The following is a 72,089-nucleotide window of genomic DNA, read 5'->3' as shown; positions in this document are numbered from 1 at the left end:
TGACGACCTCATGAGTACGAGTCACCCTGGGCACAGTGCTACCAAAGGTATCCTCCAGATCAATGTCTGTAGGCTCCTCGGTCTCGTCTGAGACGACAATAGGCTCCTCTTCGGTGCCGCCAGAGTGTCGCTGTCTCTTTAACGGACGTTCCTTTCGAGAGCCAGCAGAAGAAGATTGTTGCATAAGCATACGAACAGACTTTCTGCGTAGTCCTCGAGCAGCCTCTCGTCTGGTCGGCAAAAGCATGACATTCAGCATTCGCATCATAATCATGAGTAAGGGTAATGGTAAACGACTAAAATTTAAGGGCTTACCATTGTCCCTCCAGCGCGAGTCAATACTGGTGGGGAGTGGCCCATGGCATATTGCCACACAAGTTGCTCCAAACCCATCATGGCCGCCGCTATCTCCCTAGCATACTCCGGGGTCATCTGCGCAATAAAAGGAATAATTAGAATGGGCGGCAACAATAGTACATTCACAAATGAAAGCATGCCATACCTGAGCAAGGAACTCCGGAGGCTCGACTATAGGACGTGGCACCTCCACCAGGCCAAGGACTCTCTGAGTAGTCACCACGTCCACCGTCCAGGAGAGCGCAGGCAACCTAACCCCGCTCTGACCCGCGCCATCACCACGGCCTCCACCACTTCTTCCTCCATCTCCTTTTCTTCCCCCCTCTACCCCTCCTACAACCTCTACCACCTCGCATCTGCCGTTGCGTCTCCCAGGCAGCATGAATCCTAAAGCCCTGCATCAGGTATTGAGCCTGGTACTCCGCATACTCAGCACTAGCTTGGAACAACGACTCTAGTTGAGGGTCCAGCTGCGTGAACCGCTCAACCTCCTCTAGTGTATACTCACTCGTCGTCAGCACAAGAGAAGCGAGCAGTCCAGGGACTAAGAAAGTGTCCAGCCTTAGCGACTGACGTGATACCCGGTCGCCCAGGTACCACTGCCAGCCGTAAAGGGACTCTGAAAGCTCCCTCCCTCTCGTTACCTCCCGGCTGCGGGCCACGTATGGAACCTCAAAGCGATCCCAGATATGCCTCGTCCAGGTACAGCTGGTAGGCATTCAAGTCACCTTTCCCTTTCTTCACCCCACGATATTCCTTCAACCAACGAAGGGCTCGAGGAAGTATCATGTCATTGGAGCACAATGTCATGGGAGGGTACATGTCTAGTACCTCGTGCATCCAAAGCTACAAATCAAAGCATTAAGAGTTAGCACAAGGCATACAAAGGATGATGAAAGGCTAACTAAAAAGAAAAGTAAAATTTCAAGATATACCTCCCAGACTCGCCAATAGCCGCCGAGGGTCTTCCCCGCTCGTCAGGAAAGAGACCCCATGAAGGCATAGCACGCCCCCAAAGCCATGCCCCCCCAGTCAAAATGAGCAATCTCCCCAATATTCCTCAGGGCCGGCAGGAACGACAAGTATACTCAGTTGCGTCTGTTGGAAAATAGAGACGCACCGAGCACGTACAACAGGAAGCACCTCGCCATCTGCTCCTCTTGAACCCTACCCACCGGAGGCTCCGTCCAAAAGTCTAAAAGTTGGGCGTATGGTGCGTCTCCCTTCTCTGCCCTCAGCTTGTACCCCAGGAGACGCCTAAGAAGCTCGGGGTCTCACCCCGTCGCAGCGTCGTAAGGGATAAGATCACCTCCGACCCTCAGACCAGTGATCGCCGCAAAGTCCAATGGCGTCATTGTCATCTCACCAAAAGAGAAGTGGAACGAGTTTGTCGTGTCCCACCACCTCTCGGCAAGTGCCCTCATTACCTGGCGATCATTACTCGCCCTCGTCAGCACACTGACAAACTCCCCGAAGCCTGCCTCCCTCACCATCTCCCTCGAAGCCTTCGGGAGTCTCTCCTAAAATTGGGGCACATCACCGGCACCGCCGTAGCACAAGATCCTTATCTCCTGTTACAACAAAAGGAATGATGCAGTAAATGGGTGTGATATTCGAAAGCATGAAATTGAAAAGCATAGTACATTGTATTGAGATATGAATGTCAAAGCATACCTCGTCTCGGCGCAAGGACGAGTGCTGCTACGAGTCCCTCAGGACTAAAGCCTCATCGTAAGCAGTCCTCTCTGGCCTGTAGGCGTCAAGGAGCGAAGGCACCACCATGTGCCGAAGTGGCACGTAAGACTCCTCGGTAAAAGGGCGGTCCCGCCCAAGGACTGCGGTCGCCTCATCCACCAGTTCCTCCGTGGAACCAAAAACTTCTCCTCCTCAACTTGTGGCCCATCGGCCGGCCCAATCTCAAGCAACCCGTAATTCCCTCTCGCGGGACTCGAGCAAAGCCTCAGCCAACCCAGGAACTCCTCGCAATGTCTCCACCAAGTCTGCAAGGGACGCTGTCTCCAAAAAGTCCCCTACACCTATGGGCCGCAACGACCCCACGCCCGCTACGCTACCTACAAATATAGCTGGTGCCTCCCGTTCCCCGGTTGGCTCCTGATCGACAACGGGGGCCTTCCCCAAGTCTGCCCGAGGCTTACTCACAGGAGAGGCCTCTGCCTCCTCCTCCGCTCTATCCAAACCGCCACCTTCGGCCTCCGTGGCCGTCTCTTCCGAAACACCAATAGCCCCCGATTGGCCTGTGGCCGTGCCCTCGTCCCTTGGCTCCATTGCACTCGAGCTCTCTGTAGGGAGGTATTCCCGAGTAGGTACATTTAGTTACCGAACACGTGATGTTTAGGAACACGTGGTAAATACGACTAGATTTACCGCCGGGCAGTTCGGTAACAGTGATATGAGAAGTCATGGCTATAAATAGACTGTTCGGCAGTTAGAGACATTCTGATTACATAGGACCACGTTACATGTGAAGAAGTTGGTCCAAGCAGACTGTTCGGTTATGATACAGCCGAACGGATGTTGTAAAGAACCTAGCACATGATACAAGTGATCACGGGTTGAAAGCAATGCAATCGATATCCGAATAAATGGTACGTAGGACCATAGTTTGAATATAGATAGGACAGTCATCATGCTAAACAAGTGTTCGGCAATATGGACCAGTTACATGTGAAGTAACTGGTCCAAGCCGTCTGTTCGGCCATGAGACGACCGAACAAAGATGGAGCTCCAATCGGGAGTAGGAGCAGAGGGAATGCTCTGGAAGATTCCAGAATATTCATGTTCCGTAAAGGAATGAGATCCCAAGAATATAGGATCTGAGGAAGATACCCAACAAGTATGGGATGATCGGACCATAATGGAAAAGAATCCCAAAAAGACTCTTTTCCATAAACTGATAAAGGAAACGAGACTCCTTGATATCCTGGGTTTCCTATATGAGTTAGGAACCCTATGGCAACACGGATGCTTGGCCAGCAAGCATACGCAAATCTATAAATATGAGGTAAACCTAGAGGTAAAAGGTACGCAATACTTTGCATTCATGCTTTCCTACTGATAATTAGGGTTTAATTGCTAGTACGTGATACTAACAAAGGCATCGGAGGGCCTTTGCCACGAGAGGCAAAGGTGCACTCACCCCCTGTCTATTTTGCAGATTAGGGTTCAGACGTCGAGCTAGGGTTCCGGTGAAGAGGTACGAATAAGCCGTTGCAATCCAGTTGATCCGAGGCATCAATTGTTTTCATCCCCCTACAATTGGCGTCGTCTGTGGGAAACGAAAGAATTCCCTTTTGAAATACGACCATGGTGGAAGTAACTCCAGCAACACCGCATGAACCAAAAGATGTATTAGATGGAGGAAGGGACAAATCACCACCTGGGGCTCCGAGAAAGCCCCAGGGTGGGCACAGGAGGGACACGAGTAAGGACCGCCCCCTTACCGTGCATCATGACTCCAAAAATAGAGGAGATGGAGAGACGGCTTCGAGATCCACGAGAAGGAGTAAATCCCATCAAAGGGATGAATCGATCGCGCACTCCAGGAGTGTGCACCATAGCGACGACGTTCTTGATAGGAAGAGGCAAGAAGTCGAGGAGTATGCTCGTCTGATTAAAAAACGAGAGCATGAGATCAGAGAATTGGAAAGAATTAGGGAGCATCCGGAGGATTCTGGACTGTCTCGAAGAAATTCTAGAGGCAGTAGGTATGCTGTGGTACAATACAGAAAAGCTCCTTCACGAAGAAGAAGGAGCAGAAGCAGGAGCAGAAGTCCTGTTATAGGGCATTATGAGGCTTCTCCACGAAAAAAGGGAAGAAAAAGTAGAAGCCAAACACCAGAGAGAAGGACTTCTTCACGAAAAAGGAGGAGCAGAGACCGAAGTTCTACCCCCGAGGAAGAGGATACGAGAAAGCATCATCGAGACAGGTACGAGAGGCCTGATGCTGATTGGGTCAAGGCTTCGGCCCACAAGTCAAAGGAGCAAGAGGATGGGACAGTGACTGCACTAGAAGCAGCACGCAAGGCCCTGAGTAATATTGCAGCCTCCCCCTTTACAAAGAGGCTACAAGAAGCAAGGTTGCCGAGCAGAGTGAAGCACGGTGCATTCGTACTTTACGAGACAAATACGGATCCCGTAGCTCACATACAACATTATCAACAGGCCATGTTTATGCATGAGGGGGATGATTCCATCTTGTGCAAGATGTTTCCCTCCAGTCTTGGCAAGGTAGCATTATCCTGGTTTCATAAATTGGCCCCACGATCCATACGAGGATGGAGGCAGCTAGCAGAGGAATTTACTGCTCGGTTCTTAACAAGCAGAAAGGCCCCAAAGACTTTTGAGAGTCTTTCCACCATGAAGCAGGAGGAGAACGAGCAAATTAGAGATTATGCAAAGAAGTACTGGGAAACTTTCAACGAGATTGAAAGTTGCAGTGAGGAGTACGCAATTGCTACGTTCAAAACTGGTTTGCCTGTTCGGGGAGAGCTGCGCCGTTCATCGAATAAACATCCAGTAGCCACCTTGGCTAAATTGATGGAACGGATAGAGCAACACGCCAGAATGGAGGATGATATACTCCGTGAGGATGGCAGGGCGGTTGCCGAACAGCCGAAGGCACCTGCCAAAAAAGTGGATAAGCCAGAACCCAAGTCTTACAAAGACAGAAGGGAGTACGGGCAGGCTGAGAAAGAGCCATACAAGGACAAGCAAGCTCCTGACCCCAAGTCCTTCTTTTCTATCACTACGGTTTGGAAGGAGCCAATATACAGGATTCTTTATCGAATAAAGAATCAGCCATATTTTAAATGGCCCCCAAGTCTAGGCGGAGACAAAGATGCAAAACGTGCTACGAATCAGCACTGCAGTTATCACAAAGATTGGGGCCATATGACCGAGGATTGTGAGGTATACAAGAGGCACCTTGATGATTTGGTCTCTCGGGGCTATCTCAAGGAGTTTATCCAGGAGGACCCTAAAAAGAAAGGGAAGGCTATGGAGCTGGGTTACGAGCAACACCCTAAAGGCGTGATCCATATGATACATGGGTTGGCTGCACCTTATACGAGGAGTGAGGTGAGGCTGTTGCAAAGACAGGTCAAACACGATCAGCACGTGATGCGATTGGGAAACAAGAGAGGGAGAGAGACTGATGTATGCAAAGAGAGCATGGCATTCAGTGATGATGATTTGGGGGAGGTCCAAGTACCCCACAATGATGCATTGGTCGTAACCCTACGAGTTGGGGAATACGACATCGAAAGAATTCTAGTGGACTCGGGCAGTTGTACAGAGGTATTGTACTATGATGCATTCAAAAAGATGGGGCTGGCCCAATCAGACTTAGAACAGTCCACAACGCCTCTTATTGGGTTCGGTGCAGGAGCAGTCTGGCCCCTTGGAAAGGTGACGTTACCTGTTCGGGCCGGATTAGTAGTGTTGAGAACGGACTTTTTGGTGGTCGATGTCCCATCTTCCTACAACGCGATTATAGGGAGGACGTGGTTGCACAAAATGAGAGCAGTCTCCTCGACTTATCACCAGATGGTAAAATTCCCAGGTTCAAATGGGATTGAAATCCTTAAAGGAAACCAGAAGGTGGCACAACAATGCTTGATTTCCATCATTAAAACAGCCCCGAAGGTCCACCATGTTCACACATTAGAAGTACCAGACCAACCAACCATCGAGGATGTTGGAAGAAGCCCGGCTGAAAAAGTGGTTGAGGGCCTGGAGAAAATTCAGATCAACGAGATTGATCCTGAAAGATATTTCTTGATTGGGGAATCATTACCAGCAAATGAAAAGGCTGAGTCGATAAGATTTCTGAAAGAATATATTGATGTTTTTGCATGGGTACCTGAGGAAATGCCTGGGGTGGACGCAGATGTGATCTGTCACCATTTAAACATTGATCCTCTGCATAAGCCGATCATTCAGAAGAAATGAAGGGCAGCTGTACAGCATGTAGATGCTGTGATCGAAGAGGTCGATCGTTTATTGGAGGCCAAGGCAATACGTGAAGTCTATTACCCAGAGTGGTTATCCAACACTGTTGTGGTAAAGAAGAAGAATGGGAAGTGGCGTGTCTGTGTGGACTTCACAGACCTGAACAAAGCATGTCCTAAGGACAGTTTTCCTTTGCCTAAGATTGACCAATTGGTTGATGCAACCTCTGGTTACGAGCGAATGAGTTTTCTCGATGCATATCGAGGATATCATCAAATTGCTATGTTTGAACCAGATCAAGAGAAGACTTCGTTCATCACACCACGAGGGTTATACTGTTACAGTGTTATGCCCTTTGGACTGAGGAATGCTGGGGCTACATACCAAAGACTCGCAACCATTATGTTCAAAAAGCTCATCGGGAAGACTTTGGAAGTTTACATAGATGATATGGTGGTAAAGAATCGAGAAAAGGGAGGGCATATTTCTGATCTGAAGGAAGTGTTTGAAATCTTGAGGAAGTATAAATTAAAACTCAACGCCTCGAAGTGTGCGTTTGGAGTTGGCTCAGGAAAATTCCTGGGCCATTTGGTAACTTTGAGAGGGATAGAGGCAATTCCCGATCAGATTGATGCCTTACAAAGACTACAGAGTCCCAAAACTACCAAGGAAGTCTAGAGGCTGAATGGGATGGCAGCAGCACTTAACATATTCATCAGCAGGTCAAGCGACAAATGCAGACCTTTTTTTCAGTTATTGAAAAAAAGGGAGGGATTTGAATGGGGAGCAGAATGTGAACAAGCTTTCCAGGACCTGAAGAAGTACCTGGCCGAGCCCCCACTGTTGTCAACTCCACAGCCTGGTGAGTTTTTAATTCTGTACTTAGCTGTTTCCGAGCATGCAGTAAGTGCAGTCTTGTTGAGGGACTTGGGGATCGAACAAATCCCCATCTATTATGTTAGCAAGACATTGTTGGATGCAGAGACGAGATATCTGCCTTTAGAAAAACTTGTCCTGGCACTTAGGACAGCAACCAGGAAATTGCCACACTACTTCCAAAGCCATAAGGTTGTGGTTTATACTGAGTATCCATTAAAATCACTGCTTCGAAAGGCAGATTTCTCGGGACGGATCTCGACATGGTCCGTAGAGTTAAGTCAATATGATCTCGAGTATCAGCCACGCACAGCAATTAAAGGCCAAGTGTTGGCTGATTTTGTGGCAGAGTTTTCCCCCACTGTTGCTCCCTTACCTCCTACGAGAAAGGAACAGGCAGCTAAAACATCATCCTTGAAGGATCAACCCGTAGCCGAACAGGATCCCAAAGAATGGAAGTTATTCGTTGATGGATCAACATGTAATACTGGTTCCGGAATTGGAGTTGTCCTCTTTCCTCCTCAAGGAGTTCTGATTGAACTCTCTGTTCGGCTTGGATTCAGTGCATCGAATAATGTGGCTGAATATGAAGCACTCTTGGCTGGGTTAAGAAGTGCGAAGACCCTTAAAGCAGAACGGGTCAGGGTGTATTGTGATTCCCAGCTTGTTGTGAATCAACTGTCCGGCGAGTACGAGACTCGGAATGAAAAGATGGTAGCCTACGTGCAGGCAGCAAAAGACTTGCTTGATACCTTCGAGAGGGTATATATTGAGCAAATAAGTTCTGGACAGAATGCTCATGCAGATTCTTTAGCTTGGTTGGCTGCAGCAGTACCAACAGAGTTCAAAAGAAGGGTGGCAGTAGAATACCTAAATGAGCCTAGCATTGGGAAGAGTGTAGATTTGGTCTTGGACGTGAACCAAGGACCAAGTTGGATGGATCCAATAATGGAGTTCTTACGAGATGAGATACTCCCTTCTGATAAAAAGGAGGCCCACAAGATAAGAGTCAAATCTGCTAGGTTTTGGCTCTCCCCAGAGGGTAAGTTGTATAGGAAATCCTTTACAGGTCCCTATTTGCTATGCGTACATCCTGAGATGGTACAGAAGTTCCTTCATGAGATCCACGAGGGAACATGTGGGAGCCATGCTGGAGGGAGATCCATTGCCCACCGAGTAATTACTCAAGGCTACTGGTGGCCACACATGCAAGAAGATGCAAAGGTTTATGTAAAGATTTGTGAGAAGTGCCAAAAATTCTCACCAATGATTCGAACGCCTGCCGAGGATCTGGTACCTTTGACGAGTCCCTGGCCTTTTGCCCAATGGGGAATGGATATCGTGGGCCCATTGCATAAAGCAACTGGGAATCGAAAATTCCTGCTTGTAGCAACTGATTATTTTACAAAGTGGATTGAGGCAGAACCACTGGCCAAAATCACTGAGCCTATGATAGAAAGGTTCGTGTGGAAAAGCATCATCACTCGCTTTGGGGTCCCTTATTCATTGATTACAGACAATGGATCCCAATTCCAGAAGAAATTCAAGGCTTTTTGTGCCCAATATGGAATAAGAAATTATTATTCCACCCCAGCCTACCCTCAGAGTAATGGGCAAGCAGAGGCGTCTAATAAAACTATCCTTGATGGAATCAAGAAAAGACTTGACAAAGCTAAGGGAAAATGGCCAGACGAGTTGTCTTTGGTCCTGTGGGCTCATCGAACAACGCCTAGGAGGTCTACGGGAGAGACCCCCTATTCATTGGCCTATGGAACATAGGCTGTCATACCTCTGGAAGTAGGCCTGCCGACCAACAGGACGGTATTGGTTGAAAGTGGAGGCAATGACAGGGCTCTTGAAATCGAGCTTGACCTCGCCGAGGAGAGGAGAGAAAAAGCCTTGGTTCATCTTGCTTCTTACCAAGAACAGCTGATGAAAAGCTACAATAAGCATGTTCATCCTCGAGAATTTGGTGTTGGGGACCTCGTGCTACGAAAAGTGCTCGGCAACACCAAGGTGGCCAACGAAGGCAAGCTGGGGGCCAACTGGGAGGGCCCATATTGAGTAACTGAGATTGTAGGCATAGGAGCCTATCGATTGGCAGATTTGGATGGTGATCCAATCCCAAGGCCTTGGAATGTTCATAATCTACGAAAGTTCTTTGTTTAGAAGTGTTAAAATCTGTCTTAGATTTGCATTACGTGATTGTGTGGGAATTACGAATATAATTCCCTTGTTCTAGTTTTGACTATTTTAGTTGCAAGGGGTACGAATAATACCCTCTTGAGTTTTGCAGATTATGAATACAATCGCTTCTTAGTATAACTGTTGTGGTATTTGTTTTTAATACGAACTGCGAGTTTAGTTTCCCTCATTCGTATTGGGGAGCAGGGTATACAGTTATACAGTTCAGTACGTGAAACTGAAGCACAAGTATGAAACACTTGTAAACTTGTACGATTTTACAAGTATGAAACACTTGTAAGATTTTCAAACCTTTAAGTACGTGAAACTTAAAACACTTGTGTGATGTTCTAGGTACGTGATACTTAGGCGTCTTTGTGTAAGTACGTGACACTTAACGAATACATGTACGAAACACTTGTATAGAATTTCAAGTATGTGAAACTTGGGTACACATTTGACCACAAGTATGAAACACATGTAAACTTGTAAGATTTTCAAATATTTAAGTACGTGAAACTTAAACACAAACACTTGTATGAACTAAAAAACAGTACGAGATACTGGGAAACAAATGTTTTTAAAGTACGTGAAACTTACACTTCAGAACAGGAAAACAAGTGTAAGTACGAAATACTTATGCAAACGAATGATGGTTAACAGTACGAAATACTTAATTGCATCTGAACAGATGCAGCAAACAGGGAAGCCGAGCAAAACATTAAGGTTATGCCACGAAGGGCCGAATACCTGTATTATCTAGAGCATTACCAAAAAAACGTACTGGTACCACGCAGGGTTTAAAAGCTACGGTCACGCAGGACCAGCTCAACTGTTTTAAAGAAAAGTCTTTTTTCACACCTTACCAAAGGTTTAGTCCAGGTTTTGGACATCTGAGTTTGCCCTGACAGGTTCTTCAGTCGTGACATCTCCTACAGTCACATTCTCCTCCAAGTTGATAGGTTCAGGATTTGAATCTCGAACAGGAGACTGGACAATCTGAGATCCAGAGGGAATATCTTCTTCTATTCCAGTAAAGTCTTCAATTTGTTGTTCAACATCTTCTTCCAGAGGAACTTCTTGCTCTTGGGACGCTGCAGCACGGCTGCTCGGTAGTTCATTGTCAATCCAGAGAGGAGAGTCCTCAGAAACGCCAACTTTCGTTAAACAAGTTTCCCAGTAAGCAATCCAAATCTGATCTTGGATAGCAGGAATCTGTTCAACATAGTTAGCAGTTGTGGTGTCGAATCCCTTCTGGTACCCTTCTTCATATGCAGCTTTCTTGGCATTGTCAATTTCTGATAGAGCCTGGTTGAGACTCTCTTCGGCAACCTCAAGTTTTTCTTTGGTTTGGTTGAAATCAGACTTGGCTTTGTCTCTTTCTCTTTCCAACCTGGCGATTGTTCTGAGCATTCGGGTGTTGTCATTCATCAGCCTGACTCTTTCAGCATCAGCTTCTTGGTATTTCTTACCCAGAGTAACCATCTTTTGAATAAACTGACAAAAGATTTAAATAGTCAGAAACAGTTGTAGCAATACAAGTACAATAGCAAATACACGTATCGACCTTACAAAGGAAAAACCAAGTACCAAATACCTTGATGCCGCTGACAAGTCCAGTAGAAACGAGCCGATCAGGTACAGATGCATTTTCTTTTTGCATATCTACTGGGAGCAGCAATCCTTGAGCTAGGGCAAGTGCGGTTTCAGATGAACCAGCACTATCCCCGACGTGAACGGGACGGTCCCCCCTAGTGAAAGGAGGAGTCCACGTCTGAGGAAGGACTTGAGTGGTTGGTGAGATGGGATGATGGGTTTCGGTATCTGCTTGAGAAGCAGTACCATCTTGATCATCTATCCTTGGGCGTTTGTCTCTATGAAGGTCAGCAGCCTCTGTGGTGGTGTCCACTTCTCGAGGAGAAGATGATGACCGTGCGGATCCCCCCCTATTACGACGAGATCGTGGGGGAGGGGCTCCAGTTGAGGCCACCCGCCCAGTCCCACGTCCCCGAGAAGAGACGGTGACGAGGGAGCTGAGATTTATGGGCTGGCGTGTCATAGTGCTCGAGATAGGAGGAGATAGAGAATAACCTGAGGATGAGGATTGGCTGGTTACACAGATGGGAGCTGGCTGTTCGGGTAATGGTAGAGAGGAGGCCTGACTCCGTGAGGATCTTCGAACTCTTATTCGTGGTAACAGAATTCCTTCGGAAATTGGGACTTCACCCGGTTGGCCGGCTACTGTCACTCCAATGTTAGCTCTGGTACTCCTAAGCTGGGAAGCAGTGGAGGTGGAAGCGGTACTGGTGCTGGGGTGAGCGAGCCTTCTGTCTATAACCCCTCTATATGAAGGGTCGTATCCCAGAAGAACTTCTGCGTTGCGACCCCGACCAGCTGTGGAAGTGCCAGGTTCGCCTGTATATTTTAGAACTTTGTTGATGTCCTCTGTTCGGATGTTGCTCGGAACGCGTCTGGGACGATAGTTAGCGTTTTCAGCTGTCAGATCACAATTGTAACAGCAAGATTAGACACATGTAAAGGCTATGAGAAAGCGGTAAACGAAAATATTACAAACTTATTGAAAGAGAAGTATTACGTGGGTATCCCCATATGTGGGGGCAGTGGAGTCCCACCACTTGACCATCCTCTCCTAATGGCTCGAAAGCTCCAGTAACGTATAAGAAGTCACTCTCATGATCCCGAGCAGAATCCGGCAGGTTGAGCACGAGACGCTTTTCTGCCCTTCTTACTTTGAAATAAAAGGTGTTATATTCAGGGTTTAGTACAATACTGTACCACCACTGAATGTCCCAGATCCCTAGCTGGGTCCCTAGAATTCTATTTAAAGCAATTACTCCATTTATCAGCCTAAAAACATTTGTTGATACTTGCATAGGAGTAAAGCGGTACCAATTTAGGATCTGACGTAGGAGTGGATGTAGGGGAAAACGGACTCCTCCTTCGACAATTGCTACGATAGGGATACACATTCTGTCCCATGAGCCACTATCCCTATCTGCTCCTAGAGGGGCAAGTTCGAGACCTACGTTATCAGGAACATTGTAATCCGTCCTAAACGTCGCCATTGCGGCGGGAGTATCACAGAATTTCCTAAACTTACTGGGTCTAGGAGGGGTGTCATGTTCATCCGCCATGGATATACTCGAAGAAAACGTAAATGAAAGAATGGGCGTGATTGAAACCCTAGAAATGACCACAATCTGAGAATGAAATCTCAGATGAAAACCTAAGCAGAAGAAATGGAGTTCGAACGAGAGTCTTACAACGATACCGTGATGATTTCTTGGAGTGCAATCGAATTTGTAGATGGCGGCGATGGCGGAAAGCTTAGGACGGAAAGTTCGAATGTTTTGGATAAACAACCAAAAAGAGCCCTTCTAGCGGTTTAAAGGTGAGAGACGGAGACGAAACGTCTCCTCTCACACCGTTACAGGAAAAAGTAACGGAAAGAAGAAACCATTCTGACGCCGTTTCATAGAACGTCAGTTCGAATTTAATGCGTGGCATATGAAACATGCCACGTGGAGTCATTACCTCGAGATGGTATAATGACAGAGGCGCCAAAAGGCATCAATGAGATATTGAAATTATTACTGCACGGGATCAAAGGAGTTTGGTCTGGATAGAATTCTGTTTCTAAGCATCATATATTGCCCCCGAACTGTGGTAAATACATGAAGCTGGGGAGCAATTGTAGGGAGGTATTCCCGAGTAGGTACATTTAGTTACCGAACACGTGATGTTTAGGAACACGTGGTAAATACGACTAGATTTACCGCCGGGCAGTTCGGTAACAGTGATATGAGAAGTCATGGCTATAAATAGACTGTTCGGCAGTTAGAGACATTCTGATTACATAGGACCACGTTACATGTGAAGAAGTTGGTCCAAGCAGACTGTTCGGTTATGATACAGCCGAACGGATGTTGTAAAGAACCTAGCACATGATACAAGTGATCACGGGTTGAAAGCAATGCAATCGATATCCGAATAAATGGTACGTAGGACCATAGTTTGAATATAGATAGGACAGTCATCATGCTAAACAAGTGTTCGGCAATATGGACCAGTTACATGTGAAGTAACTGGTCCAAGCCGTCTGTTCGGCCATGAGATGGCCGAACAAAGATGGAGCTCCAATCGGGAGTAGGAGCAGAGGGAATGCTCTGGAAGATTCCAGAATATTCATGTTCCGTAAAGGAATGAGATCCCAAGAATATAGGATCTGAGGAAGATACCCAACAAGTATGGGATGATCGGACCATAATGGAAAAGAATCCCAAAAAGACTCTTTTCCATAAACTGATAAAGGAAACGAGACTCCTTGATATCCTGGGTTTCCTATATGAGTTAGGAACCCTATGGCAACACGGATGCTTGGCCAGCAAGCATACGCAAATCTATAAATATGAGGTAAACCTAGAGGTAAAAGGTACGCAATACTTTGCATTCATGCTTTCCTACTGATAATTAGGGTTTAATTGCTAGTACGTGATACTAACAAAGGCATCGGAGGGCCTTTGCCACGAGAGGCAAAGGTGCACTCACCCCCTGTCTATTTTGCAGATTAGGGTTCAGACGTCGAGCTAGGGTTCCGGTGAAGAGGTACGAATAAGCCGTTGCAATCCAGTTGATCCGAGGCATCAATTGTTTTCATCCCCCTACACTCTCCGTACCTTGGCCATAATCGGCCAGCACCATGCCATCGTTGCTGCCGGCACCGTGGCAGCCGAGGCCATGGTTTCCTCGGCCATGGCTGCCGAAACTGATTCCCTCAGGGTCTCTGGAATATCCCCAATCGCCGTGTCACTCTCCGGAGGGATCGGAGGAGATGTAATCTCGACCCTTAGTGGTTGATCACCACCGGGTAGCTCACCGCTATCCATGACTATTGCGAGAGAGAGAGAGAGAGAGAGAGAGAGAGAGAACCGAGAGAGAGGGAGAGTGATCGAGAGAGAGAACCGAGAGAGAGGGAGACAGAGAGACATTGTGAGGGAGAGAGAGAGTAGAGAGACGAGAGAGGGCGCGAGAGAGAATTTTGAACGATGTGAGGCGTATCGTATAGGCCTCACTCGTATATACCTCCCCGAACCGATTCATCTGGAATTAAATCTGGACCAGGTTCACAACCTCTAGCGCTGCACGACATTTCAACTAAAACGTGTGGCATAATGCTTTGTTTCAATGTGCCGTGCGTACCTCCGTAAGCTACGCACGGTATTATGGTCTATTTTGACAGTTCGAATTTTGGACGGGTTCTTGGCATTTGGGGATATAATTGTTTGGATTTGTTGGAGTTTGTTCAAAAGTAGAAAGCAGATAGACGTAAGAAAAAAAAAGGGACTTTCATTTCTAAACCGGGGTAACCCCCGGAATTTTCATTACATTCAAAAAAAAAAAGAAACAACAAAAACAAAACAAAAACAACAACAAAAAGAAAAATCCTACTGCCCCTTTTTTTTTTCTTCTTCTTCAGTCGCTCCCCTCATCGGACGCGTCATTCGCTCCATCCAAATGGTTGTCAGAACCGTTCGGATTCCCCTCCGAGTCCTCCGCAGTCTCCTCCGACTCGTGCCCCGGTGCGAACTCAAGATCATTCTTGTCATCAAGTTGGTCGAAAGCAAAGTCATGCAAATTCAACACCGCACGACGAAGGGTATGGATTGTGGAAATGAGCCTCGCGACTTGCATAGTGAGTTGTTCAATCTCTTTGCGGTATGAGGCCACTTCGGCCTACAAAGCAGTAACACGAGCCACGAGGCTGAAATCTGCCATTTGTTTGGAGTCGGAAGTTGAATGCGAAGCGTTCTTCAAAAGAAAGAAAGAGATGGAGAGACTCGAGAGATTTCGGTGGTGATGCATGGAATGAGGCATCACCACCCTTATAAAGACGTTGAGACCATCGAAAGAGCACACTTGTATTAATGGGCACCCTTAAACCAGCCGACTGTTCTCGAAAATCGAAGAGTTACATGGGAAGTCAAAACGTCGCGCGTCGCAATGCTCAACCGCACGGCATTCTGACATTACATGATTAATTCCTTTTCTCGGAAATTGTTCAACCCAACCACCAACATCCCCTTGGGACTTGAATATCCCAGCCGTTTTACAAAAAAATCTATTAGAATGTCGTGCTTTGATTAAAGGGTTCTTTAATTTTTGTCCTCCGGGACTTGTAGAATTTTCCCTCCCCCAAGGGATCGTCATATTCGTTTTTTAGGACTCGTCATAATAACCCTAGGATTTTACCAAAATTTTTCGCCTCCTGAGGGCTTGTCTCTAATTTTTCGCCTCCCGAGGGCTCGTCTCAAAATTTTGCCTTTCGAGGGCTCGTCTCAAATTTTCGCCTCCTGAGAGCTCGACTCAAAAAAAAAAAAAATTTCCCCACCAGAGGGCTCGTCTCAAATTTTCGCCTCCCGATGGCTCGTCTCAAATTTTCACCTCTCGATGGCTCGTTTCAAAATTTCGCCTTTCAAGGGCTCGTCTCGAATTTTAGTCCCCTGAGGGTTCGTCACGTTTGTCTCACGGATTTTATGACACTAGACACAACAGGCACTCAATCTTCTCAAATCGGTTGCATGATTTTACAAATCGTCCTCTGGGACTCATTTTGTTTGCACTGTCCCGATTGAACTATGTTGGTCTGATCCCTGCGTACAGGGTACGTAGGCAGCTCTTTGAGCGCAACCACCATCATTGTTTGCTTGCATTTCGGTTTTTCATGTGTTTTTATCTCCATTCAAAGACCTTGGAGCAACGGATTGGGATGCCTATTCTTTAAGCGTCACTCGCACCAACTAATGGTGTCCGAGTTACGTTAAAGGAGGACTACTGTAGACACCCCAATCCGGACCTCAAAGGGGCTTTGGATGTCCCGATGATGTAATAAATGAAACAATACCTTTGAGAGCTTGGATAAAGGACTCTTTTAGCCCAAACTCCAAAGCCTAAGCCAAAAGCCCGAAAGCCCTGGACTGGACCTAGAATACCGCGCGAAACACTTCTACACCGCACGGCATAATAGAATTCATTATGCCGCACAAGGTCATGAGGTTAACCGGCAGGGCATTTCAGGTAAAGTTTCGGCTGGCTCAGAAAGCTGTCGGCCACACTCAGCTACAAAGTGGCTCAGCTGAAAAGACACTTCTGGCCCGCCCAGAAAATACCTCCACCATTTGAATTCAAAATCCTTGGCTCTTGCCTATAAATACACCCCTCCACTTAAGGGAAAGGGACCTTGAACCCTCTCTCTCTGATCATGCTTTCACACCCACTCCTCACTTCCAAGTCTTGAGAAAGTCTGCTTTAAAAATATTCTCTGGGCTTCTTCTTTCCAAAAGTCCTCCATTTTTCTCCTCACCATTAAAGTGAGTCATTTTACTCACTTTAAGGTCCCAACTACCCAATAGCCTCATCTACCACACACATCCACACCTCTCTTTTCTCAACCAACTGTACAAACATCCATCCACCGTCATCCGTCCTCATCCAAGCTCAAGATCAAAGGTAAAAACCAAGTTTCCTTGGGTTAGGCTCAGTCTTGACCTTGATGGAACTTTTCTGTAGTTAAGCTCACCTCCTTTTGGCAAAATATTGGTTTAAAAGCTATTTTCAAAAACAAAAACAGTCATTGTGTTGAGTACACCATACCGTGCGGCATTTTGATGTGTCGCACGATGTAGTGTATCCAAACACATGGTCTTTCATTAATCTTTGTTTATTTGATCAGACTACTTGGATCGTAGCCATTCTTCATCAGCCCTGTTTGTGTTGTTGAGATGTTGTTATTAGTATATTCAAAACAGGATCATATCTACAAGTCATGTCTTATTTCTTAAACAAAGCTATTCTGCTTATCTCAAATGGTTAAACATCTTAAAAGCTTATTTTCTACACGTAGTTTAAGGAAAAATGGTACTGTTTTGAAACTGGTTAGTGGCTGGATGTTCTCTGATGTCTCTAAAGGAGTCACGCACGGGATATCTAGAACACCGAGCGCTGCTTTGAGTATTGATAACAGTATGACAACAGAATAGGTAAACCGCACGGCATATCACAAGACCGTGCACGATTTTGTTATAAGCTGTGTGATAATGGTTCTGATCTGGACAGTTTGCTGTTTAGTTACCTTCATTTCATGATATCATACTCTTATCACCTTGTACAGATGGCACCACATGCACACCAACGTGATATATTTCTCATGTCGCTTCCCCGCTTATTTGTTTATCAAAGAGTTCCATTTTTCAAAAGATGTATGAAATTTTTCCCCTTTGAAAATGTCTAGTAGAGACTGGTTTTACCGGGCGAATGAGGTGCTTTTTCAACAAAACCTTCTTCATTCGTAACATGGCTCCCGAACTCAAAGTCTCAACGTTTTTCGCTAGACCAAAAGTCTTTTCAAACGAATTCTCGATTTCTCGGATCATCCATCTCAAAAATTCGGGTGGCGACTCTTGGGCGTGCGCCGGTCGGTGAGCCCACACTCTCTCTTTTTGTCATTTGTTAAATCTAATGTACTCTATCTTAGGGAGCTTGGGGAAGGGGTGGGTGCTTTCGAAAATCAAACCCTGCCTATGTTTATGGGAATATAAGAGATGCACAAACTGCACTTCATTCCACTTGTATATGCATATGTTATTTAAAAAGTGTGAGTTTGACGTTAGAAACAAAAGCCTTATATAGAGATTTGTTGTGCCTTATTGCAAGAGACAAACTCTTGGATGTATCTCATTTTTACAGAAGAGACATATATTCAAATGGCGACTCTTGAAATTATAATTAAATGGTTCTCCCTCTATCCCCATTTAACAGTATGTCATTCTATTCTAATCAGATAAAGAACTCGTTGTACTTTTAAATTGGTAACAAATTTAGAACTGAGGGATTAACACTTTAAAAAGAGTTTTAAAACTTATAATATTCCAACATATTATGCCTAGAATTTATTTCCAATCAATTACTCCTATATGGTGGATGGGAATAAATTCTATTTACCATCGATGTAATTCCTTATTTTTCTACCATTGTCCATTTTGGATCTCACCAAACTCTATTTTTGTAATTTGAACTGTTCATATTTTAAAACTCGTAGTTTAATATTGTCATGCAAAAAATAACTTTATTGGAAGTCAATAGATATATCAAAATTTGAATTTTGGTTTATATGGACAATTTGATTATGTCGATAATAATAATGATAAACTATTTATTTTGCAAAGCAAAATTCAATTTTTGATACTTCTATTGATGTCCGATCAAGTTCATTTTTTGAGTGGATATATTTTTATATGGAATCTACAAGATAAACAGTTCAAATTAACAACTAACACGGTAAGATCAAAAAAGGCGGCGGTAGAAAACCAAACCCCACTTTTTCATTGCAGGCAGAAAGAACTTAATGCAGTTCTTGCCTTCTAGGGTATCCATTATAATTCAAGAACTTAGGCCCCGTTCCAAAACGGGGTTTAAGTCCTTATTTTTTAAGAAGGCAATTTCAAGCTCAAAAATTATAGGCTTATTGAAATATAAAAATATGCAATATGGATCTTGTTTGATAGATCTCATTGAGATCTTTAATACGATGCAAAAAAAAATTGAAAAATTATTTTTCATTTACATTATTTTTGAGTTTGAAAATGTGAAATAAGTATTATTTTTTAAAAAAGTGTTCTGGAACGGGGCCTTAACGTAGTTCCATTTCAAAAGAAAAAACTGTTGGGTGAAAAAAAAGTACATCGAAAACTTCGTCAGATTTTTCAAATACTAACTTCCCTGGACTTTTGGAGTAATTTGAAGTCAATTGAGTTTCGCCTCAGCCGGGCACCTATTGGAAATGGGAACAGCGCCATGGAAGCAGTTGCTTCTGAATGCCTTGGAGTCCAATTCCACCCTCAAGCACTCTTCCTTCTTCCAGCTTGTATGTCCATAGCTATACATACATGAACACCTATATACACGCCCACACACCCTTCTGTTTTGGATTATTTAATTTCGTAGTTTCCAATCCGTTTCCGATTAATTACCGTTATGGGTTTTCAGGCAACTGTCGGATCTAACGGCAGACCCTCGAATCGTACCGTGGTTTTCAGGTCTGTATGCGTGCGTGTGTGTATGTGTGAAATCTTGGAGTTAATGATATTTTTCTAATGAGCAGAGGGTTTCAAGAGAACAGTGATAAGATTCAAATAAACACTGATTGCCGTAGCCGCAAGGTTCTTTCTTTCTCTTTATGCATAAGTTGTTTTGAGCCTTGCATGACTTTGGTTAATAATTCTTTAAGCTAGCATTTTTTGTTTTAATAATGTTAGCTTAAAGAACTGATGTGTCCCTAGCATCTCTCATTGTTGTTGGAGTGTGACAAATTGATGTGTCTCTAGCATCTCTCATTGTTTATTTTATGTTTATAACCTTGCTTATTGAGTGGCATTTTCGTACTTTAAAAAATGCAGATTGATGATCTCAAGCATTATCCATTTGCTGAGGTAATTATACCTTATTAAGGTACTTTATCATCCATATAACTTGCTGGAGTATCATATAATTTGACGTCGTTTGATAAATTTTTGAACCCAATGAATTGCATTAAAGAAGAGTATTGTGAAGTTCATCCTTTTCTGGGTTATGTTGTTGTGATGTTGTCTAGTAATTTTATTAAGTTTGGTGTTTCTGTGATATAGATATGTTGGTACTTTACTGATTCTTGGGAGCAATTCCGGATTAATGGAAAAGTTGATGTCATTAACGGGTCGTGTCCTGATCCTTTGAAGCTTCAGGTACGTTTTCCAATTTCAAGCACACTGCAAACATCATTTCTTGTTTTACTATATTGTTGATTTCTGAAAATATAGTAGTACTTTTCTGGAGTTCTTGGAGCCTTTTTTGATTTACATATTTGTGCCTGTTCAATATTTATGCATCCGTACCCGCAGTAATCTGTTTGACTTATGGATAAAATTACAGGACTACACATATTTCTTGTTATGCTGCTGGAACTCATTGGTAACTTGATAGTCTTGAATCACAGTCGGAACGATCGAGTTATATTTTGAATATGACTGCATAATACATCTAGTTATTGCTAAATGATAGCAGCCAAGCTAAGCATAATTATTCGATGCTATGATGACTGATGAAAGGAATGTAAGTGGTGAGCAAGCTCAAGGAATAAAGGATTTGGTTACTAACTCTAGAGGAATTGGAGCACAGAAACACCTTTAACTCTTATTTATTTCCTTAGCTCTTCTTAAGATAAGAGATAAATAGAAGAAGAAAGTGATAATTGGAATAAACCCCAAGTTGCTATCTTTGTATTCTGTTAGAGAAGCGTAGCCAATAGATTAGCAAAGAAGTACTGGAGTTTTTAAATTTCTCACCACAAGAGGCTTGAGGCAAAGCATATATGTCGTAAAACAATCTCAGGAGTTATCCCGACTCCAACCATTCTTTTCAGATGGGAAAATGCAATTGGTTTTTTGTTCATATCTTTTCTTGAGAAGCTAATAAACCAAACTTGGAAATTGATAAGTGGAGGTATCTGGTGGACACATACAAAAAAGAGAATGGAATTGTTCATGAAAGTGAGAACTTAACACATGACTCATTATTAGTTATATAGGAAAATGCTAAATAAACTCTTAACTACCTTTAGGAAATAAGATGAAGTACGACAACCACAAACCTACAATATATTAATCGGTCACAGACCATGTTCAGTTAGGGTAGCTTGGAGACTTTCACAAATGCTAACTTCAACCAGTGAAATGGCTTGAGAGTATTTTCTGCTCAGTTTTTGGTGGCCTGATGAATAAAGAGTCAATTGATGAATGAACGTATGAAACAGATGCTCCCATCCTCCTATCCTGCTGAAGTCCCCAACAAATTTTTCTTTAAGCAATGGAAGTTTTATCTATTTCACTTATTTGTCTAGATCTTACGGACGTATTGTCCTAGTTTGGGACATAGAAACAAAGATAACCTAATAATGACATCATGCACCCGAAAATATTTTAATAATGAGATCATAAGAAAATTTCGATGATGGGTTCTCTAAATTTTAGGGATGCATCTATTTCTGTCGTTCAATTGCATTTGCTTAACCAAGAAAATTTTGCATTCTTTTTGGGCAAATATCCATGACGGCTCTGTTGTTCTTCAGTTTCCAGAATTATGTCAATTTTGCAGAATAGGTTTCAGAAGACTTTAAGAATAACAATGTTCACCATCATTGTATTGCGCTTGTTTTTAAGGATTGAAGTTTTTCAAGAATTTGAGAACATATTAATGCTTTCTCAATTTGTATTATTCTCCAACATAATAGAAAAGATAAAGCATAAAATACCGTCAACCAAACAAGTTTTTGAGAAACAAAATCTGAACAGTTTATTTTGCAAGCAAACAGAGCGTTGAGCTCCTGTTTCTCTGTTGATGCGATACAGTTTTGTTCTGTTTTTTGTTTGTTAGTATGCTTGCACCTCCAGCTGCTGAAGTATTGTCCAGAAACATCTTCTCTAGCAGTCATTATAGTACTTTTTTTGGTAAGTAGTCATTGTATTACTTGATACATATGATATCATGGTATTTACCATTGGCACTATCCCAGGTTCTTCCATCATTCACCAACTTGTAACGAGTAGGTTTTTTGCTTGCCCCTTCTATGCTATTAGTAAAGCGCTAACTAGCCTATTCATTCACCTCTGAACCGGGAATCGACTTAGAAATAGGAAGCTAGCCATAAGTAGTGTTGCCTATAAATGTAGCTTTGTTAGTGCATAATGGTAGTAATATCTACTAGCTACATAATGGTTTTCTAATACCACTAGCTTTTGCTTTTCTTTTGCAATGTTTGAATCATGGGTTGTGCAGGAATTTACCAAGAGAAAAGAAAATGATAGGAAACTGACAATATGAATTTAGCTGCTTCACTCTATTCTCTTCTCAACATTTCCTGTACCTCTATCTTCCCTCCTTGAATTCCTCCGCAAAATCCATGATCCAAACGCGGCCTTCTTATCTGTCACTTATCTTTTGTTAAGGCAACATATGATTTTGATCGAAAGGACTTGTAATGCAGCAAAGAGAGAAAGCTTGGTTTGCTAGTTCTCCAAAATCAAGACTCCAGTACTTGGGGCCTAATCCTGGTTTCCCCTCACTTGATGAAAAACCATCGCAAGAGTTTTCTTTAGATCCATCAGCTGGCCCAGTTGATGCATTTTGTTTGCTAGTTCTTGATCCAGAACAGGTCCGAGATCTTTTCTATCCTGTACTATTTTGTCCCCCGCCCCATATGTTTCACACCGTTAAATTTACAGGGTTTGTCTTGCATGTGTACAGGTTGATTACTTGAATTTGAAGATCAATGACAGACTAACCTTTACGTCTAAACAGAATACCGATGGACAGAAGTTTTGGTCCTTGGAAAGAATCAATCCATGATTTTTATGTTGTGATACTGACATTCTGATATATGAATTATGTGGCATTACATAAACGAATTGTTGACGACTCGGTTGTGCTGTTGAATTGGAAACTTTGAAGTACTGAACTGTTGGACGCAGAAACAGATTCATTGTGAATTCAGTTCTGTTTTTGTTTTGCATATTGTACAGAATGCATCATTCCTCCCTGTCTAGGAGAAAGAAAAAAAAAATTTAGGAGAGAGAGATCGTGAAGTTGCGATACGCATGGCTTTCATTTTAGACATCTGATTTTACTTGTATACGCAACACAAAGTGATGTGCAAAAATTGAACAAAGTGAATTGCAAGTGTAGTTCGAAATAAATGGAATTTTACTTTTCGTTGCTCGCTTGATGGGATTCATAATTTACTACAACGACAACGGTAAGTAAAAGGAACGATTTCTCAACGTATTCGATTATTGCACTTCAAATCTTATCTTTAAATGTGTTTTGAGAACTGCAGCATTGTGTGTACCAGACATAATCGGGAGAAGCTCATCCGAAACTTGAGCAAGAATGAAATGCCTCATTTTGTTTTGTTCCTGTTCATTTTAGACACAAAATGGATGATGTAAAATGGAGTCCGTCTATGGTAATTGTACACCAAAATGCTTTGGTGTATGGTATCCCAAAAGTGAGTTGTGGTAAGTAGTCCATATACAGTGATTCATTTCATTGTATTCCATATGGAGTGATACAAATAAATACTAGTGCGGTAAGATTTACTTACTAATTAAGAAAATAGATCATTCTCCTGAGAGCATCCACTCACAAGCCAAATGAGCCCTTTTAACGAAAACAGCCAGCCCAATTCACTTTTTGTTCTTCACTTAAAAAGGATTTTAATATGAGATTAGATATTACTGTATTTAATTTACTTCTGTCAAACCTCCCTAGCTAGCTCACGTTACTACGTACCTAGTGATTGACTAGAGACTCGAGAGGGAAACGCTACGTACGAGGAGGGTTCAGATTAATTACCCTATATAGTTCTTTCACTCTACAAAGTACAAATCCATTCCAGCCTCAGCTCGTCAGTGTATATATATGGATGGAGTAATGGAGTGTGTGTGTATATATATATACGCAAAATTGAACAGGCAAGATAAAGAATCTCTTTTCTTTCTATTGTAAAAGAAGATATATATATATATATATATATATATATATATATATATATATATATATATATATATATATATATATATATATATATATATATATATATATATATATAATATGGGATTGACTTTGGTGTCTCCAGTCACTTTGGGAACACCATAACTTTTGACATAACAAAACCATTATGAGTATAACCAAAACCCATTATGAGCATAACCAAAACCATTATGAGCATAACAGAACCATAGCAAGGCATAACTTGTTTGTTATGCCTTGGTTGGATTTTGTTATGCCTTGGTTGGTTTTTTAGATATTCCTTGGTTATGCCTTGTTTAGGTTCTGTTATGCTTGTAATGGGTTTTAGTTATGCTCATAATGGTGAAGTTATGTCAAAAATTACGGTGTCCCCAAAATGTCTGGGGACACCATAGCATCATATAAGATAGATTGGGGATGCTCTAAAAAAGATACTATGCAAAAGTGCATGCATAACTCTGCTAGGTAATCAATATAGGATGATGCTATGGTGTCTCCGATCATTTTGGGGATACCGTAATTTTTGGCATAACTTTACCATTATGAGTATAACTAAAACCCATTACAAGCATAACAGAATCCAAACAAGGTATAACTAAGGAATATCCAAAAAACCAACCAAGGCATAACGAAACCCAACTAAGGCATAACAAACAAGTTATGCCTTACTGTGGTTTTGGTTATGCTTTGTTATGGTTCTGTTATGCTTGTAATGGATTTTGGTTATACTCATAATGGTTTTGTTATGCTAAAAGTTATGGTGTCCTCAAAATGATCGGGGACACCGAAGTCATTCCCATCAATATATATTACTCATTTTTTCAGAAGATGTACATATATTGGCCTGGGCAACAAAATTAGACTTTTACACAAATGTAACGAATTTCATACAAAATATACTAGTATAAACATTCATATAAAATGTTATTAATTTAAAGCAATTTCAGGGGTGTGTCCTGTACACACTCATATATACGAGCAGTGTGCATTGTACCATTGTAAAAAATTTCTCCCACCCACACATAAAAAAAGAGTATCAAAATTGGTGATACTTTCTCTCTCTTCAAATAATAGTAACTCCTCAAATAATCAATTCAAGAGTACAATATCAAAAAGATTTTTAAAGAAGGAATGACAAGTTTGAAGAGTGGTTTTTGGAGTCACAATTTTATAATTTTTTTTTTCCAAAAACTCATCCAAACACAGTATATAATTGCAAAAATGAGTCATTAAAATGCCAACATAGATCACCAAAGAAGGTATCTACGGTAAAAAAAATTAAATGAGTAGGTTGGAGATGATCTTATTGAACCAAATTAAACAGTAATGACTGCTAACCATCCCTTTGGTTTTAATGAACCAAGGGCCGGCCAAACATCTAGCTTGCAAAATAACTTCACTCACCTGAATTATTCAATGCAGTAAAAGGCCTTTGACAGAATGCAATGCAATGCAATGTAGTAGTATATATTGTAAGCCTTCCCATACAAAACATCTAGCTCAAATGAGTATTTCAACAAATGTCCAAAGAGGAAATTTCAGGGGGAAAACCCAATTGGAGAACATGATCAGAAAGGAAACAGGGTTCCTTCCTTTTTTTTCCCGGCAAGAATTGTGGAATACTCATTTGAGCAAGAGGCATTAGCAAGGGAGGGAGGGAAAAAAACCATTTTCCATTCCTCTAGATCTTATTAAGGGGAAAATAATAGGTTCTCCTGACTTATATCCCTCACTTGTACATCTTATATCTACCACGAGGTCGTTCTACCAGCCTCGTGTGAAGGACTTTAATTTGGAATGTTAGATGTGTGAAATTTCACTACTTTTGGCATGTTAATTAATTAGTTGCTCAAACGCACTCACATGTCATCTATTCAGGAACAAAAATCGACCCGAATGAGTTAATTTTATTCCGAGGCTCTTAAAAACAAGTTTTAAATAAGTTGAACGCCTTCGATTATTTGTTTGGAATTCAAATATGGGCTGGGGTCATACGCATTCCATATACATTTGTGCAACCAATGGTGTACCCATAGTTTTTTAAATTGATTTTAGCACTTCAAAAATTGATGAATGTTCTTCAAAATGACGTCGTTTTGTGTATCAATACATTTCAATTTTGGAGCTCCTCTATCAATTTTTGGAGTACCAAAATTACAATCCTTTTTTTTATATTTCGTCGTTTTGTATATCGATACATTTCAATTTTGGAGCTCCTTCATCAATTTTTGAAGTGCCAAAATCACAATTCTTTTTTTAATATTTTTTTTATAATGTTTTGTTTTGTTCAGAAGTCAGAACTACTGCTAAATCCATCTTTCCTTTTCCTGTCTCTCTCATCCGAATTTTCTAATTCTGACACCATGTGAGTTTTGGTTAGTTAAACCCACCTTTCAAAGTCTCCAGTGCATGCCTCCCGATCTTTTCGCACAGTTCTTGTTTCTATTCAGCCAAACAGAACCTTGGACGTCACAACCTGTTTTTTTTTTTTTTAATCCGACCGGCAAACTTCAGTATTGGTAGATATAATACTTAGTGAACATCTATTATTAAATGCATAAAAATACATGATACATACTATTTGACTATCACTCTACTTGTCCTCGACGTCAAAATCTACCGAATAAAGACAATTGGAGGGGAAAGTATCACTTAAAAGAAAACCATTAGTATTTTTTTCGTACATGAAACAGCAAAGGGGAGGCGATTTTTCAGTGTAGTTAGGTGCTCAAAGCCACAAACTCGGTCTCTGGTTATACGAAGCCTCTTTATTGCTCCTTCTTTAATCGGTACCACACTAGTGGGTGTTGAATTTGTCACTTCAAAATTAATTGAGATGGACATAAGCTGATTCAAACATCATGAGTTATGTATGAGAGAATGAATGTGAAGACCGTAGAGGGCGTCCAACGGATTATAACATTCTAATGTGACATGTTTGATTGTCATTTTCTTGTTCAGTGAACCAACTTTTTGTTTTTTTTAGGAACACAAACATATCATAAGATAAGAAAACAAAGTATAAGAAGGAACACTACTGGTGCGAAAATAAAAACAAAGTAAAAACAAAAAACCGCTCAACGTCAATGTCGGACCCTTAGCTCCACTCATGGAGGTGGGTGGATGGAGGATCACCACCGGGTCGTGCTCCCGCCGCAAGATCGCCACCGAACTGCATTAAGACGGCTTCATCGTCATCGTTGGTAAGCTCAAAAAACCACCGCCCAAACCAAAGCCGACTAGGGTCTCCGTGCAAGAGCCAGTACCCAGATTTAGAACTCTAGATCTCAGTCTCTGAAGCTCTAAATTGATGGAGAGAGTGAGAGAACTTTCCTCCTTAAAGAGAGCGTCTCGACCATCACGCAACCATGATAGAAGATGAGAGGAGAAAGAGGGAGCGGAGGAGAGGGGGACTGAGGGGTTAGAGGCAAGAAGAGAAGAAAAAAGGGAAACAAAGGAGGGGGAAAGAGGGGAAGGGGGCGGACAAGGGGAGGAGGACGAACCCTCCCCAGGAGAGTGCTCTCTCTCTCAAGAACTCTCCCTCAATGAACCAACTTTGATTTTGCTGTTTTTTTTTTTCATTGGGTTGATGTTCAAATTTTCCCGGGGACGACTATTCGCAGCTTCGTATTTTCTCCCTTAACCCACTACATTTCGATAAATAGTTGTTGAAAATTATACATAACATTTCGGTAAATAGCTGTTAAAACAATATTATATTTCGGTAACTACATGTCGAAAATATGTTCAACTTTCTGTAAACAACTGCCGAACATATATTTTCGGTAAATAGCTGTTGAAAAGATATTATATTTCGGTAATTGAAAGCTGAAAATGTATCTCAATTTCGGTAACTAACTGTCGAGTATAATTGAAATTTTTTAACGGACTAAAGAAGAAAATATGGGGCTGCGAATAGTCGCCCATTTTTCCCTAAGCGGCACAAGTGGGTAAGGTAATGATGCACTGCTCCCACCTTTTTTTTGGTAATTGTTGTACTTGCAAGGCTTCAAATCTCCCTCCACCCGAATGGAAGTGCATTGTTCCCTATTCCAATGGCAGAAGCAAGAATATAATATGTGCTAATCTAAAATTTGATGGCTTCAAATCTCCCTCCACCCGAATGGAAGTGCATTGTTCCCTATTCCAATGGCAGAACCAAGAATCTAATATGTGCCAATCTAAAATTTGATAAACTAATATATACACATGTGGGTGCGGGTGAACCAAAAAGAGTTTTATAATTGATGTTCAACAAATTTGTACAAAAATATGTATGTAAATGTTTAAAAAAAACAAAAGAAACATACAAAAAAACGTACAATATTGAAGTTGTACCCTATTAAAGTTGTCTCATACGCTGTTTTAGACAGTGAGAAATCATTTATTATCAAATCTGAAGAAAATGAGGCGAGCTAAAATCTATTGGACTAAAATTTTACATATAATTTTTATTTTTTTAACTTGACTTAGCTACAGCCCACCTCTAAGTCAATGTACTTCCACTCTTGATTGTTCTAAAATCCTATACAATCCATTTGTCAGACGGATAAGGTTTTGGGTGAATAAGGAAGAACGATGGATAGGAGATGGATATGTTATAAGAGGAGATTATTTAAGGAGGAATGATTAGCTAATACTTGGTTTGAGTAGCAGTTGATATGTGTTGATAAGAGTAGGTGGATAATGTGATAAATAAATTGGTTGCTCTCATTTAATCATTTCATTGAAAATTCAAAATGATTTGAGGGGTAATTTGGTCTTTTTTCCCACCTGAATAAGCTAATGCTAGGGTGGAAGGTGTTGTTAGCTAAGATAGGGGATAAGCTCTCCTCCTCCTCCCTTCTCCTCCTTCCTTCTCCCGCCAACAAACACCTTTCTTCCTTCTCTCATTTTTTTCCCTTGTCCCTTCCCTTGTCCTCCCATCAAACAGGTCCTTAGGGATGCAGTGCTCAGCATGGGGTAATATGTGATATGAGCCGTTCATTTCTACAATCAATAGTCTAAATTCCAAAAAGTACACTACAGTCACTGGTCCATTATCTTATTTGTAGTATAATTTTTGGAATATAGAGAGCATTAATAATATTTTTTGATAGCTCATATCGTGGCATTGTGCACTACTACACCCTATGGTGGGACAAGAGTCGTTAATAATTTAGTGTTTTGATAAGCATTTTTTTATCATTATTGGATAAGCTTTTAATATCATTATTGGATAAGCATTTAATAGGCCTAGTTACTGTAGTACTTCCACATCAGTGTTTGTAATTGATTATAGCACCTATTTTGTGTTAGGTCCTAGCTCCATGTTTAGCAAAAGATTAGCCGCAAAACATAGGGTTACCTGCTTTGGTTTATAGAGGACAAGTAATTATTAGGTGGTCTCAAATCACTGACTTGTTAGAACATGTCCAATCATCTTCATTTCTCCAAAATGGAGGATGAATATGACATATCGAAGGCAGATTTTGTAATTTATGTCCTCTTTTCTTTCCCTTTTATATTCTTCGAATTTTTTTGAAGGCATCCACCGTTTTTTTTAGAAATTTTGGTCATCTCCAAAATGGGGTGTAGTCTTCAAATTTAGAGACTACAACTCATTTTGGAGACCAAAATCTCCAAAAAGTACGATATGTTCCTCCAAGATTCTTTCAAAAAATATAAAAAGTAGAGAAAAAAAATATAAATGACAAAATCTTTTCTTGATATGTCTCGTCCATTCTCCATTTTGAATAAAGGGTTGGGTATGTTCTTAGATTCATATGGCCAACTCGACTGACCTTTGTCGAATTGGTGAGAGTCAATCCCTCCAAATTTACACGCCATCCTCGCAGAGAGCACCACGGAATAATTTATCAGAACGAGAAATCTTAATTTCTCATTGAAATCTACATCTTCAGCCAAAAGCATAAGATAGAGAGGTCAAATGGGCCGGGCTGGCACGGGCACAGTTTTACCCGGGCACGGACACAGCACATTTAAATATGGCGTGGCACGGCACGGGCATGATTTTAGACAGGCAAGGCACGGCACAACACGGTTTTGAACAGGCACTGCACACCAAATACAAATTTTAATAACAAAAAAAATATTAATTTCTTATTTTTTACTTACACTTTTTGTGTTGATAATAATTTTACACTTTTCGGAGTTTTTTTCTTTCCAACGATTAACAAATGGCACGACATGGCACGGCACGACACGACACAATACGATTAAGCAAACGGCAAGGCACGACATGATTAAAAATGGCACGGTATGTGATGCGCACCCAATATTGTAGATATTTGGTGCGACTAGTCCCGTTTTATGTTGCTTTAACTTGCATTTATCTAGCTTTTATAACGATATTGCACGTAAGGTGTGTTTTTAGTGTTTTCAGGTAAAACGTGCAAATAAGGCGCATTTTAACGCCATGGATGGCCCAAGTGCTTCCAAGTACCCGAAAACCCTGTCGGCCCCTTAAAATCTGTCTAAGTATGAAAAAATGACTTTCTGAAAAAGTATCGATTCTCGAGATTAAAAATGACGGTAATTGATCCTTGAATTTTTCTAAGAGTAACTACAAAGTTACAAGGTTTTATTTGAAGAGCAAGGTCATGTTTTGAGCCATTTTCTCTTGCGAAAAATGTGCAGTTTTCCATTTTACACTAAAAGTGGGGGGTTGACATTTTGATTTAATTAGAATCTTGAAATTCTGGTAATGCCATTGTTTCCAAATGGGGGGTATTTTCTTATTTTCATTAAATAAATTAAAGTAAAGAAAAGGTAAAAGAAAGGTTTAAAATAAGGTGCTGTGGAGCTGTGGAAGTTGCTGGGAGCCGTCGGGTGCCAAGTCTTGGAGGCTGGTCTGAAGACTGGAGATAAACTATGCGTATCGATACGGATTAAGGGCCGTATCGATACGAGTTGGTTAATTGGGCAGCCAGAGAGTTCCGTATCGATACGGCCATAAACCGTATCGATACGGGCGCGTTACAGGAAATTGGTCTTTTCAGCTTAGCGATGTGATATCGATACTTTGCATAATCTGTATCGATACGGGGAGCTCTCGGCCAGATATTTGCTACTTTTTGGACTTTCCATTTATGGAATAATTGCTACTTATAGTATGTTTCTAGGATATTTGTTGGGAGAGAAGTTGAGTTGTATAAATACTCTTCTCTCCCACTTTATCTAATATCTACTTTATGTTCTAGTTTTAGTTCTCTTTCTAGGAGAGATCTCCATTGTCGTTCATGCTTTTCCTATTGTAATTTCCTTAGAACTCAAGTAAGTATTTACTTTATGTTAATTTCTTGCTTATTAATGTTGTAACTACTAGTTGGATCTTCATATAAATCAAGTTTATTTCCGTTTTTATCGGTTAAATATGTTTGTCATATTTATGCTTTGTCTAGTCTTTTTAGCTATGTGTGAGTAGTCGATAGGCCAAGTCTCGGGGTAATCTTTCCCGAGTACTTAGGTGGTTATTTGGTTCTCAAACCTTCGGGTTTAAAATCTTAGTTTTCGGAATTTCATTAACCTAGTCTTTTTGGTCTAAGCGAGGCGTGTTAACTCCTTGGTATGAAGTTTAGTTAAGCGGTCTTGGCAAGCGACATATTGAGGGCTCGTGGCCTCCTGCGTGTTAGATACATTAGCAAAAATAGATTGATTTAATTCCAGTTAATCACATCTTCCGATAAATGTAGTCTTTTACAGCTAAATCTTCCGGGCGTGAGCACGCGGTCGTGACTCTCGCCTGAGTTATATTGAGAACCAGTAACATCCTTTGTTAAGGGTTAGACGATCCCTAGACTTACCTCCTCTTAGTTTATTAAGCGTTATCCTAGTCTTTTGCCTTGGCAATTTTCATCGTTTCAAAGCAAAATTAAGTTGGCCGTCTTAAACGCCGAAACCACCTTTCAAAACCTACAATCCGATTAAGCTATATTCGAATTCTCTGTGGGTACGATCCCGGACTTCCGGATATTATGCTACCGACGACCTAGCCCTACGCTTGGGGTTTTCAACCTTATATTTGAAGGCGAGGTTTGAAGGCGAAACAGTATGCCACGAAGCACGATTAGCATGGAGCTAAACAGGTTGGCACAGCAATGTCCATTTGACACCTCTAGCAGAAGATGATCAATTGTGTAGCTTATATAGTAGCTACAATGAAATTAACACTAAGTAGCCGCCAGGTCTCTCTCTCTCTAGGAGCCGCTAGTCTCCTCTTCTACCCCTCCCTAGGGTTAGGTTTTGCCTCTTTTTTCCACCATTCTCTCTTCCGTGCCTCCTCTCTCACCCCTCATCCACCCCACCGCCTGTTCTCAGCCCCCATCCCTTTCACTAGTTTCCGGCTTGGTGTTGTGTTTTGGGGGTGGGGCTGCTGCCCCCGTGCCCCACCCTCGCCCGTCCCCCTCCCTGCCCACCACCGACCTTCATCTCCACCACCGGCCTTACCATAGCCCTGCTAGAACTCGCCCCCTCTGCCTCTGCCGCCTCTTCCTCCAGCCACCACCAGCCGTTTCCCTCTTCTGGTAAGGGTTTATGTTTGAACCGACGAGGAGATGACGTTGGGTGGTTTGGGCCCCTCGACACAATAAGGCTTCGGATCTCGCAGACGGCCGGCGATGGAGCTTGGTTTCATTCCGGGGAAGAAGCCGGACAGCTTCCAAATCTGTTTTGTTACTCTTTGCTGTGACTCAGTGGGGCGACTCAGCGAGTCAACCCAGGGCAGTAACTCAGTGGGTTGGAGTTTGTTCCGGTTTTTTTTTCTTTCTGTTTTCTTTTATGTTTTTTTTTGGTAGGTTGTCGATTTCATCCTTGCATTTGTTGTTCGAGGTTTGAGCTGGGGTTCTTTGGAGCCTCTACTTCTGAGTCGCTGACAGGTCTCTCATACCAGCACGTAGTGTAGATTTGCTTCGGCAGGGTGTCCTAGAGTCTGTAGCATGTGTGCTTAAAGCAATAACTCGTGTCTCGATTTAGTAGTTTTGGTTATCTCCTTGTATTTCTGATGAAATCTTTCCCCTTGGGATGTTGAAATGAAGTGACATTTTCAAAAAAAAAAAATATTACTTCTGCACAATGATAGTAGGTTGGCAGAAGAAAGAAGATAAGACAACATAAAATGTTATTGGCGTTTTATGGGTTTCGACAAACCATTTGTGCTTGTATTTGATTCCGAATTGTGTATTTTTTTATTTGGGGGTTTGAGGGTGGGTGTCTAAGTGTATTTTTTAGATATTCCACTCTTTGATTGAAATTGGTACACAAGGAAGGAGTTCATGTTTCGTGCCGTGCACCGTCGATTTTTCATCCAAAATTATTTTTCATGCACCTTTTATATAAATCATTTTGGAATGGTGTATGCACCAGTATGTTTTAGCAACACATTTAAGTCCAATATGTTTTCCAGGTTCCACATAGATTTTAGTAATGCCTTCTTTTTGATTTAAAAATCACGTTTTATTGTTTTAGGCACTTAGCTTAAATCTGTTGTTGATCTTCTTAGGAATTAATTTTGGAATCATGATTAACCTAGGCATTAGCATTTTATGTGTTGCTTTGGTGAGTCCCTTATTTTACTAAGGCACATGTATGCGTGTTTGCATCTGGGATTGAAAAGCCTTCAATTTCGGCTAAGGCAAGAACCGAACAGTAGTCTTGAGCTTCAAAGCGCTTGCTGTGTGCATCCTAGAGTTGGATGCGCGACACGCGCCTGCAGATCGAGGGAGGGAGCGCTCTAGAGGCGCTCTTCAAGTCTTCTTGCATTTTAAGATTAATTTTTATTTGCTGAGTTGAGTAGCGCATGCAATCCGCCCGCATTCTATCCGAACAGAGATGAGAGAAATACGTGTGAGAGAGAGACAGTGGTTGTCGGTGGTGTGCGCCTAAGATCGGGAGGAAGATGGGAAAGAGGAGTGAGAGTTCGGGGTCGTTCTAACAACTTGTCCCCGCATCCTTGTGTTTTATTATATAGAATACTAGTGTTTGTCCGTGCCTACGGTACTACTCATCCAAGCTTGTGTCTACGGCACTACTCACCCCGATTGTGGAATTGAAATACCTTTTGAATCTTGACAGTGACTCAAAACATTATTTCAATTTTTAGTTAGAAATTGCTGGAAATTAACCTCTCTTTTTTTGAACGGCGAAGATTTTTTTTATTTATCGATATGAGTAAGTGAATACGCGAATAGTGTAGTGAAGAAATTAGCAACTCACGAAATTATGCAGCTACGCCGTTCAAAAAGGGGGAAAAAATCTCCCAAAGTCTCTACAACTCGACAAAACAGAAGAGAGCATTTAACAAAAACATGGTGGACAACAAAAAATATCTCTCCAGATTTTGGAGGAAGTGTATACAAAATAGAAGAGAGCATTTTAATAAACACATGGTGGGCAACAAAAAATACCTCTCCCGATTTGATTTGTCTCTAGGGGTTTGACTGTCGAGGAGGAGTGGACGGTCTTAGTGCTCGGCAGTCCAAGGGGGAACCCCTTCCCCGGAGAGAGAGAGAGAGAGAGAGAGAGAGAGAGAGAGAGAGAGAGAGAGAGAGAGAGAGAGAGAGAGAGAGCTGTGAAATTTGAATTCCGATTCTTTTTTCCTCTTAGACAACATAAGGCATTTATGTAATATGATGGGCAATTGTGGATATTTTCATAACATGTGAAAAAATGCATCTCAACCTTTGGATCAAACAAATCTGATTCATTGCAACAACTTGTCCCCACACCCTTCTCAGTTTTATAATAGAGATAGATACTCCATGAATACACTCTAGACTGATTATTTTTGGGACAGAGGGTGTGTGCTGTGCAGCTTCGTGCTGCACGGCCTCCGGCGAGGCTTTTCCGGCATCGGTCCGACGATCAGACACGTTCACCGCGTAGAGCACGTCGAGTTCTACATGTGCACCAAAAATTAGCTCGATCAAATATCGTTAAGGGCCTCATCCGAACATATATAACTTGAAAAAAAATGAATCCTAATGGATACGAAACACTGGATCAAAACTACTAAATCCATTTTTTTCAAGTTATATATGTTCGGATGAGGACCTTAATGATATTTGACCGAGCTGATTTTTGGTGCACATGTAGAACTCGACGAGCTCTACGCGGTGAACGTCTCCGATCGTCGGACCGATGCCGGAAAAGCCTCGCCGGAGGCCGTGCAGCACGAAGCTGCACAGCACACACCCCCTGTCCTTATTTTTGTCCAAAAATCTTCATCACACTCTCATATCATATTCTTGGGCTTCTCTTACACTTGGATGATTTAATCTTAGTGTTTAATCAAACTTGTCATTCTAGAGGTATACTTCAACTCTAATGTATATCCCCTAGTTTGATTTCTTTTTAATTTTCACAAAATCCTTCATAATTGCATACAACATGAATTGGTCGTTAATTCCAACTTGAGCCGATTGTATTCGGTGCCGGCGTTGCTCGGAGATCAAGATGGTGATTCTTTTGGAGTCCATTGAATTCAAGAGGAGTACGGGGTACTACATCAAGGGGTGGAATTAGGTGTCATGAACGGCGTTGTGGGTAATTCCTAGTTTGGTATATCTCTTGTAACCTTCTTTAATAAATGGAACTGGGTAGGAATTGTCCGTGATTTTATGATTAGGGCGAGTTTAACCTAATTAGTTCCACGTATATCCTTGCATTCGAATTCTTTAGATTTATTGCTATTGCCTTTAGTAGTTAAATTGATAAAATAGTATGAAATTTGGTTAATGGATTAAAATTGGAGGTTGCATTAATTTTTAATTAATTGTCCTATTCACCCCCCTCAAGGACTCTTCCAATGCTTAATATAATTTCAGAATCCTTTCGTTTTCCTAGGAAAGCATACGACTAATTAGCATTTGTATCGCCATAGTATATGATTCACTAACCCGAGGTGTAAGATGTTGAACTAATTTGCCAAACACCCAATGGAAAGATTAAAAATCTGAAAACAATTAAACCAGTGTTATAACTACTAGATTTACCTCGCATTATGAGCTAAACATTGGACAAGGTACCAATAAGGTACAACTAACATGTCCTTTATTTTTCACATTAAGAGTTAAACATCTGATTACCTAGTAGTGTCATATATAGAAACACGTTGAAGTATAACGACAAACATATATAAGGCTATAGGTCCTTACATTTTTGACATAATGAGTTGACATATAACCCTAAACCGCATCTCTCACCAGAAATAGGTTAATAGTCAATGACTCAATGCAGAATGCAAAAGTTAAATTTGTTTCATCAGTTTTTTTTCCCTGTAATAGAAACAGAGATGTGTATACCGGTGTGCTCGTGATCCCTTTAATCTTTGTAATCCTTCCAAAGATTAATAAAAAAAATTGGCCAATCAAAAAAAAAAAAAAAAACAGAAACAGAGATGCTGTTTGTCTTATCCACTTGCTTTAATTAGTCCAGGAGCTTCTCTTACAGTAACTCAATTATTGAACTAAATGCAGTACTAAAGAGACCAAGGAATCCTAGCAAAAACCTTAACACACAATGTGACAAATGTTTTTCCAAACAACCGAATGTAATGAAAAATCCCGCTCATACATTTCTCAACTGAGTTTACTCAGATAAGAAATAGTCCAGACTTTTACCATCAGAATTCAGATCAGGTTGACCACAATAGGTAAAGAGGGAGCATTTCATTTTCTCAAAAGAACTCTTGGTTTCTATTTCTCCTTCTTGGTTATAACCAAAAGAAAGACAGCCATGGCCTTGAATTTTCCAAATCTTTCACCAAGGAGGCTAGGTAGGATTGGGGTTCCAGTAGGTAAGGCTATAGCAGATAAGCGATCAAGGTTGTATATAATTGGGCGCTGTGTGTACATGCTGGTTTGCTGGAGGGACAATGGAGATCAACCATGATGATGAAGAGTAAGTTTCTTGCAAGGGTTTGCTGGAGGGACAATGGAGATCAACCATGATGATGAAGAGTAAGTTTCTTGCAAGCAAATAGGAGTAACTAGGGTTTGACTGGTTCCTTTGTAGAATTTTGCTCCGTGTTTGCATTTATAAGTGTCTAATGCATGTCAAGATATCATTGTTAGCATGATGACATAGAGTATTGGGATGTTAAAAAAAGACTTATTTTTAAGCAATTTAAGAACTTTCCTACTACGTATTCTATTTTTATCAGTGTGTATAATAGCCTGATGCATTTATGTAGGTCAATTGTATTGTGCATACATATATCAATTTACATCTATGGTCTATCAAAACAACTCAGTCGCATTCCTGGCTAAAGGATGCTGGTCTTGGTCCCATTCCTGACTCAGTTGCAGAACTGAGGTCATACATCTTTAGATTGAAATTAGTAACATTCATCGTTCAAGAGTAAAGAGATTTAACAGTAACAGGTACAGAGAACTTTGATGCAAAGAATATGCATTGTTTCTAGAATTATGCAGGTAAATCCCAAGTCGTATATACATGATTCACAGCAATGATTAGCCAAAACTAAGCATATGAATGTGAATTGGATAACCTCTCCCGCCAGTTGCAAATGGTTTAGGCAACTGTCTCTTGTTATTAAGTATTACCAAGTATTACCAAGAGATGATTCAAATACTGCATGAAGTCTTACCTGGCTTGTCTTAGTGGGTAAACTTCAACTACTGGACCCTTCAGAAGGCCTAGATTCTCTTTAGCAGGACCATGAGACAGAGCGCGTGAGCCTCGGCTTTGCTATCTTCTTGTCCTCTTCAAGTGAGATCATAAGGAGATTGGAAGGGTTCTCTATCATAATCTTTGCAATCAGGTACCCGGCTATGCTCCACGTCTGGTACTTCCTTGCTTGCTTCCCAACATAACGACCAGTCTTCCCATCATAATACTCAGGCCACCCATCTTTGGCAAGGCGCTGCTCCACCAGCTCTATCGCTCTCTTTGCAATTTGAGGCCTGCCGGTCTTTATACATGCTGCTGTCAGCAGCCATAGAAGAACTACATGGATAAACACACTGTCACATACTAGTGTAATCAAGGAACAAAATTTCGTTCTTTTTCCATCAGAACAGCCAAAACATTTCCGTTGCTAAAGAGACTGAGGCAAACTCTTATGAAATTATTGGTTTTACCTAGTATATCAGACCATTTTGAAGCACATCTAACTACACAAAACAATGAAACAACAAACTACACCAATGAGAATCTGGATCTTAGCAATATTTACCTGATTTGTGCTTCTTCCTTTATGGGGACAGTGAAATGATTAATCAGTTTGAATATGTTTAACTAACAATTTTGAGTCTCTTGTACAAGTTTTGGTTTCTGTTCATAAACATTTCATGCGTTTAAATTCTTTTCATCTATTTTGTTTTTGAGACGTTTCCGAAACATTTTGAAATGTTTCCGAAATGTTATTCTTCCCATGATATCTGATACAAAAAATAAAAAAATAAAGGAGAGGAAATTTTTATTCTAGATTTAAGATGAACTTTACAGCACACATTTACTGATTCAAGAGATCATAAATCCAATTCTCGGTCACAAGTAGCAATTAAAGGTGAAATCTGATCCTGAATGATAAGCAATGGAGTCATCTCTTACTAGCAGTTGAGTTTATTTTCGGCATTTCTACTGGAATAAATAAGGGTCATTTACACGTATAATGAGGTGTAGAAATCTTAATTTTCACCTGGCCAAGATCCACCATTATGGTAACTCCAGCGCGTGTTCTTTGGATCACAACCAGTGACAATTCTCCAGTGGTGTTCTTCAAGTGCAGGATAACTAATCTTGAGAGGCATCTTCCCAATTAATTCTTCCCAGCGCTCCTCAATTAGATCCATAATTGCAGTAGCTTGGGAAGGTGTGGCTAAAGAGCTCAAGATCGCTATGCAGTTGCCAATCAAGAACCAGCGGAAGTCCATGCGAGCTGGGCTGACATTGCCAATAAAATACCCTCCTCGTAAGGGCATGAAATCAAAAACCCAATCTGGAATAGAGTCAGGAATGACATTGAATTTGTTGACAGCAGTGTGGGAGTATTCTTCAGTACGGTAACGGTAGATGTTATTCAGTTGAGTGAAGTCGAGCCAGTAGTAATGTTGTATGTGGTAGCTCAGAGCTGTAATTCGCTTGTCAATTCTCTCAATCAGTTCTTTTCCACCACCCTCTGGTTTTAGCATTAGTTGTGCACACCTTAGAGCAAAAAAGAAAAGGGACTGGATCTCTATTGGATAACCATATATTCCCTGATTCAAATGCAAGGGAAAGCAGAATTTAAATTTCATTTGCATCAAACTTGTTACTCAAAGTAGGACAAAACTAAAGGTAAACCGCAACCTAAGATTCAAAATGATCCATTTAATTTTGCTACTACTTCCTCTCTAATTTGTTCTCATTCCTTTCATATTTGCTCACTGTTTAAGAGAGTTCAAAACAGCATGCAAAATTATTGCAATCATTAGCGAAAGAAGTGAATATAAGATCACAGATAATTTCAAGCAATATTTGTGCTGTGAATGACAATTCGCAAACTGGATTGGCAACAAAAAAATATCAGTGGAACTGTCGTTGGGGTGCATATTAAATTTAGTCTGGACAACATCAAAGGAAAAGAAAGACCAAGCTTAGTACAAGTCAAGTCTTGATATGCTACAGCTTGAGATCAAATGTTCTTGATCATTTTAGTTAAAAGCCCCATCTAGGCATGTATATGAGTTAGATGCAACAATTGACTCCTATCCAAATGTCAGGAGTAAATCAAATGATAAGGAAAACTTACCATCCTCCTGTCAATCATGCTACACCCGTCTGCACATAGAAGTGTGGGGAAAGTGTCAAATCCGTCAGATAAGCAAAGACTGAGTATCAACTTCATCCCCCGTTGCACGTCAGGTCGTTCCGACAGAGAAAAATCCCTTGTGCATTTTGTGTATGACCTCAGCAATATAATCCACCAGAACCCTGAATCAACAGGTGCAACTCTACCAATTGCACTGCCTCCAAAATCTGCAATCAATGTATCCTTCTTGCGATGTGTGTCGTACAAAACTTTGAAACTAGCTGGCATCACACCTTCTCCCAAAGTGAAGTTATCAATCCTCTTCTCCCAGCCTTGGAGATGGAGGGTCTTCAATAGAAAATTCTTCACAATATCTGGTTCAGGCGGAGATTTCATCAAGCAGGCTAAGCCAGCAGGAAAGAAGTCTCTCACAAAAACCTGCTCGTCCAATGATGGAAAATTTCAAACTGTTAGAGACTGGGCATCAATGGCTTATTGGACCATCGCTTTGAAGCCTCCGTCCCTAGCAGACAGGTCTGACATAGCTAATTACAGTAATGATGAAAAGGAAACGTCAATAAAACAAATAGGGGCTGATTAATCTAATAATGGGAGATAAGAGGGTACTCAAGATATGTTTGAATTCAAAGTTAGCCTTCGCTTGAAGCATTATACAACCGGAGAAAAAAAAAAACATACAGGAATGACATACGTCATTGCCACATGACAGCACATACAAAACATGTTATCTAGGATAATTTTCAAGTTGCCCAATCTCATTAAACACCAGTCATCAGGAGGTAGCAACTCATGTAAAATATACCATTCTCGCTACTTCAACAAAATTGAATATTTCTAATTCATAACACTAGCAGATTACAATTTACAAGGCAATAGAACAAACTGGTGTTGTATCTCAACAAAAGGTAAACTCAGAGTTGTGAGTAGAAAACATCTAATCCAGAGTCCAGACCCAAGCGGAATGTACGTATTATTTACTACCTATCTGACATACATTGAAATCAATCTATTTCCTTGGTGCATTCCCCAGAGTACTCTTGTTGTAGAAACACTATTAATCCACTCATTACTATTCCCTCCCAAAACTATCATATCAATACCAACAATTAAACATACAAAACTAATACAAACACCAAGATTCCCAAGGGCACTAACGCTGCATTATTTCATCAGGAACCCGTGCAAATAAAAAATTCTCAAGTGCCTGGAACAGAGATCCTTTGTATTGATACCAATAAGAAGCATGAAGCCCGTCTTACTCACAGAGGACAGAACCAATTCCCAAGGCAGAAGGACAGCGAGATGGCTGAATCCAAATTGTAGGGGATAGGTAGCTAAATGTCATAATTGTTGAGCCTCATCAGATAAAATGAGAATAATATAGAGTGGAATTTCCTTTTACTAACATACAAAACCTAAATACTTCATAGATATTTGGATTCTGTAATGATATATGATAGCTGATACTAGTCTTCTGATACTAATCAGAACTAGCTTTAGAATTAAGATGCTTGAAAAGTAATCATCGGAATTAGCATGTGACTCTGTGACAAGATAAAGTTCATGATCAGAAGTTACCGATTAACCATTTCAAAAAAAAAAATGTACTGATTATTCAGTAACAGACTAATTTCTAAACTAAGAATCAGAATTAATAAAAGAAAACAGCATTAAAAACTGGCGGCACCTTTCTTTAAATAGCATTGGTCCTACTTCGACAATCTAAGCCGTTCGTTCTGTAGTCATGTGCAAAAAATTCACTCATGCAAAAAAATCAGATTCAACCAACAGTTGTAGTTGCATTTTATCTTTGAAACAATGCTTGGTTTACTAGCAAAATTATGCTCGCCGTCTATTTTTTGTAAAAAAATCCAATGAAACCATGCTTACTACGACTGAGGGGTTTGGATCATCGCAAGACTTCAGGGTTCAGATTATTGAGTGCACTTGCTAAACTAGAGAAAAACTTTATGCCTAAAGAGGTTAATTATGGAAGTCCATAGTACTGGTTGGACAGTCATAAATTCTTGATTAGAAATGTAATTAAAACACAGATATCCGGATAAAGATACAGACACAGATGTTATTCGAAGCCTTTCGATGTTTGCGGTCTCACATGCATCTTATGGGGTCTATGTGCATGGGACGGCTTTGAACACATAGGTTCCGGATCTATATCCTGAAATCTACATCTGTAGTTTTGACAAACAAAAAAAATAGACATCTATATTCGTAGCATTACTATGTTGATTGACTTATTTCCTCGCGTCATTACTAAATAACAGTCTATATTATATTCAATATGAAGAACATACTACTCCATTATTAAAAAAAAAAAACACACATTACTCATGTTATAATTTCCATCAACACTCATTTCTATATTTTTGCTCTGATATTTTTTCGGTATTATTTAGCTTTCGTAATATTTAGGTGAAAAAAAGTTCATATACAGAATAACATATATAAAATTCTATTTTTGTTATAATCTTTTATATTATAGCCTCCTCTCGTCGATACCGACAGCCAATCCGAAAGGTTTAACATGAATATAACAAAAATCTAAATAGACATAAATTAACACCAAAACAAAAATTAAACTGGTCCTAATTATAACAGATTCATACATGCATATTACAAGTCGAACTATCATTTGTTCTTTCTTAAAACCAAACACTACCTAAGGAAGTGAGAGCAATTATACTTAACTAACTCACATTGAAGTTATAAAATAAGTATTCAGATCGATCATCAATCCTTCAATATTCTACTAATCCTCACAGATATTCATCTCACGCGACAAAAATACTTTTACCTGATTGTAATTGAGAGCCTCGGCGCTGGGATCGAGAGCGGCCAGAGTACCAACCGGCCTTCCTTTGAAGTACACGAACGACTTCTTCAGTCTCTCCCACGCTTCCTCCATCATCGACGTCGAATTATCCGAAGAACTCGCACCGTGCCCGCCCTGCACCCTTCCGCTTACCGGAGACACAATCGGATCAAAGATCTGGTCCATATTCGCCGCGCTTGGCGACGGCTTCATCACAAGCAGTACCATCGCCGCCTTGCCGCTTCCGCTGGACGAAACGGCGCCGTCGCAGTTGTCCGTCTCCTTCTCCGCCTCTTCAGCTGCGGCACATTGTTGCTTCGGAGAAATCAGAAGTTTCTGAGAACTGTTTGAGCGAGGATCGAATAGTAGGAGCTTCTGTGCTGTGTACTCCGTTGGTGTTGAGTCGTTTTCCTCGACTGTGATCGTCGGTCGTGGTGTATCGGTTGAGTTCGGCTTGGTTTTCGGCGATGAATGTAGCTTTTCCGATGAGGTTCGCTGCTCGGCATTTTCGCCGGAGACGACAGTAGCGATTGCGGGAGCCATTGCAGAGAAGGAGCGTGAGTCCGAGTGCATTCAAGTGAGAGAAATTGGAGAGAGAGAGAGAGAGAGTTTATATATGTGTGCAGGAAATGCTTGAGTTTGGCGGTTAATGGGGAATTCGAGGAGCTTGAGCGGAGAGTAATTGAATTAGCCACAAGTATCGTCTGTATTTACGAGGACGGCCATTGGAGAATTGAGACGCAACTGGCGTAGGGCTGGGTTTGAATTTAGGACATAATACGGGGATAGTTTCGGCAGGGCAGTTAGCTGTTCATGCATTTCGTTTTGTTTCAGGCGTTGTGTTCTCCAGGTTGGCAGCAGCACAGTAGTGGAACGTGGAACGTGAAACGAAAATTTGAACCAGCGGCCAATCTGCTGTGAACACGTGTATTGTGACCTATACAAACGTCTTGAGAATATACAGTACTTATTTGTACTTGGCCATCTATCTTCAACGTAAAATAATTTTACAACGAAGATCCATTTACTTTGAGAAGCCACCCCTATATAGCATTACAATAACACCTCACAACATATTTTATATTTACAATGGTTTTGCCATCATCCGCCCAAATTTTGCTTTCTATTTTAAATAGAAAATGACAAAGGCTAGTCTGAAGATCCCCAAGAAACCTTTTTACCCGATCAGTCCCCAAGTAATTTTTTGGACACATTATGTTCACGCTATTGATTAATTTATGTAGTATAATTTTTTTGGTTTTGTTCAATTCAAATTTTTTTGCCATTTGTTACTTTTACGTCAAACTTTTATGTGATATGCGTTCGTCTCGACGAGAGGATCGGAAAAGTAAAAAATTGTGACTTTTACCTAAGTATTTTGAGAAATATCCAAAAAAAAAAAAAGCTCAAAAAATTAGTCTTTGAATTTTTTCTTGGATATTTCCTAAAATACTTGTGTATAAGTTACAATTTTTTACTTTTCCGATTCCTCTCGTTGAGATGAACCCATATCACATAAAAGTGTGGCATAAAACTAACAAACGTGAAAAAAAAAATTGAACAGGGACAAAACCTAAAAGTTGTGATTAATAAGTTAATCACTAGCGTGAACGGATATCAAAAGGCTTGGATACAAAAATTACTGCTTTTCCTACGTCAAACAATTTTTTAACAAAAATTAACTCAATTGATTAACATCGATTAATCATAAGTACTGCTCCATTCAATTATTTATTTTTGATTTGAGGCAATGTAAAAATTCGGATCGTCACAGAATCTCACACAAATAATTCGAACAATCAAATAATTTTTTAAAATTATTCTTAAAAAATTAACTCAATGGATTGCTTAATGGAATATTTAAATATCTATCCTCTTTATCTATGCCATGTAAGAATTCATCCCACACTTTTTTCATGCTTATGTTTTCATCCTCTTAGTATGTGAATTACCTTTCTTACCATTTTCACTATGATATACATATATTATGTTATATTGCTTTCCTAATTCAGTGGGATTGGATTGGATTGTTTTCCCAATTTAATGGGATTGAATTGGATTATTTTCTTAATTTTGTGGGATTTGGTAAATTTAAATATTATTGATTACTTTTTTTTTTAATCATGGAATGTATTTGTGGAATTGATTTTTTTTAGGAATATAACATGATAAATTGACCACATCTTTGCATGTTTTCTTCAATCTTCGAGTTGGCCAACAAGACAACAAAAAGTCATATTTTCCATTTATCTTATTACACGGAACATGGCTAAATTACCATAAAAAAAAAAGAAATAACATGACATACTCAAACTGTTAAATGATTAAATGATTAAATTACCATGACATTACATAGTTAAATTACCATGATGATTACAATATCCCATGATTCGAACAAATATTTCATGGTAAACGGTTCAATTAATTTATCAAATCAAAATAACAGAAAAAATATATTTCATGGTAAATGATACAAATAATTTACCATGAAAACTAAAACCATTATAACCATGAATACCCAAACAAGTTATAAACCAAACAAAAACATGGTTTATCTCTATCACGAACAAGATGACAAAAAACCATATATATTCAATTGCCAATTCATGGTTTATTTGCGATACCGAAACAAGTTGTAAACAAAAAAAAAAAAATCAAAACCATCACCACTGTGATGGTTTTTGGAAGCCAAAACCCAGAGATTCACCTTCAAACCATGCTGCTTCATGAACCTTTTGTTTTGCATACCAGGTACTAGCATAACATTACCAACTCTTTCGTAATGTCTGTGGGATGGGCGAGGAGGACGGCGGCAACAGCTATGGGTGATTCCACATGGTGCATGCAACCCCTATGTGACTTGGAAACCAACTGGGCTGTCGATCTCGCTAAGAACCTCGAAGACTACCTCTTGAAGATTTGCTCCGGCGAAATCGATGGCAACCACGATAACGCCCACTTCTCCGTTAAACTTCATTGACGACAGAAGATGATTGATTGGCGAAAGGGAGGAGGGAATTGGTGGACAGCGACGGTACCGGAGGGAGATTTCTGTCGGCTTCATTGATGACAACGAAGGATGATTGATTGGTGAGAGGGAGGAAGGAATTAGCGGCGGCGGTGGGGATGTGTGAGATCATGGACGATTTTTCTGTCTTCGTTGTGGCAATTGAGTTCGGACGGAGGACTGCAGATAGAATGGTTTTAGAAAAAATGGGGAGCCCAAAGTTCAAATGAAATGGTTTCAATTTTTGTAGAGATTTCTGGGATTAGAAGGCGAAATCAGTGGGATATTAATGGCCGGAATAATAACGGGGATGGGAGGACTTAAGTTCTCGTCCTCAATTTCTCTACTATACACACACACACACACAAGGGTACTTTTGGGATTAAAATAGATAGAGGATGAAAACATAAGTGTTCAAAATGAGCAAGATGAAAACATAAGTCCATTGGCTTCTGAAGATGAATATTTAAGTCTCCCTTGATTAATTATAAGCACTTCATTCAATTATTCGTTTTCCCAATTAGAATTAATAATCTTGGAATCTGAATAAATTTTGAACAAAAACTAAAAAAGTACTGAAGATTATCCAACGAATTCAATTGTCTAATTTTTTTAAATTAGAAATATAATGTCATGTCCTTGATTTTCAACATAAATAACATTATATTTCATAAACCAAATCCTCGCAATAATATAGATAATATCCCAAAGGAGACTTCATGCTGCCATTTCAAATTCAATGTTTCCAAAAAAAAAAAAGTTACATCATGTGGTTTCTCAACCCAAATCATCGTAAGTGTAGCCAGAGAAGATAGTTAAGAGTTTATATTATTTCTTAGTCAAAATAAGTAAATTTAAGTCACATTACATCCCTTAAATGATTATACAAAAGATGTTGGGTAACTCTTCTTTAAACTTTCAAAATGTGAATCCACATATATGCAAGCTTTCCAAGTAACTGCTCCAGTGAGACACCTGAAAAATGATAGGGTGAGCTACACTAGCCCAGTAAAGAAATCGGCGCTACGTTTATATGAATTGAGCAAAGTGTAGTGAATGAATGAGGACACAACTCATTAAATCACCAACAAGAAGGTTTAAACCAAATAAGGAGTTTAATGCCCAATCAATACCATTTCTACTCACGTTCCATCTTTTACATATGACTTCCCGAACTTAATGAAACTACCCAACACATGGCTTTGCTACTTGTCTATTTCTACTTCTATTGAAGTACCACTACATCAAGCATTTTGAATGTATCATACATCTCATTTCCATATCCTTGTCATACGATTTTAATCCGAGAACTCGAGACCTCGCACTATCCCCTACCGAGCATTTTGGACCTCACACTATCCCCATTTCATCATACTCAATCTCATGATGAGGCCTATCGACCTCACACCACTGTCATATACCAACAAGTACAAAACATGTAATAAAAGTTCAAGGTATGAAACCCCAAGGACTACTTATCCCAAGCCATCACCCGTCTCATTCATAATTCTCTCTATTAGCCTTTTGTTATTTACAATTTGTCTTAAAGTTATATTTCTCTTGGCACGAATCCATTATCGTTATCATACAATAAGTTACTAGATAGTCTAATCATTCATCCATTTCAACCGTAATTTCCATTATTAACCACTCGTCATTTATAAAGTGTTACTAGTTCACATAATAGCCAATACAAGTCTGCTAATGCTATCAATTTAACGAATTGCACAAAAACTAAGTGTTTCGAGCTTCTCAGACTCTGATTGCAAGCCTATTTTGGTCCACCAAACCTTAGAATCCGAAAGCAAGTTTTCAAACAAAGTTGTAGAGGACCAAATTATCTGTCGAGCGCAATTTGAATCGAGTCTAACCGACATCTCACATGAAAGAGTTATGCCCAAAATACGAATTGCTGTCTGGAAACAAAGACAGGACATCCAAATCTGGAATGCAAATTAGAGAATGAACGTTTCTGGATATAATTTATAATTATGAATTTCTATTTCTATTCCTATTTTTTCTAGATAGTAGACTCAAATACAAAACTTTTGGCACAAGAATCAACTAAAACAGAGTTTTGTAGAGTCTTGGGGAATTTCTAGAAGATCAGTAAAAAGAAACTTGAACCAGTCTGGCTAGGTGTAGAAAAGTGACGAAAATAAGGGATTTTCAAGGCCACACTTCAAACAATCAACAAGAGTAAGATCAACCACAATATCCACACATCACTAAGTCAAAAACATATAAAAGTAGTTAGATTACCCTACCTCAAAGATCGAAAGCACAAGCTCAATCGAACTCTAGGTCTTCAAACTCGAAATCCACTGAGATACACCCCTTCCACGCTTAATCAACGCGACTCACATGTCCGGGAAGCTAGAACACGACATAGAGAGGTTGGGTTTTCATGGGTTTGAGCTATGAATGCAAGACCCTAGAGAGAGAGAACCGTGAGAGAGAGAGAGGATGGGGGGGGGGGGGGGGGGAGGGAAAGTAATTCTCTGTTCACTCTTGACTTATATAGGGCAATTTACACCACACACTCTTCAAGTACTAGAATATTACACCAACTCCCTTAACAGATAAGCTATTGCACTACAACTCCAACATATTTTCACATTTAAATGACTCAAACACATACTAAACTTTAAATTTTATGAAATTTAAATATGGGTCTCTACAGATCAAGCCCCACAATTCCCGGGTCAATACATTACGAACCCACTCATTTAAACCAAAAATATGCACCTAATTAACTTAAAATGACAATTTAAATACGGGTGTATAAGGACCAAATTCTGGAGTCTTTGTGTATTGGCAATTCTTTATGACAAAACACATATTTATATCGAGTTGTAATATTATTATTTTTTTATAAGCTAGCGAGTCTGTATAGGATTAAAGTGGAAGGAATCATTTATTTAGAATTGAGAGTGAGTGTTCTGGATAAAAGAGGAGGTCGGCTTCAGTGAGACGAATTTTGTTGAAGACGAATCGATGAAAGGATTGATCTCGTTATCTATCAGAACTTCATGTCCATTTAATTGGGAAAAAACGTGCAACTACAAAAGGCCCAATAAAAGTCTATTTATAGGCTTGTTTCTTTACCTCCTAGGTTCGGTCCAAAGCCTTATAAAAGGAAAAGGTATGGCAAGGAAATTGGTGTGCCCTATATTCTACATATTCAGTGACGTAGTGCAGCGGCAGTAAGGAGAAAAGGAAGATGCAACTGGTTTCTCTGGAGACCAATTCATAAGGGAGATTTTAGTTAGTTTTCGGAGGGCTTGTGCAATCAAGGCCATTGGCGATCAAGATCACTGGGTGCGGTGTACGTGTGACTTAGCAGGTAGTACTTAGAATGTTGTGAGGATTTACTACGTTTGGATAGGTATATCTGTAACTGCACAATGATTACAGTGGTTTGATTCCCTCCTATGGTTTTTACCCATTCTGAGGTTTTCCATGTATATCTCTGCATTGTGCGATTGATTGCTTGCATAGTTTTTACGGGTAGTATTATTTTGTGATTTGCACTCATACTGTTAGGTTTTTTTTTTCTTCTTATTGTTAGGAACCTTGATTTTTCAATTGGTATCAGAGCGGGCTGCTCCTTCCATTAGGTTTAATTTTTCCTAGAGCATATCCATCATGAGTATGAACATGAATCACATGTCTAGAAATTGTCCTATTCTTGATGGTGATAATTTCGATTACTGGAAATCTAGAATCAAGGCTTTAATCAGATCAGTCAGTGAAGAAATTTGGGACTCGTTTGTTGCTTCGTTTGTCGATATATCAAATAAGATCACCCCAAGCGTCAGGTATAAGCGTCCAATTGAAGCATAATAATTCGGAAGACCGGGATCGTACCCAAGGGAAAAACTAATACGGCTTGATTGGATTTGTAAATGTAAGCAAGGGCTTTCGGCTTTTAGACAGCCAACTTTGTTTTACGTTTGCGGTGGAAAGTAAAAAGGCTAAATTAAAAGGCGAATAAACTAGGATAAAAAGCAAGTTAAGTCTAGGAATTACTAACACCCACGACTCGAGTTAAATCATATTTTCACCCAATTACGCGGTTTAAGATGCTCAATTAAGGTTCCTAAAACGGAAGATAAGATGGTTCAATTACCAAGCTAGCTCTAGAATTTATTTAGCAAATGCCTCGTGCGACAGAGCTCCAAGCATCATGTGTGGTAAGTAGGCAATACTCTTACTTACACATAATCAAGGAGGTTAATACCTTAGCAATTTGACAAATAAACCCGAATCCCACATCAATTTTCAAACCAAAGGTTTAAACTTTATTGGTGAAAAATGCAATTTTTACTCAAGCCATGAGGTGCTAATTACCCTACGACCTAACCTTGGAAAACTACTCACACATATCTATGAAGATAAGAGCAAGCAAAAATCTACTATGCATACTTGAAATAATAACGTTAGAAGAAAATTAGATTAAACGATAGATCGGAGTAGTAGCTACAACTTTAATGAAGACTACAATAGCAAAAACTAATTAACTAAGGCAGAAAATAAAATTTAAAGTGCTGAAAAATGAAGAACAATTCAAAAAGCAAGTAAATTTAGGCTAGATCTAAATTATATAATACAATCTATATTCTACTTGTTTGTACAATGACATCACGGGCTTTTATATCCTCCAAGGTACGCGCACGGAATATCCCAAAAGATGCTTCAAAGATACCCTCCGAAGCCCTCGGTACCGATAGCAATCATCTTAAGCTGCTATCGCTAAGCCATTCGGTACCGATAGGAGAATAGAAATGCTACCGCTATCGAGATGCTTAACTACTGTCGCTAAAGCCCTACTGATGCCCTCGGTACCGATAGGAAATTTCAAGCTCTACCGATATCGAGCTTCTTATCTTCAGCACTTCAGCTCCATAGCTCCCAGCAGCTTCCACAACACCCAACAGCTTTCACAGCATCTTATTTTCATTCTCTAAACTTGTGGGCATGCGTGCCCCTTTTTCTTTCCTAGGAAGGGATTCCGTTCCCCTCCTAAAAGAGAAAAGTGCCGGTTCGCGGGAGCGCTTTCAGCTGGACGACAAGCGCTCGCAAAAATACAGAGTCGCCACTCGGGTTTGAAGGTCCGACACCCAAAGAACCGTATTTCGAAGCACTTGTCGCGCTGTTTGATTTCAAAAAGTTAAGGAACCAGTCCGTCATAACCATATCTGGGTTCGGGAGCCAGGTTACGAGAGGGGAAGGGTTTTATGGCACCCCTCTCACCCAATTCGGAGATCGGTCTCTATTTAGGCATTTGCGAAAATGTTTGTTTGCGATTCTGTTTGATGAATCAATTTTTTAGCCAATTAGGGCGGGGGAACAGTTAATCGGGGATTAATACTGTAACATGTTTGCAGGATGTGATAGATAGCATGGATGAGCAGTTAGTATAGGATGAGAACAGACTGCTGTGGGAGTTTAAACAAACTGGGAGGCCCCTGTTTTGGAGTGACGTGCGTAGGAAGAAACCAGCATGCACTGAACGAGTCACTGCATGCTGTTTACTCATGCGCGCACAACTCCAAGACACGCGCGCGCCGGTGAGCTCAAACCCACAGCTCTTATTCTCAAACCATCTGGGCTCTGGAAGGACCAGTGCACACCCAGGACAAACCACGCAGTTTATAGGCAGCATAATATACAGTTTAAAGGTTGTAAAGCCCTATAAATTAATAAAACACCCCATAAACAGTGTGGAGACAAAATAATGACCTAAAACTAAGCTACCCGTGCAAGGCCACTCACTGGTCAGAGGCATACTATCGCGCGACAGAGCCAGTCTGGCGTGCGAGGATGCGCCCTGGCGCACTGTCGCGTGACTGAGTGAGTCTGGCGCGCTTTGGTGCGCCACCATCGCCCTGGCGCACTGTCGCGCGATGGAGCCAGTCTGGCGCGCGATGGTGCGCCCTGGCGCGGACGAGTATTTGGTTTACACATTTCTGGGTTCTGGGACAGGTCCAGAATGATCCCAGGGGTACTCCAAAACAGAAGACATTCAAATTGAACTACGATTAGCAATTTTTAACAAAGGAAAGCAGTAAGCTGGTTTTTAACATGCTTAACAGTGATCTATATATAAAATAAAGCATGAAATAGTAGGACACCAATCCCCACGCGATCCATCGCATGCAGCACCGGAGTGTCATGCGAGAGAGCGGGACCATCGCGCGCTGGTTCCTACCATGACGGTTTTTGAAACCTTGCTAGCTTTAGGGCCAGAACTGGTATTGATTACCAGCCTTGGCCCTGCCAGCCCCTCTCAGGGATCAGAACAGAAAATAGAACAAAGGTAAGCTATACCTTCGGTTTTGAGTTTGAAAGGTGTTTGAACTTTGATGTTTGAAGGCTTGATTGAGGAGTTTGAGTGGTAGAAGCAAAGAACAAGCTTTGTTCTTGGATGGTTGAAGTGTGAAAATGGAGGATTGTGAGTTTGGAAGAAAAGCACTGGAGCTTGTGCTTAGCCTTTCAATTTTTGGAACCCTTTGAATGAAAGACCCATGGGGGTATAAATAGGGAGAGGGGGTGAATCTGGTTGGTGCCAGGAGAGGAGTTCAGGCAGTCCACGAGGTCTGGCTGAGAGTTGCATTGGTGGCCAATTGTCCTCCTCAGGAAAAGTTGGTGGCAGGTTTGACCGTTGCGCGACAGAGTCAGTCTATCGCGCGATGGTGCGCCCTGGCGCTCTGTCGCGCGATGGAGTGAGTCGGGCGCGCGATGGTGCGCCCTGGCGCGGGATGGTTGCGCCCTGGCGCGCATCTGCGGGGTTTTTGGTTTTTGAAGTGGCTTAGGCTAGGTTAGGTTCAAGGGTTTTTCAAACACTCAAAGCTCAAACACTCGACATTCCTGGGGTGTTCTTGATCCGTTTCATCATCGGGGAATCAAATACCGTAAGTAAACTAATCTGGAAGCCCAAATTGGGGTGTCTACAAAACTTAAGTAAAGATTACATTTTAAAATTTTCTTTTACCTTTTCTTTACTTTAATTTATTTAATGAAAATAAGGAAGTACCCCCCATTTGGAAACAATGGCATACCAAAATTTTGAGATTTCAATCTAATCAAAATGTTGACCCCCAGCTTTTAGTGTAAAATAGAAAATAGTACAATTTTCTACAGAAGAAATGGCTCAAAACATGACATTGTTCTTCAAATAAAATCTTGCAAATTTGAAGTTACTCTTAGAAAAATTCAAAGATCAATTACCGCAATTTTTTATCTCAAAAATTTTGATACTTTTTCGAAAAGTCATTTTTCCATACTTAGGCAGATTTTCAGGGGCCGACGAGGTCTTCGTTGGTTTCTCAGATACTTGGACGCACTTGGGTCATCCATGACGTCAAAACATGTCTTATTCACACGATTTACCTGAAAACACTAAAAACATACCTTACGAGCAAAAGTAATTAAAACAACTAAATTAACGATAAAATAAACTAAAACAGATAACTAGCGCACCCTTAATTGCAATATCGGGTGCTCATCATGTGTTGTGGGTTACACTCGACCCATGAAAACTGTAGGCGATAAGTTGGTTCAAAAAACTCAGTTTGAGTTATTAGTCACAAAAAAACATTTACTTCAGGGTAATAACCATGCACTTGATATTTTATTTGTTGTTGTTGACATAAATGAGCTCATGAAAATAGCTAACTGTGAAATTATGAAAGAAGCCTGGGATATTCTGGTTACTTGCCACGAGGGGACAGACGTTGTTAAGTAGTCTAAGTTACAAAGGCTTACCACGGAGTTTGAGACCATCAAAATGCTGGAGGAAGAGACCTTCAATCAATTCCACTCCAAGCTCATCGCCATCGTCAATAGCTGTGAGAACTTGAGTGAGCCAATTCCTTCTTTTCGTATTATTAAGAAAATTTTGTGTTCCTTGCCTCATAGATTTAAAATTCAAGTTACTATGCTAGAGGGTAAGAAAAAGCTAAAAGAAAAATATGTTCAAGAAATAGTTGGGATTCTCTAAACTTATGAGGCTGACCTATTGCAATCTAAACTTGTTAAACCCAAAGTAAAACCTTCGGAGACTCCGATTGCTTTTAAAAGTACTGAAAAATATAAGAAAGGTTCAGATAGTGATAGTGATAGTGATAGTGATGTCAATTTTGAGGAGATGAAAGCTTTTTTCAAACAATTTAAAAATAGTACGAAAAAGAAAACTGATAAAGGAAAAAGAGTATTTTCTGGAAAAAATAAAAGGGAGGGAAAAGGACCACAATGTTTCGAGTGCTATGGTTTTGATCATTACCCCCAAGAATGTGTAAATAAAATGAAAAAGAAGGCTCTCGTCACTAAAATGTGGGATGATAGCGATTCTGATGAATCGAATGAAGAATAGGGGGCCGATGAAAATGATAAAGGAAAATTTTTGGCTTTTGGAGTAACCTTAAATTCACATGGTTATTCCAAATCAAGTGGTTCTGAAATAGATAATAGCGAGGTAGATAGTTATGATGATATAGATGAGGTCAGAGAGAAGTACAATAAACTCCATGTTTTTAGTAAAAAATTAATAGAGGCGAGTGAAAAGCTTTCTGATAAGGTTAAGAAGTTAGAGAATATTTTGAATGACCGCACTCAAGAGAGGAATGAGAGAAATAAAGAAATTGAGCTCCTTGTTGGGAAAAACAAAGCTTTGACTGCTAGCTCCAAATCTAAGGATAAATCAGAGGATGACACACAGACAGGGACCAAAGTGCTGGATAATATTATGTCCATCCAACAACGATAATGATATGGAATAATATTGGAAAGGTAAATTTTACAAAGGTAGGATGCCTTTACATGCTAATTTTACAAAGGTAAATTTAAAGCCCATGACCAATAAAAAGACTCATATTAGAAAGGCCAAAACAAGACAGATTTGGGTTCGTAAAATTAATTTGGTATCTAAAGCTAATGATGACCTTGACTCTCGAGATGAATATAGTTCATCTGGAGAGGTTGACCTTGCCTTTTGAGGCTAGGTCGTGGTTCCATAACTTAGGTTTAATTGTTGTTGCATAATTAATTACCTAGAGTTATGGAGTTTCATATTTTTTTTTATTGTTTTTATTCTGTAACTTCTATTGAGTTATTAAATTAAAAAATAAAAAATAAAAAGGATTTTTTTCGGGTGTCGTGTGGAATGAGCATGACAGTGTTTGATGCGTAGTTGAATATCATTGGATTTTATGAACATGTTTATCCATAGTTTTATTGCACTTCTTTCATGGTATTCTCACTGCAAGTATGTTCGAATGTTAATAAATCATGAGTATTCGACATTTTGTACACTTTTTTTTGAATGGCAAAAAAGGAATATTATATTAATAAAGAAGCCCTACACCACGGCAATCAAAAGCTGTTCAAGCTCCAAGGATTGACAAGAAATCAATCCAAACAACGCCCAAAAAAGCCACCCCCAAAAGAAACCAATGAAATAGAACCAAAACCACAGGAAGACACCCCCACTCACCCACAAACAAAGACACGCCCACCCCCACTCAAGACAAGACACCCCCCTACCCAAAAACCAAAACACACCCCACCAAGGCCCTACCCCAAGAAGCAAAGAAATAGAAAACTAGGCTTGCCCTGCCACTTTGCCAGCTCTGTCCAATTCTTCAGCTACCATATTTGCAAATTTGCTTATGACTTCATCCTCCTCACCATCATGCCCCAATCCCATAATCTTGTTGCAGGTCCAAATTGATCCATGGCTTTTGGTCAGTTTTTCAGTTAGGGACCACCATTCTCATATGCTTAGTTATATCTTGTGTGTTTCTAGAATCGTGACTACCTTTGTTTCCGTTGGTAGAGCCTTCGTTTATTCTATAAAAAAAAAAGAAAAAGAAAATATATATCTGGGATTTTGCTTATCTGGACGTTCATTGAGTAACCGAACAATTGGGGTGAGGTATTCTCCCTTTGAGTGTTCGTGTCAAAAACTGGATAGACCTTGTGAAGGCGCCCGTGTTGGACCATTTGTTTAGTAACCGGACATTGGGTATAAGGTATTCTTACTCTCAATATTTGGGTCAAAGAGCGGTGGGGTAAAAGTAAAAATACGGTTATGAATTTATATTGATTACTTATTAAACAACCGCCTGTTGTTGAGGGGGAGCTTCTGATTAATTATCTGTGACTTGTTTGCCAAACCTAGAGAGGTGTATCTTGTTGAGGGGGTGTCACTAGATAAACCTAAGCACTTGAGCATCTTGACCCTGTTTTGAGTTGCTAATTTTTTTGGTCATGGATGCACACACACACACACACACACTTTCCTCTCATGTCGATGATCATGGTGTGTTGCATTCCTTCTACCTTGCATAGTGTTATACTATCATTAAGTAGTGCCTTAAAATTTGGATGTCTTTTTCATCTCATCTTATGATATAATACTTGCCATAAAACTATCTCATGCTCGTTCTTCACATTTCTCATTCTCTTTTAGTATTTAGTTTAGTTTTATTTTATTAGATTTTGCATGTCTATTAGTCCTTCATTCTGCTATTGAATTTAGTCATTATGCTATTTATGCTAGTATTCGCGCTTTGCTTACAGTTCTTATTTAGCTACTTTTATTAATTGCTAATTGTTTAATTCTCTTATATTCGCATTTATTGCTTTACTGTTTATCTTATTTTCCCTTTGTCACTCCATGTCAAAAAGGGGGAGAATGTTGAAAGGGGGAGTAGGTTGCCTATTGTTCTAATTCATTTGAATGTTGAGTTTTGTTTTGCGACTGCTCGACAACTCGATCTTAGTTCGTTAGTTTTTCATTGTAGTGTGTTTTGTCATGGAAATGCCAAAGGGGGAGATTGTAAGGACCAAATTTTGGAGTCTTTGTGTATTGGCAATTCCATATGACAAAACACATATTTATATCGAGTTGTAATATTATTATTTTTTATAAGCTAGTGAGTCTGTATAGGATTAGAGTAGAAGGAATCATTTATTTGTAATTGAGAGTGAGCGTTCTGGATAAAAAAGGAGGTCGGCTTTAGTGAGACAAATTTTGTCGAAGACGGATCGATGGAAGGATTGATCGCGTTATCTATCGGAATATCCTGTCCGTTTAATTGGGAAGAAACGTGCAAATATAAAAGGTCCAATAAAAGTCTATTTATAGACTTGTTTCTTTACCTCCTAGGTTTGGTCCAAAGCCTGGAAAAGGCACGGCAAGGAAATTGGTGTGCCCTATATTCTACACATTCAGTGACGTAGTGCGGCGACAGTAAGGAGAAAAGGAAGATGCAACTGATTTCTTTAGAGACCAATTCATAAGGGAGATTTTAGTTAGTTTTCGGAGGGCTTGTGGACCGTTGGCGATCAAGATCACTGGGTGCGATGTACGTGTGACTCGGTAGGTAATACTTAGGACGTTGTGAGAATTTACTACGTTTGGGTAGGGATATCTGTAACTGCACAATGATTATAGTGGTTTGATTCCTTCCCGTGGTTTTTACCCATTCTAGGGTTTCCAACGTATATCTCTGCATTGTGCGATTAATTACTTGCGTAGTTTTTGCAGGTAGTATTATTTTGTGATTCGCACTCATACTGTTAGAGGTTTTTTTTTTTCTTTATTGTTAGGAACCCTGGTTTTTCAACGGGTCCTTACATTCTACCCTTCTTAAGAAAATTTTGTCCTGAAATTTAAGTAAAACAACTGAAGATACATCATCAATGAATTTCGATTCCAAGAACCGCATCTTCCACACAACACTTCACATACCTAGCAACTCCGGTCTCTAAACCATGTCAAAACGCAAGAAAATTCATAATATCACAGTTAATTAGCATAGTTCCCCATCGACCCTATCATCAAGTTCCAGTATCAACACATTTCCAATCACAAAGTTATAGTATTCACAAGGGACGTAATCATACTATCAACCAATTCCGATCTCCTGAACCGTATCTACTCACATTACTTCCTACTAACCAATTCCGGTTCTAAAGGTCGTGTTCAAACACATAGGAGGACTTCATAACATTGCAACTCAATAACCTTTCCCCAAAAAAGATACGACAAATGACAAGAAGTTCTAATATCCAAACCCATCTCATGGTTGACAAGGTCCTTTACATACATTTGCAAGGAAAACAATTCCGAATATTTCTCATTTATCCCGTTTTCTCGCTCCTTAATAGATTTCCCATGCCTACAACTCATACATGTAAGGTGCTATTGGTTCTTGATGCTCCCTTTCTTACTCAAGATGAGCTCCTTCGAAAGGACAAATGCTAACTCAATGTTAAAGTGTCCGACATGATGAAGTTAAAACTAAAACAATAATCATGATTTCCAACTCGCAATTTCAAAACAAGTGTGTAAGTCACGAATTCTTGAATAAGCATGACGAATATTTAGCCCTGTTGAAAAGTCACACTTGAGTGGTTCAAAACTTCTTGAAACGTGTCCATCCGTGGTGAAAATTTTATCAAAATTTTGAAAGGGAAAGTTTGTTTTGAAAGGTTATATCAACAACCAATCTCGATCACATCACATTTTCAAAAAATATTGACATTTTAGATAACATAACATAGGACTCCCGATGGGGTGGACTCCAGATTTATACTATTTTTATGGAGACACTTGGGGTATTGGATTTAGATTCCAAGGGTCGTTACGGATGTGCAAATTTTGAGGGCTAAATTTTTCAAAACATGGTCATATCTTACAAGGTGTTGGCCAAGTTAACGCTATTCTCATTAAACCCACAATCTATAAGTTGAATGACCTTGCAGAAGTATCATCAAATCATTAGTTGCTAAAGAGTTAAGATTTAAGATAAAATGGTCCAATCATCATGTAGCGTTACTGTAGGGGGATGAAAACAATTGGTACTTCGAATCAACTGGATCGCAACGGCTTATTCGTGCCTCTTCACCGGAACCCTAGCTCGACGTCTGAACCCTAATCTGCAAAATAGACAGGGGGTGAGTGCACCTTTGCCTCTCGTGGCAAAGGCCCTTCGATGCTTTTGTTAGTATCACGTACTAGAAAACTCAGCCCCTATTATCAGTAGAAAAGCAATAATAATGCAATATTGCGTACCTTTTACCTCTAGGCTTGCTCATATTTATAGATTTATGGATGCTTGCTGTTCAAGCATCCTTATTGCCATAGGATTCCTAACTCGTATAGGAAACCCAGGATATCAAGGAGTCTCATTTCCTTTATCAGTTTATGGAAAAGAGTCCTTTTATGATTCTTTTCCTTTAAGAGCCGAACATCCCATACTCGTTGGGTATCTTTCTCAGATCCTATATTCTTGGGATCTTTATCCCTTTATGGGACATGACTACTCTGGAATCTTCTAGAGTATTCCCTCCGCTCCTACTCTCGATTGGAGTTCCATCTTTGTTCGGCCGTCTCATAGCCGAACAGACGGCTTGGACCAGTTACCTCACATGTAACTGGTCCTTGAGCCCGTACAACCTTCCTGGACCATTGACTTCTCATGTCACTGGTCCATATTGCCGAACACTTGTTTAGCATGATGACTGTCCTGTCTATATTCAAACTATGGTCCTACGTACCATTTATTCGGATATCGATTGCATTGTTTTCAACCCGTGATCACTCGTATCACGTGCTAGGTTTTTTACTACATCTGTTCGGCTGTATCATAACCGAACAGTCTGCTTGAAGCCATGACTTCTTATATCACTGGTCCATATCGCTGTTCACCGAACTGCCCGGCGATAAGTCCAGTCGTATTTACCTCGTGTTCCCAAACATCACGTGTTTGGTAACTAAATGTATCTGCTCGGGAATACCTCCCTACAATTGCTCCCCAGCTTCATGTATTTACCACTGTTCGGGGGTAATATATGACGCTTAGAAACAGAATTCTATCTAGACCAAACTCTTTTGATCCCGTGCAGTCATGATTTCAATACTTCATTGATGCCTTTTGGCGCCTATGTCATTATACCATTTCGGGGTAAACGACTCCACGTGGCACGTTTTCGTGTGCCTAGCATTAACTTCGAACTGACGTTCTATGAAACGGCGTCAGAACGGTTTCTGCTTTCCGTTACTTTTTCCTGTAACGGTGTGAGAGGAGACGTTTCGTCTCCGTCTCTCACCCCTTAACCCCTGAAAGAGCTCTCTTTGGGTTTTTACCAAAGATTTACACGCACTCCTTCTCTCTCTAGAAACCAGGCGAAAGCATCCCGCTATCCGCCATTGCCGCCACCTGCAAATTCAATTGCATTCAAGGGAATCGTCACATTTATTCTTGTAAGATTCTCGTTCTTACTCCATTTCGTCTTCTTAGGCTTCCCTCTGAGATCTCACTCTCAGATTCGTGGGTCGTTTTTCTAGGGTTTCAATTACACCCTTTTTTCAGTCTTTCTTCTTTCCTGGGTATACCCATGGCTGACGATGGTGAGAATCCTTTGAGACCCAGTAAATTTAGGAAATTATGTGAGACCCCTACTGCCATGGCGGCATTTAGGAGGGAATATAACGTTCCAGAGAACGTTGGTCTCGAACTCGCCCCCCTGGGCGCAGATAGAGACGGAGGTTCCTGGGATCGAATGTGTATCCCCATTGTTGCCATCGTCGAAGGTGGAGTTCGATTTCCTCTTCACCCACTACTCCGTCAGATCCTAAACTGGTATCGTCTCACCCCCATGCAAGTATCAACAAACGTCTTTAGGCTGATAATGGGTGTAATAGCTTTGAATAGGATTCTGGGGACCCAGTTAGGAATTTGGGATATTCAGTGGTGGTACAGTATTGTACTAAACCCTGACTATAATACCTACTATTTCAAAGTTAGAAGGGCAGAAAAGCGCTTCGTGCTCAATCTGCCAGATTCTGCTCGTGACCACGAGATCGACTTCCTCTATGTGACTGGAGCATTCGAGCCCTTAGGGGAAGATGGCCAGGTGATAGGGCTCCATTGCCCCCACATATGGGGTTATCCACGTATGCTCTTGCTTTTTATCTTTTGCAATTTCTTCATTTACTGCTTTCTCGTAGCTTTCTCATGAACTAAATTGGTTTTTCAATTTGAAAATTGCAGCTGTAAACGTTAACAAACGTCCTAGACGTGAGCCGAGCTACATCCGAGCAGGGGACATTAACAGGATACTAAAGTATACAGGAGAACCAGGAACCCGAACAGCTGGTCGGGGTCGAGACGCTGATATACTGCTGGGATACGATCCTTCGTACAGAGGGGTCATTGATAGAAGACTTGCTCATCCTAGTACCAGTGCTGCATCCACCTCAACTGCCCCTCAAGAACGTATCTCAAGACTTCAAACTGGGGTTACTGTTGCTGGCCTACCTGGTGAAGTTCCCATTTCAGAAGGCGTGCCACTTCCTCGTTTGAGACTCAGAAGATCTTCTCGTGGATCAGTCTCTAATCAACAACAATCCGAGCAGCTGATTGCATATCGTGATACCAGCCAGTCTTCTTCTTCTGGTTATTCTCGATCCCCTTGTAACCCAGGTACAATGACCCGTCAACCTCTTAATCTCAGCTCCTTACTTACTGTGCCCGCACGAGGACGAGGTGCTACCAACAGGGTAGCATCATCTGGCGCTCCGCCCCCACAACCTCGTCGCAATAGGGGGGGATCAGCAAGATCATCATCTTCTCCTCGGGGGGAGGAAGGTTCCCTTGATGCTGCTAACGCACATCGGGACAAACGGCCGAGGTCTGATGACCCAGCTGATTCTGTCCCACAGGCTGATACAGAAACCCATCTCCCTGTGTCACCAACTGCTCAAGTACTCCCCCAGACATGGACTCCTTCTTTTACTAGGGGAGACCGTCTTGTTCATATAAGTCTTCATGTATATTTCGTATACCATATATCATATACTGCTACACTTGTCACTCACCACTCGCTGTTTTTGCCAGTTTATTCAAAAAATGGTAACCATGGGGCAAAAGTACCAAGAAGCTGAGGCCGAACAAATCAGGTTGCTAAATGACAACACTCGACTTCTTCGGACAGTTGCTCGGCTTGAAAGAGAAAGAGACAAAGCCAAGGCAGATTTTAATGGTGCTAAAGGCAAGCTGCAAGTTTGCCGAAGAGAGCCTAAATCAAGCTTTGTCTGAAATTGACAGCACCAAGAAGGCTTCATATGAAGATGGCTACCAGAAGGGTTATGATGCCACAACCGCCAGTTACGTGGAACAGATGCCAGCTTTACAGGACCAGGTCTGGATTGCCAGCTGGGAAACCTGTCTTACAAAACTAGGGGTTGCTGAGGATTCACCCTTCTGGGTTGAGAACGAGCTGCCTAGCACCCGTGTTCAGAACATCGAGGACATTCCAGAGCCAACAGAACATCCAGAGGAAGACTTTGAACAGCAAATTGAAGAATTTGCTAATGCTGAGGAAGATATCCCCACGGATGTGGTCCCTGCTGAAGCTCCTGCTCGGGATGTACCTGTTGAGCCCATTAACCTGGAAGAAAATGTAGTCGAAGATGGTGCCAATACTGACATCAACACTAACACTCCTGAGGTCCAGAATGTGGATTGATTTGGTAAGTATAAGAATTGTTTTGGTTGCTGGTCCTGCGTGACCATAAGCATACTTTGGCCCTGTGAGGCACCTGTTCAGTTTGAATACTTTGTTAACACAGGTATTTGGCCCTTCGTGGCATAACCTTATGTTTTGCTCGGCATCCTTTGTTATTGCAGCTGCAATGTTTCAATCTAAGTATGTCGTATCATTTGTTTGCATAAGTATTTGGTACTTTTTAGCAAATCTTTCACGCCTGTCAAGTTTCACATACTTAAATTTGTTTAAGTGTCACGTACTTCAAAACATTTGTTTCCCAGTGTCTCGTACTGTTTTAAGTACTTTACAAGTGTATTCATACTTGTTAAGTATCACGTATTTAGAACATCACACAAGTGTCTCGTACTTGTGTTTCAGTTTCACGTACTGAACTAAATGTGGCTTACATTTAAGTCAAGCCAATATAGGTTCTCAAGTATCACGTACTTAAAACACCATATAAGTATCTCGTACTTTGAACGTCCATACAAGTATTTTCGTACTTGTATTTGTTTAAAAGTAAACATACAAGTGTTTTCATACTCAAAAGGTATGCCCTGCTCCCCAATACGAATAAGGAGAACCAAACTCGTAGTTCGTATTTAAATACCACAACAGGTTTTCGAAGTGATTGTATTCATAATCTGTAAAACGCAAGAGGGCGTTACTCGTACCCTTTGCAAAAACAATCAAAACTAGAACAAAGGAATTATATTCGTAATTCCCACACAATCACGTAATGTAAATCCAAAACAGAATTTAATACTTCTAAACAAAGAACTTTCGTAAATTATGAACATTCCAAGGCCTCGGAATTGGATCACCATCCAGATCAGCCAATCGATAGGCTCCGATGCCCACAATCTCAGTTACTCTATACGGGCCTTCCCAGTTGGCCCCCAGTTTGCCCTCGTTAGCCACCTTGGTGTTGCCGAGCACTTTTCGTAGCACGAGGTCCCCAACACCAAATTCTCGAGGGTGAACATGCTTGTTGTAGCTTTTCATCAGTTGTTCTTGGTAAGAAGCAAGATGTACCAAGGCTTTTTCTCTCCTCTCCTCGGCAAGGTCAAGCTCGATTTGAAGGGCCTTGTCATTGCCTCCACTTTCAACCAAAACGGTCCTGTTGGTCGGCAGGCCTACCTCCAGAGGTATGACAGCCTCTGTTCCATAGGCCAATGAATAGGGGGTCTCTCCCGTAGACCTCCTAGGCGTTGTTCGATGAGCCCACAGGACCAATGGTAACTCGTCAGGCCACTTTCCCTTAGCTTTGTCCAGCCTCTTCTTTATCCCATCTAGGATAGTTTTATTAGATGCCTCTGCTTGCCCATTACTCTGAGGGTAGGCTGGGGTGGAATAAAAATTTCTTATTCCATATTGGGCACAAAAAGCCTTGAATTTCTTCTGGAATTGGGATCCATTGTCTGTAATCAATGAATAAGGGACCCCAAAACGAGTGATGATGTTTTTCCACACGAACCTTTCTATCATAGGCTCAGTGATTTTGGCCAGTGGTTCTGCCTCAATCCACTTTGTAAAATAGTCAGTTGCAACAAGCAGGAATTTTCGATTCCCAGTTGCTTTGTGCAATGGACCCACGATATCCATCCCCCATTGAGCAAAAGGCCAGGGACTTGTTAATGGCACCAGATCTTCAGCGGGTGTTCGAATCATTGGCGAGAACTTTTGACACTTCTCACAAATCTTTACATATACCTTTGCATCTTCTTGCATGTGTGGCCACCAGTAGCCTTGAGTAATTGCTCGGTGGGCAATAGATCTGCCTCCAGCATGGCTCCCACATGTTCCCTCGTGGATTTCATGAAGGAACTTCTGTACCATCTCAGGATGTACACATAGCAAATAGGGACCCGTAAAGGATTTCCTATACAACTTACCCTCTGGGGACAGCCAAAACCTAGCAGATTTGACTCTTATCTTGTGGGCCTCCTTTTTATCAGAAGGGAGTATCTCGTCTCGTAAGAACTCCATTACTGGGTCCATCCAACTTGGTCCTTGGTTCACGTCCAAGACCAAGCCTACACTCCTCCCAATGCTCGGCTCGTTGAGGTATTCTACTGCCACCCTTCTTTTAAACTCTGTTGGTACTGCTGCAGCCAACCAAGCTAAAGAATCTGCATGAGCATTCTGTCCAGAACTTATTTGCTCAATATATACCCTCTCGAAAGTATCAAGCAAGTCTTTTGCTGCCTGCACGTAGGCTACCATCTTTTCATTCCGAGTCTCGTACTCTCCGGACAGCTGATTCACAACAAGCTGGGAATCACAATACACCCTGACCCGTTCTGCTTTAAGGGTCTTTGCACTTCTTAACCCAGCCAAGAGTGCTTCATATTCAGCCACATTATTCGATGCACTGAATCCAAGCCGAACAGAGAGTTCAATGAGAACTCCTTGAGGAGGAAAGAGGACAACTCCAATTCCAGAACCAGTATTGCACGCTGATCCATCAACGAATAACTTCCATTCTTTGGGATCCTGTTCGGCTATGGGTTGATCCTTCAAGGATGATGTCTTAGCTGCCTGTTCCTTTCTCGTAGGAGGCAAAGGAGCAACAGTGGGGGAAAACTCTGCCACAAAATCGGCCAACACTTGGCCTTTAATTGCTGTGCGTGGCTGGTACTCGAGATCATACTGACTTAACTCTACGGACCATGTCGAGATCCGTCCTGAGAAATCCGCCTTTCGAAGCAGTGATTTTAATGGATACTCAGTATAAACCACAACCTTATGGCTTTGGAAGTAGTGTGGCAATTTCCTGGTTGCTGTCCTAAGTGCCAGGACAAGTTTTTCTAAAGGCAGATATCTTGTCTCTGCACTCAACAACGTCTTGCTAACATAATAGATGGGGATTTGTTCGATCCTCAAGTCCCTCAACAAGACTGCACTTACTGCATGCTCGGAAACAGCTAAGTACAGAATTAAAGACTCACCAGGATGTGGAGTTGACAACAGTGGGGCCTCGGCCAGGTACTTCTTCAGGTCCTGGAAAGCTTGTTCACATTCTGCTCCCCATTCAAATCCCTCCCTTTTTTTTAATAACTGAAAAAAGGGTCTGCATTTGTCGCTTGACCTGCTGATGAATCTGTTAAGTGCTGCTGCCATTCCAGTCAGTCTCTGGTTGGTAGTTTTGGGACTCTGTAGTCTTTGTAAGGCATCAATCTGATCGGGATTTGCCTCTATCCCTCTCAAAGTTACCAAATGGCCCAGGAATTTTCCTGAACCAACTCCAAACGCACACTTCGAGGCGTTGAGTTTCAGCTTATACTTCCTCAGGATTTCGAACACTTCCCTCAGATCAGAAATATGCCCTCCCTTTTCTCGACTCTTTACCACCATATCGTCTATGTAAACTTCCAAAGTCTTCCCGATGAGCTTCTTGAACATAATTGTTGCAAGTCTTTGGTATGTAGCCCCAGCATTCCTTAGTCCAAAGGGCATAACACTGTAACAATATAACCCTCGTGGTGTGATGAACGAAGTCTTCTCTTGATCAGGTTCAAACATAGCAATCTGATGATATCCTCGATATGCATCGAGAAAACTCATTCGCTCGTAGCCAGAGGTTGCATCAACCAATTGGTCAATCCTAGGCAAAGGAAAACTGTCCTTAGGGCATGCTTTGTTCAGGTCTGTGAAGTCCACACAGACATGCCACTTCCCATTCTTCTTCTTTACCACAACAGTGTTGGATAACCACTCTGGGTAATAGACTTCACGTATTGCCTTGGCCTCCAACAAACGATCGACCTCTTCAATCACTGCATCTACATACTGTACGGCAGCCCTTCGTTTTTTCTGAATGATTGGCTTGTGTTGAGGGTCAATGTTTAAATGATGACAGATCACGTCTGCATCCACCCCAGGCATTTCCTCTGGCACCCAAGCAAAAACATCAATATATTCTTTTAGAAATCTTACCGACTCAGCTTTTTCGTCTGCTGGTAATGATTTCCCAATCAAAAAATATCTTTCAGGATCAATCTCGTTGATCTGAATCTTCTCCAGGCCCTCAACTACTTTTTCAGCCGGGCTTCTGCCAACATCCTCGATGGTTGGTTGATCTGGTACTTCTAGTGTGTGAACATGGTGGACCTTCGGGGCTGTTTTGATGATGGAAATCAAGCATTGCTGTGCCACCTTCTGGTTTCCTTTAAGGACTTCAATCCCATTTGATCCTGGAAATTTCACCATCTGGTGATAAGTCGAGGAGACTGCTCTCATTTTGTGCAACCACGTCCTCCCTATAATCGCGTTATAGGAAGATGGGACATCGACTACCAAAAAGTCTGTTCTTAATACTACTGACCCAGCCCGAACAGGTAGAGTCACTTTTCCCAGGGGCCAAACTGCTCCTGCACCGAACCCAATTAGAGGTGTTGTTGATTGTTCCAAGTCCGATTGGGCCAGGCCCAGCTTCTTGAATGCATCATAGTACAACACCTCTGTACAGCTCCCCGAATCCACTAGAATTCTTTCGATGTCGTATTCCCCAACTCGTAGGGTCACGACCAATGCATCATTGTGGGGTATTTGGACCTCCGCCAAATCATCGTCACTGAATGCCATGCTCTCGTTGCATGCATTAGTCTCTCGCCCTCTCTTGTTTCCCAACCGCATCACGTGCTGATCATGCTTGACTTGTCTTTGCAACAGCCTCACCTCACTCCTCGTATAAGGTGCAGCCAGTCCATGTATCATATGGATCACGCCTTTAGGGTGCTGCTCGTAACCCAGTTCCATGGCCTTCCCTTTCTCTTTAGGATCCTCCTGGATAAACTCCTTGAGATAGCCCCGAGAGACCAAATCATCAAGGTGCCTCTTGTATACCTCACAATCCTCGGTCATATGGCCCCAATCCTTGTGATAACTGCAGTGCTGATTCGTAGCACGTTTTGCATCTTTGTCTCCGCCTAGACTTGGGGGCCATTTGAAATATGGCTGATTCTTTATTCGATAAAGAATCCTGTATATTGGCTCCTTCCAAACCGTAGTGATAGAGAAGAAGGACTTGGGGTCAGGAGTTTGCTTGTCCTTGTATGGCTCTTTCTTAGCCTGCCCGTACTCCCTTCTGTCTTTGTAAGACTTGGGTTCAGGCTTATCCACCTTTTTGGCAGGTGCCTTCTGCTGTTCGGCAACCGTCCTGCCATCCTCACGGAGTATGTCATCCTCCATTCTGGCATGTTGCTCTATCCGTTCCATCAATTTAGCCAAGGTGGCTACTGGATGTTTATTCAATGAACGGCGCAGCTCTCCCCGAACAGGCAAACCAGTTTTGAACGTAGCAATTGCATACTCTTCACTGCAACTTTCAATCTCGTTAAAAGTTTCCCAGTACTTCTTTGCATAATCCCTGATCTGCTCGTTCTCCTCCTGCTTCATGGTGGAAAGACTCTCAAAAGTTTTTGGGGCCTTTCTGCTCGTTAAGAACCGAGCAGTGAATTCTTCTGCCAACTGCCTCCATCCTCGTATGGATCGTGGGGCCAACTTATGGAACCAAGATAAAGCCACCTTGCCAAGACTGGAGGGAAACATCTTGCACAAGATGGGATCATCCCCCTCATGCATAAACATGGCCTGTTGGTAATGCTGTATGTGAGCTACGGGATCCGTATTTGTCTCGTAAAGTACGAACGCACCGTGCTTCACTCTGCTCGGCAACCTTGCTTCTTGTAGCCTCTTTGTAAAGGGAGAGGCTGCAATATTACTCAGGGCCTTGCGTGCTGCTTCTCGTGCAGTCACTGTCCCATCCTCTTGCTCCTTTGACTTGTGGGCCGAAGCCTTGACCCAATCAGCATCAGGTCTCTCGTACCTGTCTCGATGATGCTTTCTCGTGTCCTCTTCCTCAGGGGTAGAACTCCGGTCTCTGCTCCTCCTTTTTCGTGAAGAAGTCTTTCTCTCCGGTGTTTGGCTTCTACTTTTTCTTCCCCTTTTTCGTGGAGAAGCTTCGTGACGCCCTCTAACAGGACTTCTGCTCCTTCTTCCTCGTGAAGGATCCTTTCTGTATTGTACCATAGCATACCTACTGCCTCTAGAATTTCCTCGAGACAGGCCAGAATCCTCCGGATGCTCCCTAATTCTTTCCAATTCTCTGATCTCATGCTCTCGTTTTTTAATCAGACGAGCATACACCTCGACTTCTTGCCTCTTCCTATCAAGAACGTCGTCACTATGGTGCACACTCCTGGAGTGCGCGATTGATTCATCCCTTTGATGGGATTTACTCCTTCTCGTGGATCTCGAAGCCGTCTCTCCATCTCCTCTATTTTTGGAGTTATGATGCACGGTAAGGGGTCGGTCCTTACTCGTGTTCCTTCTGTGCCCACCCTGGGGCTTTCTCGGAGCCCCAGGTGGTGATTTGTCCTTTCCCTCATCTAACACATCTTTTGGTTCATGCGGCGTTGCTGGAGTTACTTCCACCATGGTCGTATTTCAAAAGGGAATCCTTTCGTTTCCCACAGACGGCGCCAATTGTAGGGGGATGAAAACAATTGGTACTTCGAATCAACTGGATCGCAACGGCTTATTCGTGCCTCTTCACCGGAACCCTAGCTCGACGTCTTAACCCTAATCTGCAAAATAGACAGGGGGTGAGTGCACCTTTGCCTCTCGTGGCAAAGGCCCTCCGATGCTTTTGTTAGTATCACGTACTAGAAAACTCAGCCCCTATTATCAGTAGGAAAGCAATAATAATGCAATATTGCGTACCTTTTACCTCTAGGCTTGCTCATATTTATAGATTTATGGATGCTTGCTGTTCAAGCATCCTTATTGCCATAGGATTCCTAACTCGTATAGGAAACCCAGGATATCAAGGAGTCTCATTTCCTTTATCAGTTTATGGAAAAGAGTCCTTTTATGATTCTTTTCCTTTAAGAGCCGAACATCCCATACTCGTTGGGTATCTTTCTCAGATCCTATATTCTTGGGATCTTTATCCCTTTATGGGACATGACTACTCTGGAATCTTCTAGAGTATTCCCTCCGCTCCTACTCTCGATTGGAGTTCCATCTTTGTTCGGCCGTCTCATAGCCGAACAGACGGCTTGGACCAGTTACCTCACATGTAACTGGTCCTTGAGCCCGTACAACCTTCCTGGACCATTGACTTCTCATGTCACTGGTCCATATTGCCGAACACTTGTTTAGCATTATGACTGTCCTGTCTATATTCAAACTATGGTCCTACGTACCATTTATTCGGATATCGATTGCATTGTTTTCAACCCGTGATCACTCGTATCACGTGCTAGGTTTTTTACTACATCTGTTCGGCTGTATCATAACCGAACAGTCTGCTTGAAGCCATGACTTCTTATATCACTGGTCCATATCGCTGTTCACCGAACTGCCCGGCGATAAGTCCAGTCGTATTTACCTCGTGTTCCCAAACATCACGTGTTTGGTAACTAAATGTATCTGCTCGGGAATACCTCCCTACAGTTACATCTGCCTAAGAGATTTGAGTCACCTCACTCAAACACTCGATCATCTATTTAACATGTAGCAAGTACCTACCCATTACATTGTTATTTATCTAGCACCGTATTTTAAGAAGTTTCGTACATTAAGATCACCTAACAGTTCAAGCATATAGGCTAAAGCTAAATAGCAACACACTAGATACACGCAAGGCACTTTAACAAAACAACTTGTCCATACGACATCTGACTCATCAACACATCTACAGGCTCATGCAATACTCGGTGGGCTCACACAGTACCCAGCACATCATCAGGCTCACACAGTACCCAGTACGACCTTGGGCTCACACAGTACCTAGTACGACCTTGGGCTCACACAATACCCAATGCAACCATGGGCTCACACAGTGCCCAAGATATTACCCTATGTATCCACGGGTTCACATAGTACCCTATACGATCACGGGCTCACACAGTGCCCAAGATATTACCCTATTTATCCACGGGTTCACATAGTACCCTATACGATCACGGGCTCACACAGTACCCAATATAACCACAGGCTCACACAACATAACCATATAAGTTCACGTCACCTTGCAATATGGTATGAGACGCTTGCCCTGACCTCGAGGGTTTATGGATTGATAGGTCATACTAATTCAAAATCCGGTGCCTTTAGCCTCATGCATTTTATTTTCAGAAATTTAAAATACGCATAGGATTTCAATTCAAAATGATAGAAATTAAGCCTCTAAAAAGTCAATCAAACCTCCCATGACATTATGCAAAGTGCAGTTCAAATCATGTATCGAACTAATTAAAGTGACCTTCTTTGCTAGAGTGAATGAGCTTAACAACTTTCATCACAATCAAATAGAATTTTCATCATGAGAAGTACAATCTGGATTCACAATAAAATTCAATTTCAACTCCCCCTTTGAACGTAACAACCTTCCCCCAAAAAAAATACTCCCTCTGTCCCGATTTTTTTGTCCAATTTCGACATACGTGCCTTTTAAAAAATTGTCTATATATCACAATCTATAATGTTTTACATAATTTTGAAAACATCATATTTTAGATCTAAGTGAGATCTATGAAACAAGATCCATATGCATAAAAAAAATATTATAAATTAAAACATGTAGACAATTTTGTAAGAGGTCCCAAATAGTGAAGAGGGACAAACAAATCGGGACGGAGGGAGTAATAATAAAAATTAAAAAGATTTGGAAATCTATCTTACTTGATTACATCGAGCATGCATATTAAATCGACAATCTTACTAGAGTGACTCCCAGGCAATGTGTGATAAAAGTGTACCACTTTTTCAACATGAATCAGATTTACCGGAAGTTAAGCAAACATCCCAAACTTGTTAAGAATTTTTGATCTAGCACATTAGTCGCTAATGTTGTTTGGTCTCAATACAATATGCACATATCATGTTCTCATTTCTGTCTAAATGAACCACATACAACTTATATCCTTTATAAACATAGTAGTTTCTCATCAAGACAAAAAAAGAAAATACATACCTTTGACGTATAGAAACACATATACCCATTAACTTACCAAACAACACTAGATCATCAAGCAAACATATTCCTCACAATTTTTCTCAACAGATTAATAAACTATCACTTCCAGATAAATTTTTATAATTAAACCCACCGCTTTGTTGTAAAGAAGCTGAATAATATCCTGCCCTTTTCATACACTCATATAGCAACAAAGTCCGAAATAGTATGTTTTCCTCTTTTCTTTCTTTTGCAACCAAATCTTTACATCAAAGTAGTTCCATATTTAAAAGCATGAATCAACAAGCAAAAAAAAATATATATATAATAACCCGACTATGACGCCACATGATCTTTCTGCATTCAGTTTCATTGAAAAAAGGGGTAATTCCTTTTTCTTTTTTTTTGAAGGGCTTCTATTCTAGGTGTTCAATCATGATGTCGCGGTGGCCAGCCGTACCTCAAACTGAATATCAGGAGAGAGATTCTCAAAGTCTTAGAAAAAAAAAAAAGAGTTTCACATATCCTTCCCTTCTACAATAAGAAGCACTTTCGCTTGCCAATTTTGGTTGATTGGGACAATTATGCCCTTCAATTGTTGGCCTGATGTATTGCTGCGGTTGCCCATAATTGTAATTTACCAATTTCCCCACGTGGCACGATGTTCGCGCTTGATGACTTTCCACAGCATCAAAAAGAACACGCCATCCCATTTTGCAGGCGGCGACAACCACGAAGAAAACCCTCCTCTTCCCACCTCCTCCGCTATTTCTCTCTTCCGTCTCCGCCCAACTTCCTTCGCCTTGCTCCGGACTCCGGAGACCACCTTCTATGGCCTCCCCTTGAGACGATATTGCTCGATGGGACGGATCTCATTCCTTCTTGGGTTTCAAATTGATTTCTCGGAATATGTAGACGATTATCC

General features: G+C 41.1%; 2 protein-coding genes across 3 annotated transcripts; one reads left to right on the top strand and one right to left on the bottom strand.

Moving 5' to 3' along the window:
* Positions 1-19,098: 19,098 nt before the first annotated feature.
* Positions 19,099-23,005, top strand: LOC131307224 (pyridoxine/pyridoxamine 5'-phosphate oxidase 2). 2 transcript variants are annotated; one of them, XM_058333629.1, is made up of 7 exons: positions 19,099-19,327; positions 19,450-19,499; positions 19,565-19,622; positions 19,860-19,892; positions 20,088-20,183; positions 22,481-22,648; positions 22,741-23,005. In XM_058333629.1, the coding sequence occupies exons 1-7, from the start codon at positions 19,244-19,246 to the stop codon at positions 22,840-22,842; spliced, it is 591 nt and encodes a 196-aa protein (XP_058189612.1). In that variant the 5' UTR covers positions 19,099-19,243; the 3' UTR covers positions 22,843-23,005. The 2 variants fall into 2 exon arrangements, with proteins under 2 accessions (XP_058189612.1, XP_058189614.1); XM_058333631.1 differs by lacking the exon at positions 19,860-19,892.
* Positions 23,006-36,954: 13,949 nt separating this feature from the next.
* Positions 36,955-43,300, bottom strand: LOC131307211 (probable alkaline/neutral invertase F). The gene is made up of 4 exons (XM_058333622.1): positions 42,612-43,300; positions 39,776-40,213; positions 38,684-39,242; positions 36,955-37,989 (listed from the first exon to the last, which is right to left on the bottom strand). The coding sequence occupies exons 1-4, from the start codon at positions 43,200-43,202 to the stop codon at positions 37,691-37,693; spliced, it is 1,887 nt and encodes a 628-aa protein (XP_058189605.1). The 5' UTR covers positions 43,203-43,300; the 3' UTR covers positions 36,955-37,690.
* Positions 43,301-72,089: the final 28,789 nt, after the last annotated feature.

Source organism: Rhododendron vialii, chromosome 1a (genome assembly GCF_030253575.1).
Source record: "Rhododendron vialii isolate Sample 1 chromosome 1a, ASM3025357v1".
Classification (NCBI taxonomy): domain Eukaryota; kingdom Viridiplantae; phylum Streptophyta; class Magnoliopsida; order Ericales; family Ericaceae; genus Rhododendron; species Rhododendron vialii.
The sequence above is the reverse complement of the archived record's forward strand: the minus strand, read 5'-3'. Positions and strand labels throughout refer to the sequence as shown.

Excerpts from the sequence above, each read along its gene's own strand:
- LOC131307224 (XM_058333629.1), top strand. The coding sequence starts at position 19,244 with ATGGGAACAGCGCCATGGAAGCAGTTGCTTCTGAATGCCTTGGAGTCC. Across the intron at positions 19,328-19,449 it reads ACTCTTCCTTCTTCCAGCTT|GCAACTGTCGGATCTAACGG; the intron begins GTATGTCCATAG and ends ATGGGTTTTCAG. Across the intron at positions 22,649-22,740 it reads TAGTTCTTGATCCAGAACAG|GTTGATTACTTGAATTTGAA; the intron begins GTCCGAGATCTT and ends GCATGTGTACAG.
- LOC131307211 (XM_058333622.1), bottom strand. The coding sequence starts at position 43,202 with ATGCACTCGGACTCACGCTCCTTCTCTGCAATGGCTCCCGCAATCGCT. Across the intron at positions 40,214-42,611 it reads AGGCTCTCAATTACAATCAG|GTTTTTGTGAGAGACTTCTT; the intron begins GTAAAAGTATTT and ends TTGGACGAGCAG. Across the intron at positions 37,990-38,683 it reads TAATGGTGGATCTTGGCCAG|TTCTTCTATGGCTGCTGACA; the intron begins GTGAAAATTAAG and ends TTATCCATGTAG.